Source organism: Microtus pennsylvanicus, chromosome 22, assembly GCF_037038515.1.
Source record: "Microtus pennsylvanicus isolate mMicPen1 chromosome 22, mMicPen1.hap1, whole genome shotgun sequence".
Classification (NCBI taxonomy): domain Eukaryota; kingdom Metazoa; phylum Chordata; class Mammalia; order Rodentia; family Cricetidae; genus Microtus; species Microtus pennsylvanicus.
In genome coordinates this window covers 20,342,648-20,414,736 of record NC_134600.1, presented here as the reverse complement: position 1 = coordinate 20,414,736, position 72,089 = coordinate 20,342,648, and the positions used below count along the sequence as shown (strand labels likewise).

The 72,089-nt window shown below is 38.3% G+C and overlaps 2 protein-coding genes and 1 pseudogene across 2 annotated transcripts; 1 reads left to right on the top strand and 2 right to left on the bottom strand.

Moving 5' to 3' along the window:
• Positions 1-2,458: 2,458 nt before the first annotated feature.
• On the bottom strand, positions 2,459-18,424 carry LOC142839752 (uncharacterized). Its single transcript, XM_075956036.1, has 5 exons — positions 18,315-18,424; positions 5,767-5,890; positions 5,322-5,382; positions 2,562-3,922; positions 2,459-2,478 (listed from the first exon to the last, which is right to left on the bottom strand). Exons 1-5 carry the CDS (start codon positions 18,360-18,362, stop codon positions 2,459-2,461), a joined length of 1,614 nt encoding a protein of 537 aa, XP_075812151.1. The 5' UTR covers positions 18,363-18,424.
• A 16,265-nt stretch (positions 18,425-34,689) lies between these two features.
• LOC142840027 (polyadenylate-binding protein 2 pseudogene) lies at positions 34,690-43,520 on the bottom strand (annotated as a pseudogene).
• A 4,285-nt stretch (positions 43,521-47,805) lies between these two features.
• Positions 47,806-69,608, top strand: LOC142839763 (zinc finger protein 431-like). Its single transcript, XM_075956055.1, has 3 exons — positions 47,806-47,905; positions 69,223-69,346; positions 69,544-69,608. The coding sequence occupies exons 1-3, from the start codon at positions 47,903-47,905 to the stop codon at positions 69,606-69,608; spliced, it is 192 nt and encodes a 63-aa protein (XP_075812170.1). The 5' UTR covers positions 47,806-47,902.
• The last annotated feature ends 2,481 nt before the right edge of the window (positions 69,609-72,089 follow it).

Sequence of the window (72,089 nt, the reverse complement as noted above, 5' to 3'; positions counted from 1 at the left end):
ATCATGACTTCAAATGTATCTCTGAATCATTACTGACATCCAAGCCAGCATGAATTATAAGCAAAAAGAACTCAAGGAATTCTGTGAAAAGATGAAAGTCAAAACCAGAAACAACAACTGACCACCCTTTCACTTACTTGAAAATTCCTTATTTGAAAATTATGATCAGACATGCTTTAATATTTTAATAACCAATGGGTCACTTCAATGATGGGGATGTCATCTTATACATTACATCATAAAAATACCTATTACTAGGGAAAGGCACAATAGAAGCTGAACAAAAGCCATAGAAGGAATATAAAGTATAAAAAATAAATTTTAGTAAATAAAGTTGTCACAATATAGAACACTTTAGTACCTACTTCAAATGTTTCAAAATAGAAACCAAAATGCAATGATTTCCACCATGAATCTTGAGTGAACATGTTACGTAATTTACTTCTTTCAAGGTTACGATGAAAAATAATTCTTCAAGCTGAAGACAACTTTGATGGCTAAAGTCAATAAAATTTGTTTTCTGCTTATGAGTTTGTTCCTACTTCCAAAATTCAATGTAATATAAATAGACATTAAAATATTTATAGGACTAGAGTCATGTCTAGGTGACTAAGAAATCTTCATTCCAAGGACTCAGGTCAAATTTTTAAGAGCTACCTGTCATTTCTGCTACAAGAAGATCCAAGGTGTTAACGTTTTCAGAATACAGAATGCACATTAACATTCTATCTCTCTCTCACACACACACATACACATCATTACAATAAAAGCAAATTTAAAAAAAATTTCACACATGGAAATTTTTCTCCTGTAAGCATTTATTAATATAAAAGATGAGTCCAGGCGTATTACAGCTCACTTACAGAGTTTTTCTTCATGAAGTATTGGTTCATGTAAAGAGAAATCAAATTTAAACTTGAAGTAAGAGAAATAAATCCTTCTAAGTTGGTGGTATCATTTGGGAAGATTTAGGACATGCTGCACTGCTGAAGGAAATATGTCACTGAGAGTAGGCTATGAGAATTTACATTCATAAGCCAGTTCCAGTTCCAACACTCTGCTTCATGTGGAAGATTACCGCTTTGAGTTCTTAAGTTCCAGCTTTAGTGCCATGTCTGACACTTTTTGTCATGGCTCTTTCATGGTGATCCTCTTATCCTCTAGAACCATGGCCTGAATTAGATGCTTTTATATGTTGAAAGACATTATATCACAACCAAAAAGGAGGCAGTACACACCCATAAATATTTACACCTGAATTACATATTCCAAACTCATTTCATACATACCTTTTTGCACCCATGTGTGTTCTTTGATGCCTTTGAAGAGCACTGTGTTGAGCAAAGGCCTTATCACACTGATTATATTCATAGGGTTTCTTTCCAGTATGCGTTCTTTCATGTATTTGAGGAGCACTGTGTTGAGCAAAGGTCTTACCACACTGATTATATTCATAGGGTTTCTCTCCAGTATGTATTCTCTTATGCAATTGAAGAATATGGGCCTGTCCAAATGCCTTACCACACTGATGACATTCATAGGGGTTCTCTCCAGTGTGTGTTTGCTTATGAGATTGAAGATGATCGTGTCGTGCAAAGGCTTTACCACACTGATGACATTCATAGGGTTTCTCTCCAGTATGTGTTCTTTCATGTATTTGAAGATGACTGTGTTGAGCAAAGCCCTTACAACACTGATTATTTTCATAGGGTTTCTCTCCTGTATGTGTTCTTTTATGCCTTTGTAGATCAATGTGTTGAAAAAAGGCCTTACCACACTGACCACATTCATAAGGTTTCTCTCCAGTATGTATTCTTTTATGCAATTGAAGAGTACGGGGCTGTCCAAATCCCTTACCACACTGAATACATTCATAGGGTTTCTCTCTAGTATGTGTTCTTTTATGGTTTTGAAGAGTATTTTGTTGAGCAAAGGCCTTACTACACTGATTACATTCATAAGGTTTCTCTCCAGTATGTGTTCTTTTATGCACTTTAGATGACTGTGTTGAAGAAAGGTCTTACTACACTGACTACATTCATAGGGTTTCTAGGTAGTATGTGATCTTTTATGCAATTGAAGAGTATGAAGCTGTCCCAAGGCCTTACCACACTGATTACATTCATAGGGTTTCTCTCCAGTATGTGTTCTTTTATGCTTTTGAAGAGAACTGTGTTGAGCAAAGGCCTTACCACACTGACTACATGCATAGGGTTTCTCTCCAGTATGTGTTCTTTTATGCAATTGAAGATGATCGTGTCGTGCAAAGGCTTTACCACACTGATTACATTCATAGGGTTTCTCTCCAGTATGTGTTCTTTTATGCACTTTAAGATGACTGTGTTGAACAAAGGCCTTACCACACTGACCACATTCATAAAGTTTCTCTCCAGTATGTTTTCTTTTATGCAATTGAAGAGTACGGGGCTGCCCAAATCCTTTACCACACTGATTACATTCATAGGGTTTCTCTCCAGTGTGTGTTGTTTTATGCGATTGAAGAGTACTTTGTTGAGAAAAGGCCTTACTACACTGATTACATTCATAGGGTTTCTCTCCAGTATGTGTTCTTTTATGGGTTTGAAGAGTACTTTGTTGAGAAAAGGCCTTACTACACTGATTACATTCATAGGGTTTCTCTCCAGTATGTGTTCTTTTATGCTCTTTAAGAGAACTGTGTTGAGCAAAGGCCTTACCACACTGACTACATTCATATGGTTTCTCTCCAGTGTGTGTTCTTTTATGCAATTGAAGATAATCGTGCCGAGCAAAGGCCTTACCACACTGAATACATTCATAGGGTTTCTCTCCAGTATGTGTTCTCTCATGTATTTGAAGATGGCCGTGTTGAGCAAAGGTCTTACCACACTGATTACATTCATAGGGTTTCTCTCCAGTATGTGTTCTTTTATGCTTTTGAAGAGAACTGTGTTGAGCAAAGGCCTTACCACACTGACTACATGCATAGGGTTTCTCTCCAGTATGTGTTCTTTTATGCAATTGAAGATGATCGTGTCGTGCAAAGGCTTTACCACACTGATTACATTCATAGGGTTTCTCTCCAGTATGTGTTCTTTTATGCACTTGAAGATGACTGTGTTGAACAAAGGCCTTACCACACTGACCACATTCATAAAGTTTCTCTCCAGTATGTTTTCTTTTATGCAATTGAAGAGTACGGGGCTGCCCAAATTCCTTACCACACTGATTACATTCATAGGGTTTCTCTCCAGTGTGTGTTGTTTTATGCGATTGAAGAGTACTTTGTTGAGAAAAGGTCTTACTACACTGATTACATTCATAGGGTTTCTCTCCAGTATGTGTTCTTTTATGGGTTTGAAGAGTACTTTGTTGAGAAAAGGCCTTACTACACTGATTACATTCATAGGGTTTCTCTCCAGTATGTGTTCTTTTATGCTCTTTAAGAGAACTGTGTTGAGCAAAGGCCTTACCACACTGACTACATTCATATGGTTTCTCTCCAGTGTGTGTTCTTTTATGCAATTGAAGATAATCGTGCCGAGCAAAGGCCTTACCACACTGAATACATTCATAGGGTTTCTCTCCAGTATGTGTTCTTTCATGTATTTGAAGATGGCCGTGTTGAGCAAAGGTCTTACCACACTGATTACATTCATAGGGTTTCTCTCCAGTGTGTGTTCTTTTATGTGATTGAAGATGACTGTGTCCTGCAAAGGCCTTACCACACTGAATACATTCATAGGGTTTCTCTCCAGTATGTGTTCTTTCATGTATTTGAAGATGACTGTGTTGAGCAAAGGTCTTACCACACTGATTACATTCATAGGGTTTCTCTCCAGTATGTGTTCTTTCATGTATTTGAAGATGACTGTGTTGAGCAAAGGCCTTACCACACTGATTACATTCATAGGGTTTCTCTCCAGTATGTGTTCTTTTATGCCTTTGAAGATCACTCTGATATGCAAAGGCCTTACCACAGTGATTACATTCACAGGGTTTCTTTTCAGTATGTGTTCTTGTGTTCATTTGAAAAGAATTGTGATGAGCAAAGGCTTTACAACACTGATTAGATACATAGGACTTCCCACTATCATGTGTTCTTTTATTCCTCGGAAGCTGACTATCATACGCCAAGGCTTTATCACATTGAGGATCCACTGAATATTTCTTTCCAGAATTGGTTCTTTTAATCCTGCAAGTATAATTGGAACACACAAAAGTTTTACCACATTCAATACACTCATGAACCTACATATCTGTATGTATTATTTTTATAATTTAGTCTAATTGTAAACAGAATTCAGATATTAAGGCTTTATAACTTTGTTTAAACTCATGCTTTCTTCTGTAATTAAGGGTTGTTTTGCATTTTTTAAGACACTTGTCATGGTAAATTCCTTTATTATGTGGTTTAAATTTTCACCTTTACAGAAACATTTTTCAATTTGACATATTTCACATATTTGAAGACAACTGAATAACCTCAGAACAACTTTATTGCATTCTTAAACTGTCCTATCCTGTAAATCATACTACATTTGCTAAGTAAACTAGGACAATAAGAAGTATTTGCACAATTCTAGAACTCATGTGACTTCTCTGCACTGTGACTTTTTTATGTATTAACAGTTATGTGAGAAAACCAATTTTTTATATGGTTCAGTCAATTTGAGAAAGGGTACTTAACATGGGGACTAATGCTTACCTTCTAATTGTTTTTAGAGAGAGAGATGCTGTGATTTTCCATATTCCTATGCTCATAGGCTTGTATTGAGAGTAATTTGTGTTATACAAGGTAAAGGAAGAATCACAAACAAAAAATTTCCACACTGAATTATCATGGTGTGACATTCTGTTCCTCATAGATGTGCAGTAGAGATATTAAAGTTTCTTCACAACAACTGCCACTTAACACTAACTGCTTCTGTCACCAATCTTAATATAGTAATAAGAAGTATATGAGTAATACAACATTTACTATGTGCTCTCGATTTATTAGAAAGTCTTGCAGATATACTTATCATCACTCCAATGTATACACATTTTGTATTATGAGTAGTAAGAAATAAATGGATTGGTGGATCTACAGAATAGCTCTCATGGTTGTATGCTTCAAATGCTGATATCTGTTTAGCCATTTCTCATGTCTTTTTAATTTAAAAAATGCCTTGAAAATGTAATTCAACTACATGAAATTCTATATGGATTTTTCAGAAGTTAATAATCATAAATGCACTTAAAGCTGTGCTTATTCACACTGTTGCTTTTATTTAAATCTTCTAGGACACATTATCATTTTATTAGAGGATCATTATTTTCAGCATGCACAAGAAAATTACCTCTCATGTCTTCTAGAATGTTGACAATGTTCTTTACTATTATGTTCTTCCCAAATGTATCCTAAAATGCAGTACCAGAAAATGTATGTTATAATATTGAATACTATGCATCATTTAAGTAACTATTTTAACTAAAGCTTAGAACCATTTTGATTTATTTACCTCGTTCTTATTCTCCTTTCTAAATCAAATTATTTTTTTCCTCAATTTTTTTCTGTTTTTTCGAGACAGGGTTTCTCTGTAGCTTTTGGTGCCTATCCTGGAACTAGCTCCTGTAGACGAGGCTGGCCTCGAACTCACAGAGATCTGCCTGCCTCTGCCTCCCGAGTGCTGGGATAAAAGTGTGTGCCACCACTGCCCGGTTTAAATCAAATTATTGAAGAATATCATTAAGCAAGAAAAAGCTGTCCCTTTATTTTGAAACAAGAAGGAAATTAATTTTTACCTATAGTAGTGAGGTTCCTGTAGGTCTCCAGCATCACATCTTTGTAGAGATTCTTCTGGGAAGGATCCAGCAAATTCCACTCTTCCTCAGTGAAGTTGATATGCACATCATCATAGGTCACTGCCTTCTAAAATATGCCATACATGATAGTGACATGATAGTGACAACATTGTAAATGTTTTCTTTGATAGTGTAGTCATAAAATTCTGGTATTCCCTAGTCATATTCTAAGACATAGACACTCACTTTAGAAGGAAATTGTATAGGAGAGTCATCTCTGTCATTTCTGTACTCTTTGAATGAGATATTACCTTACATGTGAAATATCTATTAGCAAAGAGAAACAAGGAAACAGATCAACAGTATATAGTACACATGAGAAAATTTTATGAAGATTAACTAACTACAAATAGATAAATAAGTTGGACAACCTGGTTGTATTGACTCATGCCTTTAAGCTCAGAACTTCAAAAGCAGAGGCGGGTATATTTTTCCCTGAGTTAAATGCCAGACAAGTCTGTGCAATAAGGTCCAGGAAGGTGAAAGTACATAGTAAAACCCTGTCTTCCAGGAAGTGGTGGTGCATGCCTTTAATCCCAGCAATCAGGAGGCAGAGGCAGGTTGGTTTCTGTGAGTTTGAGGCCAGCCTGTACTTTGAGAGATAGTTCCAGGACAGGCTCCCAAGCTACAGAGAAACCCTGTCTCAAAAATCAAATAAACAATAAACAAAAACCAAACAAACAAAAAGACACTGTCTACATTGCAAATATCAGTGAATCAAGCAAGAAAAATAGAGGAACTCAGAGGTTTTTACTGGAGTTCCTACAAAGAAGTATGCATTCACTCCACTTCTCTATTTATCTTCCAAACTTCCGAAGTGCCCTAATTTAAACTGTAATGACAATAACATTTTACAAATAGAGATTTATGTTTAAAAGAGTTACAAATGGACAGATGAAAAGATTAGCAATATAAATCTTGGGCATAAGTAAAAAACACAAGCTGGGAGAGAGATGACTGAGTAGTACCTAGCTTTTGATGGCCTTGAATAGATGTGGCAGAATTGCCAGTACTTATTTGGGAATCATAACTATCCACTATTCCAAGTTCACAAATTCTGTGATCCTTTAATCATGTTGAGGACCAGGTACTCATGTGGTCCATAGTCATGCCGATACATCAAATTGTTATATTAATTTTTTTTTTTTTGGTTTTTCGAGACAGGGTTTATCTGTGGCTTTGGAGCCTGTCCTGGAACTAGCTCTGTAGACCAGGCTGCTCTCAAACTCACAGAGTTCCGCCTGCCTCTGCCTCCCAAGTGCTGGGATAAAAGGCATGTGCCACCATCGCCCGGCAAATTGTTATATTAATTTTAAAAATGTAAAGTAAGCATAACAAGCAGGAAGAAGTTCATGCACCTACAATTCAATGACTCTGAATGCTTAGGCAGTACTAATGTCACACCTACTGAAAGACTTCCAGACCCCAAAATGGGGGGAAAAAGCTACTTCTATCATAGCTAACACAAACCAGAATACCAAAGAGCAAATAGAAACCAAGGAACCAAACGTGCATCCAACAAAGACAAACAGAGATACTGGCACCTAGACCTGCAGTCACCTCAGACCCAGATACCTGACAACAGCACAATAACATGCTCAACAACAGACAGAACAATATGTCACTACCATATTCCAACTCTCCTACTACAGCACACCCTGAATATTCAAACACAGTCAAAGTACAATTAAGTTAGATCAACTATGAAGATGTTTTATGTCCTTAAGAAAGAAGTGAATGAATTCTTTCAAAAAGCAGGGGAAAGAAAAATGAAATCTTGGAGAATAATAATAAACCCCTTAAAAAAGTCAAACAAGCAAACAGTTGACAGAAATGAATATATCAGTTCAAGAAGTGAAAATTGAAATAGAAGCATGAAAAAAATGCAAGCTGAAGGATTTCTGGAGATAAAAAACTAGATAAATGAAAAGAAAAAACTGGCAAATTAAGGTGAAGTCTATCTTATCTTTGTGAGTCTAAACTTTTATATATAATTTACACATACCATAACTAAGGAAAACGTTAACGATATCATCGTTTTCAACTCAATCAAAAAAACCCAGGGCATAACATTAGCCTGGAAGGTCTGTGGCAGCAAAAGCAGAGCCTCTTTTCCAAAGTAACAAATTTTGAAGTCAAGATACCTTTAAAGTATGTGTGGGGTTATCATAGCAGCCCCCAAATCAATGTCTCTCTCTGCCGTCCAAAAATTCAAAGAAAGCACAATGTGTAACCCAGACTCTGTGTGTATTTTCTATCTTTTCAAGGTCCATTAATTGTATTACTTATTTTTTTCTTTAAGAACCTTAGTGTAAATTCCTTTAAAAACCATTTTTAATCCATGACTCTGTCTATATTTATCCTTTCTGTCTTAAGCCCATGGACAGTTATCAAATAAACTATCAGAGGCCTTGTTATCTGAATGTTTTTACTGTGTATCTGTAATCCTTTTCTGATGAGGAGTGTTTTTGTAATTGAAAGCTGCAATTGACTTTCATTTTTGTGCTTTTACAACCCCTCATTTTTAACTTTCTTAGGGTTTATGTGGATTTAGTTGCCAAACATTTGGTGTCCTAATGTAAATGGGGACTACACTTTCATCTTCTGGCTGCCTAGACCCAAATAATAACACACAAACTATATAATTACATCAGCATTTTTAAAATGGTAAAGGCATATTCCTAGCTAGATTTCACATGTTCAGTTCATCCATTTCTATTCATCTATGTATCATCATGAGGTTGTGGCTTACACGTAATGTTTTGGGATATTTCTATCACCTTCAGTGAATACGTGGCATCTCTTTGATCTTCCCAAATAGTACACCGACCAGTCTGGTCTGTCTTCATTAAAAAAAAAGTAACAAATGCTGGAAAGTAATGAAATTGCTCTCCAACTACAATCAGGTCCTTTTTCATAATTTGGACTCCACAGTCCTATTTTCCTGTGCAGTGCACACTCAAAACTGTTGCTTCTATTCTGGACTGAGGTAGAAACCACTCTCCACATACAAATCTTCTTCCTTTTCCTTTACCTGCAATGGATATTCAGTTTTATAACTCCAATTTATAACTTTGAAACTGGTGATAGAATCATTTAATTTAAGATTTTAAAGGTGTAATGTAGGACAAGGTCATTGCTCAGGCGAAGAGAAGACAGGGACCAAATCCTCTTATGTCAAGATAAGATAGATAGTGTCAAAGAAATTTCTGAAATACAGTAGAGTTGGTATTAGAATTGATATGACTTCCTAGGAAGAAATCACTCCACATGTTAGAGCGATTAATAAAGAAAAAATCATTTAATAATATTCACATACATCTCTAACTAATGCTCAAAGAGGACCCAAGCTAGAATAATTTTTTGCATTTCGCATATTTTCTTATCCTTATGTCTTTCAGGTTCAGGCTCCACACTCTGAACAATTTAAATAGGGGTGGAAGGCTACAAGTCTACCCACCTGGACAGATGGAAGACTTACACAGTAAAGTCTTCCCAGCATTATTTCTTACATAAACCAATGACCTTAAACAGTAAGACCATCTTCAGTGACAGGATCATGAGATGTCAGACTTTTCTTCCATTTTTACAAGTTTTTTATTAGCCTCTTAAATGAGTTGATGGCCCTGATTTTGGTACATTTCTATCCAGACTTACAAGATGGAGATTCCAGGGGATGTGAAGGATAGGAAAAGTATAAGGCAGAAAAGATAAAAACAGACTAGGGAAGTTTTGCACAAGCTATGTCTCAAGTCAAGTAAATTTCCTAAGAAGAATAGATTTGGGCTGAAGCGATGGCTCAGTGGTTAACAGTATTGACTTCTCCTTGAGAGGACCTGGGTTCAATTCCCAGTACCCACATGACAGCTCCTAAATATCTGTATATCCAGTTTTATGAGATCTGATACCTACACACCAACACATATAAAATAAGATAGAATAACTCATAAAATATCCAGTATTTATACTGACCGAGAACTAAACTTGGGGCTCTTTCATATTGACTTTCAGTCCTCTCAGTCTGTTTTATGTTTCTGTCTTCATTTCTCTTAATCTAACATTTCCTCAGCCTCAGCATCCCTTCCCAGGGAACCCCCAGCTTAATTCTGTTGGACAGACCATATGGGGTATCCAACTATGCTTGAACAAAATTTACTGCAGTTTCTGTACGATGTTGTTTTGATACAAGGAACTACTTTGCATATTCTATCCATAAATTAAGAGCTTACCTAGATAGAGCCTTATACATTAGGGCACCTTGTTAAGACTTAAATGTAAAGCAAGGGCTTTCTCTTTAGTTGTGTAAAATCCTTGAAAATCTCTCTTGCTTTCACTACTGGACAGCCATCTGAAACAACCTAGTGCATTTTTCCTCAACAAAATATAGATTTATTTCATTCTTTATATGTGTCTTTTGCACTGTAGATTTGAAGGAGTCAGCAGTAATAACCATCCATCAGAAATAATATTTTGTCTAAGATATCAGTCCATTAATTTTTAATTCTGCCTTTGTCACTTTCTTGGGACATGGAAAGATTAAGAAAGATTGGGGGCCAAAGTGTCACACAACTGATCTCCAGCAAACTTTTTATGAAGTTTTCTAAGCTCCTGTCCTTACTTAATAGGCCAAAATAAATTAATACTTCCACAAAGAATATGAGAACAATCAGAATTATTATATCTTTATCAGAAACAGAAAATAATGGCAATTTCCAGGATCAATACAGTGTACTTGCCAGGATATCATGAAGACTGCAAGCTATACAGGGAATACAGGATTGTGGTCTCAGACCAAGTGTACTGTTGAACTTCCATACTTCCTTGACCACTAAGGGATTACTCAGAGAAACACAGATTAGCCTGAATGACTCACTGCTCGAGGGAGTGCATCACCATGTCAGCAACTTAATAAACCACACTGTGCCCCAGGAGCCCTGGATTTTAATGTGAAATAACTAAGACACATGTCTCTCAGGGTAGATGGGCCAATCCAACTCCTTTTTCCCTGCAGAGCCTTTTGTCCACTAAAATCCTATAACCTTGACCTCCACTGCCTGCCACTACTCTCAACACTCCTGTCTTTCAGGTCCTACAATGACAGTCAGTTAAGCTGTGTAGAGTTTTCTATGACTTTTGACATCTAACGCCCTGTTAACTTGAAAATTCTTCCACAGTCAATATTCCCAAGTCCATTGCAGCAACAAAACCACTTTTATGATACCATTTTTATTCCAACTTGCTTCTTTGTCCCTGTGATTAAAGTATCTAACCTAAAGCAACTCTGGTAATGGACAGCTTGATTTGTTTGTTACCCCTAAGTCAGAATCCACCACTGTGGGAGCTTAGGATAGGAACTCAAGTTAATCACTGGAGGCAAAACCTTTTGAACCATTGTTTCCTGGTTTTTGGGCTGGAGAGATGGCTCAGAGGTTAAGAGCATTGTTTGCTCTTCCAAAGATCCTGAGTTCAATTCCCAGCAACCACATGGTGGCTCACAACCATCTGTAATGAGGTCTGGTGCCCTCTTCTGGCCTGTAGACATACACGCAGACAGAATATTGTATACATAATACATAAATAAACAAATAAATAAAGGTATTTCCTGGTTTTCTCTTGTGCTTTGTCACTGCTTTGTGCTCAGGTAGACCCCTTAATCAGACCAGGCCCACGTGCTTAGAGACATTGCCAACTCAGTGGAAGAGTCTTCTTCCAACATCAGTCATCAATCAACATAATCACTTTCAGAAAGAAATTTAACCACACACTCAATTGATAATTCCTCAGATGACCCTAGCCTTTGTCTTGTTGGCAGCTGAGGCAGAGAAAGTATTGTATGAGAATGTTTTTAAAGAACCAAAAACATAATGTAGTATTCCTGTCAATCACTTAAGCAGCACCTAACCATGAGGATAACAACAAATGGAAAACACAGATATTCCAGAAAATGGAAAGAGAAAAGGATCTAAGATCTAGAAGAGAAAACTAAAACTGTCACTCCATAGAAACTATTCAAAACAAAAACTTAAGGAACTGATAGCAGAGGAAATATTCTGAATACAAATTGATGAAGGTCCATTATTTTTGAAATTTTAGTGATATAATTAGATTATTGTCCATAAAATCAACATAGATGGCACCAATGCCAAAACAAGACTCAAAGGACAGATCTATGAATATATATTATGGTCACATAAACAAGAACTACAAGATTCTAGTCAAAATCAAATTTCAGAAAATCACTGGCCATCACTCATCCTGTACACCCCAGTTCTCTTTTTTACTAATAACAGAAAAAGGGTTGGGTAAGGAGGGCTATTCCACCAAAATTCACAAAATTCACAAAATTCACTTGACACCTTCTGATATTTTTGCTTTGTGGAAATAGTTTTGATTACTAAAAGGATCTCATTCTCTTATGATAAAGAAAATGTTGTCTGTTAGGATCACTTAGACATCATGTCATTTCCTACAATTGGTGATTGCCTTTAAGTCTGTATCAGAGTGAGGAACTATAAACTTTTCAAATGAAATTTCAAGAGAACAGATTTTGAAAGAATCACTGTACATGTGAAGTAACTTGCTTTACTTTGACTACTTTATAAATCATAATTTTGAAAACAAGGTTATTCCTATTTTTTGAGTATGTTTGTGCATGAGACAAAATGCCTGTGATATACAAAACAATGATTGTCAGATCTCTTGGATTGGGAATAGTAGAGATTTATTAACCTGCAAACTTGAATGTAGGTTTAAACTCAGGTAATCAACAGGGAAAAAAATATGTGCTGAGCCACTTGGCAAGATGCATAATAAATTTCATCAAATAATCCAAGTCTTTCTCAGATTAATAAATAACAAGAAAAACAAAACATAAATAAAGAAGTAAAGCCGGGCGGTGGTGGCCCACACCTTTAATCCCAGCACTCGGGAGGCAGAGGCAGATGGATCTCAATAAGTTCGAGACCAGCCTGGTCTACAAGAGCTAATTCCAGGATAGGCTCCAAAACCACAGAGAAACCCTGTCTGAAATACCAAAAAAAAAGTAAGGAAATGAGGCAGGCATCTAAGATGAAAAAAGGAATCTGTACAGAAACATCCCCCAAACCTCAAACTTAAGGAACTGATGATGCAAGAAATTTTCTGAATAAAATTGGTGAAGGTCCATCATTTTCAAGAAAGTGAATAATAAATTAATTTCAGTTGTAGATCACAAAAAAATCATATACACATTCACATAATATGCTTTCTGCATTTTTCACAAAGATCCATCAATCAAGAATGTGTATAATGTTTGTGAAAGAATAAAGGTTTTAAAGAGAAAGAGCTGTGAACAAAAGCAGGAATATGTAGTCAATTTTTAATCAAAAGACCAAAGTAAACTTGGGCAAGGAAAAGTGTGATCTTGGTCAATGCTACCCAGCTTTCTTTGATTATATGTGTACAGAAATTAAATAAACATAAACTGTTCAACTTTCACAAAGATATCTCAAAGTGATCCTTAAACTGTTGTTTCTGACCCCCAGTTACTGATCTGTCTTCTGAGATGCAGCCACATGATATAGATGCTCTCTTTGCAAATACAGAATATCTCTTGTTACAGCTCTCCAGATCCTTGTGCTATCTTCTGGTTGAAGGGAAACACAGTCCCACTGATGTCCAATCCCAAAACAACCTAAAAGATGATTTAAAATCTGCTTTGTGCTACATGCATTATTGCAGAATTGATGGATTGTGCCCTATCTACCTGGCTAACACAATGCACACCAGAGAAATCTCTGCACATCAGAAACTCCTTTAGTCCCCTGGTAAGCTTCACTGGATCACACCATTGTGGCATGTGGCAGAATCACATTAACAGAATTCTACTCAAGTATTGCTCTACCAGTTCCTAAACAATTTGTAATCTTTAGAACAGAAACCTGAAATTGGAAAGCAGTATTCAGATATTCAATATTCTAGAAATTAGAACTTCAGTTTTCTAATCTCTCTTCCCACTGCACAACAAAAGCAGTGCCCACGTGTATACTCTGGACAGAGATACAACCAGCATCATATCTTTCCATTCCAGGGCTGTAGAGTCTCTCCTTCCCCACTAAATCTACACATAAGGAGGCTCAGAGAACAAGGGCCACTGCCAGCATGGACCACATGGACCAATATAACTACAGTCTGGCTCATTATCCAAGTCACAGCAGAAATAACAGTTCAACAGACCTGCTCTATACACCACCCCCACTCTGCATGGGATAGCTTGTGTATTCCTTAAAGCTACCTACTACAGAGGCAGAGGACAGTCATGGAAAGAACCCACAAACTATCTGCCCCTGGTACTCTTGATTGCCAATGCTTCCCAGAATTCCCTCATTGGCTAGGGCCTCCCAGCTGGGACTCACAATATTAGCAGCTCCTCTACTGGAGGATCAGAGATCAAATGACTCAGACAGCACAGCCCTTCCAGTTCTGCCCTCCCAGCCCAGCAGACAGGGCCCCAGTTTAAAAGCTTTGTATATAGCACACATTATTCCACTCTCCTAGAGCACACACATCCGGTTCCTCATTCAAAGTGCAGGGTCCTTTGTGTGCACATTCCATTACACACTCACTTTCCAGTGCAGCCATCACCTTGTCTGAGAGATGCAAAATTTTGGAGAAAATCAGGTCCCATTCATAAAGTAATTACTGTTACTGTGTAACTGTGGTTACTTTGTAACTGTTGTCAAAATGACAAACCATGAATTAGAAAACAATCCAGGCATATTAGGACTTGAAGGCAGCAAAGAGAATGTAAATATGACATAGTTTTCATCTCAAAAATTATTTTGAAAACTTGAAACACACTTTATGGCCATGTGCTCAGAGACTAGGGATTTGTATTCATGCACATTAAATATTTCTCATATATTTTATCTAAAGATGATTGTCTTAATGCAGGAATGTAGAAGTCCTTTTAAGCAGGGCCACAATATTTTATCTAGATCTTCTATTTTAGATGAACTTCTGTAAATAGAGCAAATAGGTTTAAAGATATGGTCATTCCCTTTCCAAGATTCTTTACTGCTCTGGTCTGTGGACTGCAAACAATGGTCAATCAGGTCAATCATAGAACATCTACAATTGACTCCCTGATTCCACATAGCTAATCTCAACTTCTATGGAAGAAGGAAAGCTGTTACCCTCAGTCCAACCTTTTTGTTTCTGCTCTGTGTCTCCACCAGCTTCAAGTTGGTCAAGGAGCTCAACTTTTGCACAGGTCCCTATGCTTCTAAGTCCCCAATAAAGCCCGAAAGATCAGCAGACACTCATTAACTACTCTATTTTTTTCTCATTGACAAACCAAGGTCATACCTGTAAGGAGTTGCAGGACTGTTTTCCCAGCACTAGGCAGCAGAGGAAAGATTGATTAGGAGTTCAACATGATTCTCAATTACACAGCATGAGGCAAGCCTAAACTATAGGGCACGTTGCTCTACACAGAAATCAATAATCAACATCACTTGAAAGAAATAAAATGAAACTATTAATGACTTTGAAATGTTGGAGAACAGAAACAGAAACAAGAGCAGCAATACGCTTAAGAAAATATCTGAAAATGACAGCAATAAGTGATTTTTTTAAATGACAAAAATACTGCACTTTTAAGATTAAATAAAGCATTCTATATTGGCTTTGAAAGAGTAGGCCCTTCTATAAGAGAGAGGATGTCATTAATAAGAGATAGATTGATGGTGCCCATATACATATGTTGGCTGCTGAGATCTGTAACCTGACACATAGAGTTAGTCAATGGCCTGTTTCTCAGATCTCTGAGTTGACATAACTGTGTCAAGCAAGATCAACCGCATCTGCAGAGGATAGTGGCCTAATTGCAAATTCAATGTTCATTGGCTCAAGATGACCTTCCCAATCTGTACACCCACACAATTGATCTGCATTCATTCACATGGGATTAAATTAGTAACACATGTTGGGAAATTACAAATTCACTGAACCTACCACAATCAGACCCTTTTTCATAATGGTGGCTTCAATAGTTGATTGCCTCCACTGTTTCCCCTGCAGTGTACACAATAAACTATTCATCCTATTCTGGTCTGAAGACAGAAGGAATGCTCCATATGCAAATCCTTTACTGTGACTACATTGGATAGTCAACTACATGACTCAAATGCATAAGTCTAAAACTGTGGGCCGGGCAATGGTGGTGCACACATTTAATCCCAGCACTCAGGAGGCAGAGGCAGGCGGATCTCTGTGAGTTCGAGACCAGCTTGGTCCACAGAGCTAGTTCCAGGACAGGCTCCAAAGCCACAGAGAAGCCCTGTCTCAAAAAACAAAACAAAACAAAAACAAAAAACAAACAAACAAAAAAACCTGTGAGGTTTTAAAGTAATTTTTTAGGGGAATTTTGAAAGTGTAGTATACCAAGGACGCCTGAGTCAAATTAAGAATTTGCCTCAGAAACTATTTTTCTAACAGGATGGAAATGCAGCTGTTCTAGAATTAATATGCCTTTCCATTGAGAAATCACTTCATATACATAGGATATTAATAAAGAAAGACCTCTTTAATGATGGTAGACATCAATCTCTGCTAATGCTCAAAGAGGAGCCAGCTAGACAGATTTCATGTTTGCTGTTGTCCTTAAGCCTCCTTTAGGATTAGGCTCTAGGTTACACTTTGAACAATTGAAATAGAAACAGACAACTTGCCAGGCTAGACATTTAGTCAGATAGGAGAGTTACAGAGCAAATATATTTCCAGGATAATTTCTTATGTACACTGGTGACTTGAATCAGCAGATCATGCTTCAGTAACATGGTCCTGTGTTGAAGGTCATAGGGGATGACAATATTAGGAAAAGTAAAATGTGAAAAGTTAAAAATTTAGGGTGGGGAGGTCTTACAGATGCCTAGTAAGCTTCCCGAGAAAAAACAGCAACTTGCTGGACATTGATGGCACACACCCTTGCTTAGCCAAGGGACCTCTATGAGTTCAAGGACAGCCGTGTCTACCCAGTGAGTTCCAGGATAGTCAGGACAGTCCAACAGAGAAACACTGTTTCAAAAAATTTTAAAAACATGAGTAAAAGAAGAATAGCATCTTGGATACTTCCAGAGGGGAAATGGAAGGAAATGGGAGAATTATAAGAAGTCAGAAGGGGGCTAGAGAAATGGCTCAGTGGTTAAGAGCATTGCCTGCTCTTCCGAAGGTCATGAGTTCAATTCCCGGCCACCACATGGTGGCTCACAATCATCTGTAATGAGGTCTGCTGCCCTCTTCTGGTCTGCAGACATACACACGGACAGAATATTATATACTGTATACATAATAAATAAATAAGTATTTTTTTTAAAAAGAAGTCAGTAAACAATATCATATGAATTTGGGAGGTTAGTCAGACAATTCTACTCAATTGGAACACAGGTTATCTCAAGAACTTTACTAAGAGCACAGCCTGGGAACTGATAACCATAGCTCTACACGGTGAAAGGGTTGGGTTCTTAGGACCTAAAGGAACCCCTCCACAAAGGCCTTGGCACCAGACCATTACTAGGTCTCCAAAGCATATTCCTGGTTTTAGAGAAGATCTGTTTTATTATCAATACATCAGGTCCTTAGGGAAACTCAAAAGGCTTAGCCCCCAGGCTGTTACCAGATCTCCTAGGAATGTCCCTGCTCCTCGCCTGAGGAAACAAATAAAACCTTTGATTGATCAGGTAACTCCTTCTCACAACAATATTTCGCATTTAAAATATATGTCACCTGGTGTCCTATTGCCCATCTGGAAGAACTGTGCTTTTCTTAAGAAGAAAACTGGAACTTTAAGGCGCATTAGACCTTATGGTTGGTTGGGAACCTGTAATGCCTCCTTGAAAAGCTTGCTAGATGTTTTTTTCTTAAATGAGGATGTGCCTGGTGTCTGGCTTTAAATCAGTGGTGGCTTCTCTGTAGCAGTTTGGAGCTAAATATCTGGACAATCCAGTTGAACAAAGTGTGCCCTAGCATCCTAATCTCAAACAGCCCTGATTAAAACATACTCATCTTCTGGGTGATTTAGAGGCAGTCCTCCCTCAGTGAAATTCTACTTTGTGAGACTGAACTATTTCCAAGGCATTGGAAAATCCTTTATATCAGCAATTCAACTCTTCTACATGGCAGCTTAGAAGTGCAGCGCTACCCAACAGGTGAGCTGCCTTGATACCGTCCACATAGCTAAATATAAATGGAGATTGTATTTAAAGTTAAATGCAAAGTGCTCAATTTTGAGAAGATACTGGAGAAACTAGGCCTCTCTAAGTATGGCATATTGAAGTTGAGAAGAAAGATTTTTGTACACACAGCACCCTGCTCCCAATTCTCTAAGCAGATTAAGCCCACAGCACTAGGTCTACTAATTAACAGGACCACATGGGACTTCACGAGGCAGGAAATATGGCGGCAGGTTCCCACACAGATCCCGGGAGGAGGCACCATGCTGTTTGCGGCACCTCACCCTCCTCCTCCCCATCTGGAGACAGCATTCCCTCGCTCACCATGTTGTGGTTCCCCAAATTGCCAAAGCTCTCAGTTCATCATCTCCCTGCAGCAGGAACTTCACCACAGCACAGGAAACAACAGGCACAAGCTCCTCCACAAAGCCGAGTCTGAAGGCGCGTGACCGGAAGAGCCCTGCACTGTTTCCGACTGACAAGTCACCTGGAGGGCCTGATTGGCTGGTGCGGTCTGAGTAGCAAGAACACTGTCCACAGGGCTACAGTGTGCTTAAAGACACAGCACACTGGTTCCTGGCCATTCCATCCACCTGAGTCAAAGATCTTTTCTAGATTGGCCAAGGTTTGCATTTCAATAGCACTTGCTCCTTGCTCCAAATGGAGACACAGTCCTAATCTTGCACTCCATAGGAACTTTCCCCTTTTCCTTCAGGACACAAAGTGGCTAGCTAGCTTGTACTATGCACTGGGCTGTGCTAGGTGGATGCAGTGATTTCTTGTCCTACAGGGGAAAGGGTGCACAGAATACTAACAGCTAAAGATAACTTTAAGGCCACAAAAGATGATTATTCTGTGGCTTCATGCTGAGGTCACATGAACGGAAGTTACTTTTAACATGGTTTTCACAGGGATTTCACACAACAGAAAAGAGAAAAGGATGAACCAGATCTTAAACAAGATGATTGGTCTTAACCCAAATGATGGCTGGATGATAGCTCCATTGCTTTATGGATTCTATTCCTGAAATTCAAAGCAAATTCCAGGCAAATGAATAATAATAAAAAAGTGTAGTGTTAGGGCTAGAGAGATGGCTCAGAGGTTAAGAGCACTAGCTGCTCTTCCAGAAGTCCTGAGTTCAATTCACAGCAACCACATGGTGGCTCACAACCATCTGTACTGAGATCTGGCACCCTCCTTTGGTGTCTGGGCATTATCGAGGCAGAATGTTGTATGCATAATAAATAAATCTTTAAAAAAATAAAAATAAAAAGTGTAATGTTCATGGAAATTTGAATACATAGGTAATAATGGAGCTGGGAAGTATGTCTCTATGAGCACTATTGTTAGCCAGCACATCTCTTTCCTTGGTCAGGTAAATAAAATATACAATTGCAGTATTCAAGATTCTCTACATGAGCAGAACAGGTAGAATGAATCTCACCATGATTGTAAGAAGTGGGCTTATTAGAATGTCTTACAAGCTGTGGTCCAGGTAACTTAAAAATAGTTGTCTACCAATGGTAATTGGAAAAATCCAGGACATTGCTTCTCAATGTTTTGTCTAAGATGAAGTGAAGAATTCAGTAACTGTTCAGTCCACGAGACTGGCTATTGTGTGTGTTTTGTTTTCTGCTATGAATTTGAGTAGTGTGCTTTCAAGGTCTGGGAAGAAGAGTTTTGGGATGGTGATGGAGATTGCATTAAATATATTAATTGCTTTTGGTATTATGTTGATTCTACCTATCCAAGAGCATCTTTCCATTTTCTAGTATTTTCTTCAATTTCTTTCTTTAAAGACTTAAGTTTTGAAATAACAGGTCTTTCACTTCTTTGATTACTGTTACCTGAAGATATTTTAAATTATTTGTGGCTATTGTCAATGGTGATGCTCCTCTGATTGCTTTCTTAGCTTTTTTTATTTGTATATAGGAGGAGTACTGATTTTTTTGAGCTGATCTTGTATCCTGACAAATTACTGAAGGTACTTATAGGCTGTAGGAGTTCCCTGATAGAGTTTGTGGGGTCACTTATTTATACTATCATATTATCTGTGAGTAGCAAAAGCTTAACTTCTTCCTTTCCAGTTTAGATCCCCATGATCTTCTTTGTTTTCTGTTTTCTCTAGCTAGAATTTCAAGAACTATGTTTATTAGGTATGGTGAGAGAGGACAGCCATGAATTGTTCCTAATTTTAGTGGGATCCTTTTGAGTTTCTCTCCATTTAATTTGCTCTATGCTTTCTGTATATTTCTTTTATTATGTTAAGATATCTTCCTTGTATCCCTGATGTCTCCAAAACCTTTATTGTGAAGGGGTGTTGGATTTTGTCAAATGCTTTTTCAGCATCTAATAAGAAGATTATATTTTTTCTCTCAATTTATTTATATGATGGATTACATTGACAGACCATATTTGTCATAGGTTAAACCATTCTGCATCACTGGGATGAAGCTAATTTCATCATGGTTAATAATCTTTTTGGTGTGTTCTTTGATTCAGTTTGTCAGTATTTTATTGAGTATTTTTCATTAATGATCATGGGGGTGATTGGTATATAATTCTCCTTTTTGATTCTTTGTGTGGAATTAGTATCAGGGTAACTGTAACATCATAAAATGGAAATGTTTGTATGGAACTGTTCTTATTGTTTTTATTTTTGTAACCATTTGAGGAGTATAGTTGTTACCTCTTCTTTGAAGTTCTGGTAGAATTCTTCACTGAAACCATCCAGTCCTTGGCTTTTTATTTTTTAGGTGAAGGGAGGCTTTTGGTGTCTGCTTCTATTTACTTGAAGGTTATAGGTGTTTTTGAATTGTTCACCAGGTCTTGATTTAATTTTGGTTTGTGGTACCTTTTAAGAAAATTGTCCATTTACCTTACATTTTCCAATTTTGTGGAATACAGGATTTGAGGTATGATGAAATGATTCTCGGGATTTTCTCAGTTTCTGTTGCTATGCCCACCTTTTCATTTATGATTTTGTTAGTTTGAATGTTCTCTCTCTGCCTTTTGGTTAAGTTGGAAAAGGGTTTGTCTATCTTCATGATTTTTTTTTTTGAAAGAACCGCTCTTTGTTACATTGGTTCTTTGTAGTGTTTTTCTTTTTATTTTAATGACTTTACCACTAAATTTGATTATTTCCTGACATCTACTCATCCAGGGTGAGTCTGCTTCTTTTGTTCTGGAGCTTTCAGGAGTCCTGTTGATTCACTAGTGTGAGATTTCCCCACTTTCATTATGCAGGCACTAAGTGCTATGACCTTTCTTCACAGCATTGCTTTGATAGTGTCCCATACATTTGGGTATGTGGTGCCTTCATTTTCATTGTATTCTAGAAAGTCTTTAATTTCTTTTCTTCTTTCCTCTTTGACCCATTGTTGATTCAGCTGAGCACTAATCACTTTCCAAGGGTTTGTAGACTTTCTGTGATTAGTGTTGTTGTTGAATTCTAACTTTAAAACAGGGGGATCTGATAAGACACAGGTGGTTATAACAATTTTTTGTGTCTCCTGAGGTTTGCTTTATCACCATGTATGGGGTCAATTTTAAAGAAGGTCCATGAGGTGCTGAGAAGAACTTATATTCTTTTGTGTTTGGGAGGAATGTCTGTTAAGTCCATTTGTGTCCTGACATCTGTTAGTTGTTTTATTTCTCTGTTAAGTTTTTGTGTTGTTGACCTTTTTACTGGGGAGAGTGGGGTGTTGAAGTCTTCTACTATTAGTGTGTAGGGTTTGACTGCGATTTAAGCTTTAGCACTGTTTCTTTTACATATATGTGTTCTCTTCTATGTGTGTACACTTGTATTTCGGGCATAAGTGTTCAGGATTGAGATTTTTGTCTTGATGGATTTTTTCCTGTGATGACTATGAAGTGTACTTCCCCATCTCTTCTGATTGATTGTAGTTTGAAGTCTATTTTGTTAGATATTAGGATAGCTATACCTGCTTGTTTCTTAAGTTCATTTTATTGAAAATCTTTTCACAACCCTTTACTCTGAGGCAATGTCTGTCCTTGAGGTTGAGGTGTGTTTCTTATATACAGCAGGAGGATATATTCTGCTTTCATATCCATTCTCTTAGCCAGTGTGTGTCTTTTTATAGGTGAATTGGGTCCAAAAATATTTGGAGATCTTAATAACCAGTGATTGATAATTCCTTTTATTTTGGTGGTAGTGCTTGTGTTTCCTTTTTTAGGGGTTTGCTGATAAGGTTATCTGTTGTTTGTGTTTTTGTGGGTACAATTAGCTTTTTTGAGTTGGAGTTTTTGTCTATTTCTTTTTTTAAGCTAGAAATTGTGGATACTTATTGTTTAAATCTGGGTTTGTCATGGAATATTCTGCTTTCTCCATCGATGGCCATTTAAACATTTGCTGGGGCTAATTGTCTGTGTTTTATCCATGGTCTCTTACTGTCTACAGCACATTTGTCCAGGACGTTATGTATTTCATGGTTTCAGTTAAGAATTAAGGTAAAACTGGGAGATGGTGGCTCACGCCTTTAATCCCAGCACTCGGGAGGCAGAGGCAGGAGGATCTCTGTGACTTCGAGACCAGCCTGGTCTACAGAGCTAGTTCCAGGACAGGCTCCAAAGTCACAGAGAAACCCTGTCTCAAAAAACAAAAAACAAACAAACAAAAAAAGAATTAAGGTTTAGCCAGGCCGTGGCGCACTTTTTTAATCCCAGCACTCGGGAAGCAGAGGTAGCAGAGGCAGGAGGTTCTCTGTAAATTTGAGACTAGACTGGTCTACAAGAGCTAGTTCCAGGACAGGCTCCAAAACCACAGAGAAACCCTGTCTCGAAAAACCTAGTTTGGGAAAGTTTTCTTCAATGATTTTGCTGAATATGTATTCAGTGCCTTTGAGCTATAGATCTTTTCCTTCTATCTCTGTTATTCTTAGGTTTGAATTTTTTTTTTCATTTTTGAGACAGGGTCTATCTGTAGCTTTGGATCCAGTCTTGGAACTAGCTCTGTAGACCAGGCTGGCCTCAAACTCACAAAGATCCACCTGTCTTTGCCTCCCAAGTGCTGGGATCATAGGCGTGCTCCACCAATGCCCTGAAATAGGTTTGAATTTTTCATGATGTCTCAGATTTCCTAGATGTTTTGTATTAAAAATTTGCTGAATTTAAAATTTTCTTTTACCAATGAATATATTTTTTTTCTGCACTTTCAACTGCTGATATTCTTCCTTCCATCCCTTCTATTTGGTTAATTATGTGTGCATCTGTTGTTCCCATTTGTTTAAATGGATTTTCCATTTCTAGAATTGCCCTTTTTGGTGTTTTCTTTATTGCCTTTATTTCAGTTTTCAAGTCTTGAAGTGTTTCAACTCTTTGCTTCCCATGTTTGATTTTTTTTTGTTTTTTTTAAGAGATTTGTTAATTTCTTCCAATTGTTTTTTCTTCGCCTTTTCCTCCATTTCTTTAAGTGAATTTTTTATTTCTTCTTTAAATCTGTCCATCATCCTCTAGGATTATGTTTTGTTTTGTTTTGATTTGTTTTTCGAGGCAGGGTTTTTCTGTGGTTTTTTGGATCCTGTCCTGGAACGAGCTCTTGTAGACCAGTTTGGTCTCGAACTCACAGAGATGACAGGGTTTCTCCATAGCTTTTTGGTTCCTGTCCTGGAACTGGCTCTTGTAAACCAGGCTCGCCTCAAACTCACAGAGATCCATCTGCCTCTGCCTCCTGAGTTTTGGTATTAAAGGTGTGTGCCACCACCGCCAACCAAGGTTATGTTTAAAATTATTTTTTTCTCCCTCTTCTGTGTTAGGCTGGTCAAGTCTTCCTGTAGTATTTCTATTAAGAAAAGTCAACCTGTCTACTTAAGTATTGAACTCTTTCTCAGCTGAATTCACCTTTTGATCAGCATTTGCATGGAATACAAGGATCTTTATCCCCCTTTCCCTTTCACAGAGATTATTCACATTCTCCTTCCTCAGATGTCTTCTCTCACCAATTTTCTAATCATGCTCTTTACTAACCCCTCAGCATCCAGTCAAACCACTGGATAAAGTCCATCAATCAGTTCATTGCTAGTTGTAGATTAGACCATCTCTCCTTCCAAATAAACCACATTCAAATGTGTATTGTTTGAATTTCTTCCCATTGTGAACATTTCCTTTCACAAGCATCTTTCAGGGTTGTCCCAGACAGGGGTTGTAATCCTGCAGCTGCCTAATTCTGGGTGGTTCATGCATGATGTATTGAAACATCAGCCAGGGCCTAGTCATTGCTTTGTTATTCAACCAATCATAGGGAATAGAGTATATGTGTATGCTTGATAGCAGAAGGCATTGTAACAGGAGTAGAAACCATTGGAAGTTGGCCATTTCTATTGGAAGTTGGCCATTTCTTCCTGTATCTTCCTTGAGTCTTCAGGACCTACTTTGTCCTGATCTCTAATATACCACTTCCATTTGATAACAGGTTGCAGCTGTAAATGTCCTACTTCATAACTTGATAGATCTAGAAATACCCAGCTCATGATGGGCATTTCACATCACTTGGTAAGATGGTGACTGTAATGATTTCATCCACATATGGTTGACAGTTCTAGGTTCTAGGGGTCATGCAGGGGCAGACAGGCCCTCAGGCACCCGGGGATGTTAAAGATGCCCTCCTGCATGATCCACATATGACTCAGCTAAGCCCTTGCTCACTTGCATGAGGCCCATCATCTGCATATGATGTAGCCATGTCAACCCCTGTGTGCCTGCACCAGGCAGCTCTTAAAAGCCAGATGATCCATCCTCCTCTCTCTTTCTGCACACTGACTTCCCAGGCCGGTGCACGTCCCCTCTAATAAACTCCTAAGAGTCTTTTTTATGTGTTCTGTGTTTCCTTCTGGTTAAGAAAAAATCCTAAGATTGCACAGCTCTGCTAGCACATAGAAGTCCAATTAGGTGAAATAAAACCAAATCAAAATGCCCATCATTTTATTAAGTACAGCGCCCTCTAATGGCTGATCCCATGTTGGGAGAAAGGACAGGGGGGAGCCCATGCAAACTGGGAACCAAGTGTTTAACCTTAGGATACCACCTAAATGTGCTGTGGGAGTGGTCCTGACCCCTCTCTCGGGGAGGGGGTCTTTACCTGGCATGCTGGGATTTGGAGTCCAGGCTAATGCAACTCCTAGGCTGGGGGTACTGGGATGAATGCCAGAGCCTAGAGGCTATGTTCCAGACTTAACATTTCTCACTTGTGCCAAGTAATTTCAATGACCCACTGTCAAATGTTCGGTTTTTCCCAGTGAATTGAATTAATAGTATGTGCTTGCATATTTGAGTATATTTATTTTTGCAAATGCTTTTATGGGCAGCAGTGGCAGATATTTGGAATGAATTTAAGAGGTAACATTGTTCCAATTCTGCAGTGCTCCTTTTATGGATGTTACTCAGGTTTCTTGTTTTCCTGGGTTGTGTGATTTTTTTTTTGTAGACTATGTAGCAGCTGTGGCCTTCTGCCTGCTCAGCCTGCTCAGAGCAAAAGCAGCTTTCTCTGAGATTAATAGAGATCATCATAACTGTTCCTCCAGAAGCACTGTATACAGGGCTGTTAGGTGACTTTTCCTTGAAGTTTTCTGGCTTTGTGTTCTCTATCTTTTGTGTTTGTGAAAATTATGGTGTTGGTAAAGTTAGTTTTTAAAATAAGCCTCAAGATTGATAATCAACTTTTCACAGTGTCATCTACTTGATTTTCAACCAAGAACTTATGATACAATATAAACACGCCAGAGGTATTTCTTTCTATCATTTTTTTTTCAATTTACATTTGTTCCTACGTGATTTTGAGGTAAGAATGTCCCTAAATGTCTCTGCTTTTACATTGTGATTATGGTTAGAAGTGGATTTGTTAACTGAGTATGCTTAACAAAGGGAGAACATTACACGAGCATGTTCAGACTCCCTACGTAAAATCTCCATGCTTCCTTTGTTGAGGAAAAACACTCTTTTGAAAACAACTCCCATGCTCTATGTGCCTCCTACACGCAAGAAATTTTTTCTCATTTCTTCTGTCTTGGCTGTTTAAATGGCTATATTTGGTAGACAAAACTGACTACTTTTGGGATCATCTGATACACAAAGAATTGATTATACCTGAGAGAGATTTTACTTAAATTTTTGAAATGGGAAAATCCTCCATTAATGTGTATAATTTGAGATGATAGGACTCACCTTAAGCTGCTTGGTGTCTGTGCACACTTAACCCGTGAGCCATCTCCAGCCCATGTGTGCACAGTTTTAACACTATCACTCATGAGCAGAGGTAGTGGGATTTTTTGTATTTGACCAATCTGGCCTACAGAATGAGTTCTATGACTACACAGAAAAATCCTGTCTTGAAATCACCAGAAAAAAAAAACTGAATCAAACAGACTATGAGGCAACTTTAATCAGCACCTTACATTCTGGTAGCAGCAGTCAGATATAAAGTCTTTTGAAGAAGAAAAGTCTCTTTTTTTGCCTCTGTACTCTGGCTCTGCTTACCAAGCTCATTCCTTTACTAGGATAAGTGCCTACTTCATTGCAAATTTGGTGAATACTTAAAACCAACTGAGTCACAGAGCCTTGTGCACAGCACAGCTACTGGATTCTTCATGTGATCTTAGACAAAAGGCTGAGAAGCAAGGTATTGGATTCTTCAATTGCCATGGGTAAGCAGCTGTTCTTAAGTTACCTGGACAACAGCTTTTCAGACATTCTAATAAGCTTGCTTTTTACATAATGATGAGATTCATTCTACCTGTCCTGTTCATGTAGAGAATCTTGAATACTACAAGATTGTATATTTTATTTACCTGACCATGGAAAGATATGTGCAGGCTAACAATAGTGCTCATGAAGACATTCTTTCTAGCTCCATTATTCTCTACATATTCAAATTTCCATAAACACTACTCTTTTTATTATTATTAATTTGCCTGGAGTTTGCTTCGAATTTAAGGAATAAAACCCATAAAGCAATAGACAGGAATCAGTATTCTGTCTCTTTAAGCACACTATAGCCCTACAACAGGTGTTCTTGCCACTCAAGACTCACTAGCCAATCATGCACTCCAGGTGACCTGCCATTCAGAAGTAGTGAAGGTCACTTCTGGGCATCTGCCTTTAGTCTTGGCTTTAAAGAGGATTTCTGTTCTCGGGTGCAGTTGCTGTTGCAGAGAGATGATGAGCTGAGAACTTTGGCAAAATGGAGAAGCACAACATGGTGAGTGAGGAAATGCTGTCTCCTGATGGGGAGCAGCAGAGGGCGAGGTGCTGAAGACACTATGGTGTTACCTCCATGGGTCTGGGTGGGAACCTGCCACCATATTCCCTGTATGTGAAGTTCCTCATGGTCCCTGATAACTCATGTGCCTAGAGGCAGGCCTCTGAATAACTTTGCTCTGTGGCTTAATCTCCTTAGAGTATTGGGAGCAGGAAGCTCCAAAACTCCTTCCTAGTGAACTTCAACAGGGTGCCTGCATTCATGGATACAAGTTGCCAAACTCAGAGAAGCCTCATTTCTACAGTATCTTCTGGAGCACTTTGCATTTGAGCTTTAAATATAATCTGAATCTATATTTAAATTTGTGGAGGTTATCAAAGGCATCTCACATGTTGTGTAGCTTTCCACTACTGTACCATAATGTTGAAGAGTAGAATTGGTGATACAATAGATTGACCAATACTTAAAAAACAATTAAATCTCACAAAGTAGAATTTAGCAGAGGAAGAACTGCATCTAAAACACCCAGACTTTAAGTATATGCTAATAAGGGCTGGAAGAAATTAGAATGCCCGGGTATACATTGTTCACCAGGATTGTCCAGATATTTGACTCCAAACCATTTCAATGAAGCCACCACTGATTTAAAGATGGTGGTGGTGCGCGCCTTTAATTCTAGTTCTCTTGAGGCAGAGGCAGATGGATTTCTTTGAGTTCAAGGCCAGCCTGATCTACAAGAGTTCCAGGATGGGCTCCTAAGGTACTGAGAAACCCTATCCTGAAAAATCCCCGAGTGCTGGGATTAAAGTCGTGCACCACCACTGCCCAGCAAAGATGCTATTTTTCTTCAGAAGCTTATTAGGCATGGCACGTATCTTTTGCAACACCTCCCCACCCTATCTTTTTTATCCTTTACTTGTCCAGTCCAGTCTTTCTCCTCCCTTGTGATCTTCACCTTAGAACTCTGTCAGTTAAGAATGACCTGCTGTAACTTGTCATTGGCATACTTAAGAGAATATTCTGAGAATACTTTTGCCTAAATATTTAGACTGACAAGTTGCCTGTTTCTATATCAATTGTTCAAACTATAATCTGGATCATTATCCTAAGGGATACTTATGGATAACAGCATATATTGAATGCAAAATCTGTCTGACCTACCTCCCCTTGAGCATTGGACAGATCAATGCATAACATCATTAAAGAGACTTTTCTTTATTAATCTTCTAAGTGTGTGATGTGATTTCTCAGTGGAAAGGCGTATTATTTCTAGAAGAGCTGCATTTCCATCCTGATAGAAATATTGTTTCTGAGACAACTTCTGTTATGTTGACTCAGGTGGCCTTGGTCCCTGTCTGTTGCTTTCCTGGACAGTGACCTTGAGTGTCCTCTATATTACACCACCAAAGTTGCTTTATTTTATTTTATTTTTTTTTTGAGATAGGGTTTCTCTGTGGCTTTGGAGCCTGTCCTGTAACTCACTCTGTTAGAACAGACTGGCATCGAACACACAGAGATCCACCTGCCTTTGCCTCCCGGGTGCTAGGATTAAAGGCGTGCACCACCACTGCCTGGCTCACCATAAAATTTCTTAAATGACTGTACCAATTCACAGTTTTAAAATTATGTATTTGCCGGGCAGTGGTGGTTCATGCCTTTAATCGAAGCACTTGGGAGGCAGAGGCAGGCAGATCTCCGTGAGATTGAAGCCAATGTAGTCTACAAGAGCTAATTCCCGGACAGGCACCAAAGATACAAAGATACCCTGTCTCAAACAAAATCAATAAAATAAAATAAAATAAAATAACGCATTTGAACCATGTACTTGACTGTTCAATGCAGTCACAGGAAAGGATTTGCATATGGAACATTTCTTCTGTCCTCAGACCACAATAGGAAGAATAGATTATTGTGTGCACTGCGGGAGCACAGCATAGGCAATCAGCTGTTGCAGCCACCACTATGAAAAAGGGCCTGACTGTGGTAGCAGGAGAGGTTTGTAATTGCCCAGCATGTGTAAATTAATGTCATGTGAATGAACACAGACCAGATTGTGTGGATGTCCAGATTAGGAAGGTTATCTTGAGTCAAGGAACATTGAATTTGCAATTAGGGAATTATCCTGTGCAGATATGATTGATCTTTGTTTATTGATATTTATTGAGCTCTACAATCTTCTCTGCTTCACTCCCTGCCTCTCCACTCCCCCTTCAACCCTCTCCCAAGGTCCCCATGTACCAAATTTACTCAGGAGATCTTGTCTTTTTATACTTTATCCTTCCCATGTAGATTAGAGCTCTGTAAGTCTCTCTTAGCATCCTCATTTTTGTCTCAGATCTGGGATTGTGGTTTGTAGGCTGACTTTCTTTGCGTTTTGCTTAAAAACCACCTATGAGTGAGTACATGTGATAATTATCTTTCTGTGTCTGGGTTACCTCACTCAAAATAATGTTTTCTAGATCCATCCATTTTCCTGTAAAATTCAAGATGTTATTTTTTTCTTCTATGTAGTACTCCATTGTGTCAATGTACCACATTTTTCTTATCCATTCTTCTATGGAGGGGCATTTAGGTTGTCACCAGGTTCTGACTATGACAAACAAAGCTACTATGAAAATAGTTGAGTTCATGTCCTTGTGGTGCGATTAAGCATCCTTTGGTTACATACCCAAAAGTGGTGTTACTGGGTCTTGAGAAAGGTTGTTTCCCAATTTTCTGAGAAATTGCCACACTGACATTCACACTGTATCAGCTTGCATTCCCACCAGCAATGCAGAAGTGTTTCCATTTCCCCACAATCTCTCCAGCATAAGTTGTCATTGGTGTTTTTAATCCTGGACATTCTTTCAGGTGATAGATGGAATATCAGAGTTTTGATTTGCATTTCTCTGATTAACAATATTGAACATTTCCTTAAGTGTCTTTCAGCCATTTTACATTCCTCTGTTGAGAGTTCTCTGTTTAGGTCTGTACTCCATTTTCTTTAATTGGATTACGTGATTTTTTGGTGTCCAATTTCTTGAGTTCTTTGTATATTCTGGAGATCAGACATCTGTCTGATGTGGGATTAATGATGATCTTCCCATTCTGTAGGCTGTTGTTTTGCCTTGTTGATCATGTCCTTTGCTTTACAGAAGCTTTTTAGTTTCAGGAGGTCCCATTTAATTGTTTCTCTCAGTGTCTGTGCTACTGCAGTTATATTTAGGAAGTGGTTCCCTGTGCCAATGCCTTCAAGTATACTTCCCAATTTTTCTTCTGTAATTTTCAGTGTGGCTGGCTTTATGTTGAGATCTTTGATCCATTTGGACTTGAGTTTTGTGCATGGTGATAGATGTGTACCTATTTTCATTTTTCTACATGTTGATATCCAGTTATGCCAGCACCACTAGTTAAATATGCTTTCTTTTTTCCACTTGATTGTGACGGCCATCTCAACCAGCAAGGATGACAGGACACCCCGGAGCTCTTCTCACTGCAGTTTAATTCATGACAATTCTCTCTCTCTCTCTCTCTCTCTCTCTCTCTCTCTCTCTCTCTCTTTCTCAGACTCACACTCTCTCACACTCTCTCCCTCTCTCCTCCCAGGCAAACCTCTCCCAGCCCTTAAAAAGGCATGGACTACCAACCCTGGATTGCCAGGTGGGCACTGCCCACAGGTCCATGCATATGCAAGCAGCTGATGAACATTGCGTGATAATAGCATAAGTCAGGCCTTAGCCATCTCAGGAGATGATTATACATCTCCATCAGGTGTGACTCCACAGAGCTCTCTACACTTGATATTTCTTGCTTTTTGGTCAAATATCAGGTGTTCAGAGATATGTGGATTGATATCCGTGTCTTCTATTCGGCTCCATTGGTCTTTCTGTCTGTTCTTATGACAATACCAGGCTGTTTTCAGTACTGATTGAAGTCAGGGAGTGTGATGCTTCCAGAAGTTCTTTTATTGTATAGAATTATTTTGGCTATCCTGGGTTTTTTGTTTTTCATATGAATTTGAGTGCTGTCTCAAAGTCTTTGAAGAATTTTGCTGGGATTTTGATGGGCATTGTATTCAATCTGTAGATTGCTTTTGGTAAGAAATATGATGGATCTTGCTTGACAGAGTTATGTCGGCTCGAAGATTTGAAAAACAGGCCATTGACTAACTCAATGTGTCAGGTTACAGATCTCAGCAGTCAATATATGTAAGGGCCCCATCAATCTGTCTCTTGTTAATGACATCCCCTCTCCTAAGAAAGGCCCTACTCTTTTTAAAGTCAATATAGAAAATTTTATTTAATCTTAAAAGTGCATTTTTTGGTGTATTGAGACAGGGTTTTTCTGTAGCTTCGGAGCTTGTCCTGGAACTAGCTCTTGTAGACAAGGCTGGCCTCAAACTCACAAAGATCTCCCTTCTTCTGCCTCCTGAGTGCTGGGATTAGAGGCGTGTACCCCCACTGCCCGGCTAAAAGTGCATTATTATCATCACTTTAAAGATCACTTTTTGGTATCAGTTTCAAATACTTTCATTAAGTGTATTGCTGCTCTTATCTCTATTTGTTTCTGTTCTCCAATGTTTCTAAGTCATTGAGAGTTTCATTTCATTTCTTTCAAGTTATGTTGATTTCTATGTAGAGCGATGGCTCCTATACATTAGGCTTGCCTCATGCTATGTAATTGAGAATTGTTTTGAACACCTACCTAATCCTGCCTCTGCCGCCCAGTTCTGGGAAGACAGTCCTGCAACTCCTTCCAGGTTTGTCCTTCACTAGTCAGTGAGAAAGAAAAATAGAGCAGTTAATGAGTGTCTGCTAGTCATTCCGGCTTTTATTGGGGACTTAGAAATGAAGAGGGATTGGTATAAGAATTGAAGTCAATGACCAACTTTGAAGCTGGTGGAGAAACAGTGCAGGAAGTGAGAGGTTGGCCTGAGGGTGAGAGCTTTCCTTCTTCAACTGAGATTACTTATGTGGAATCAGGTAGTCAATTGTGATGCTGTATGATTTTACTGATTGACCATTGTTTGCAGTCCACAGAGAATGGCAATTTAGGTATGGGACTGACCTTATCTTGAAACCTAATTGTGATATTTACAATAGTTCATCAAAAATAGATGATCTGGGTAAAATGTTGTGGCCCTGCTTAACAGGCCTGTTACTTTTCAGGAATCAGATCTTCATCTTTACAGAAAATACGTGAGAGATATTTATTGTGCTCTGATACAAATCCTTAGTCTCTGGAGCACATGACCATAAAGTGTGTTTCAAGTTTTCAAAATAATTTTTGAGATTAAAACTGCATCATATTCACATTGTCTTTGCTCCCTCCAAGCCCTAACATGATCCAGATTGTTTTCTAATTCATGGTTTGTTTTTCTTTAACAACAGTTACAAAGTAACCACAGTTACACAGGAACAGTGATTCCTTTATGAATGTGACCTGTGTTTGTCTTCAGGATTTTCCTTCTCTGAGGCAATGGGATGGCTGCACTGGAAAGTGAGTGTGCAATTCAATGTGCACACAAAGGACCCTGTGCTTTGGATGAGAAACAGGATGTGCTATAGGGGAGTGGAATAATGTGTACTAAATACAAACTTTCTAATCTAGGCCCCTGTCTGGTGGGCTGTGAGGGCAGAACTGGAAAGACTGTGCTGTCCAAGTCTTTTGATCTCTGATCCTCCCTATAGAGGAGCTGCTAATATTGTGAGGCCCAGCAAGGTGGCCCTAGCCAGTAAGGAATTCTGGGAAGGGTTAGCAATGGGGAGTACTAGTAGCAGACAGTTTGTGGGTTCTTTCCATGATTCTCTTCTGCCTCTGCTGTAAGAAATAGTAAGGAAGATCACAAGCTATACCGTGGTGAGTGTTGGGTGGTGAGGTCTGTTGAAGTGTCATTTCTGCTGTGACTTGGACTGATAATGAGCCAGCATGTGGTCATGTTGGTCCATGTGGTTCATGTTGGCAATGTCCCTTGTTCTCTGAGCTTTCCTGTATATGAATTTATTCGGGCAGGGGAGTCTCTGGAAATTCAGGATATAATCATGATTGTCTAGAATACACACATGGACACTGCCCTTGGTGTGCAGTGGGAAGAGAGATTAGAAAACTGAAGGTCTAGATTCCAGAAGTTCTCAATATTGCACTCCAATGTCAGATTTGTGTTATACAGATTACAAATAGTTTAGGAACTGGTAGGAAACGATGATATTGATCTTCTAGCAATGCATGATCAGAATGCTTATAATGTGATCCTGTCACTTGCTGCAATGGTGTGATCCAGTGAAGCTTAGTTCCAGGGGAAAAAGGAGTTTCTGATCTGCAGACATTTCTCAGGTGTGCCTTGTGTTGGAAAGGTAGATAGAGCATAATCCACATCTTGGACCATAATCCATGTAGCAGAAAATAAATTTAAACCATTTTTCTTTGTTTTCCATAAACACCATTCTCCACGACACATTATTTAAAAAAAAAAACCCATCCCTTTAAATAAGTTTAAAAAAATAAACAAAATCCAGCTGCCACCTCTTTATTCCCACTTCTTCCCATTCCTTCCAAATAAAAGTGAAAAATGTAAAGAAAAAAATACAACAAAACAAGAACACCTGATAAATAAAAAAAAACACTGCAAAACTTCCCAAAACAAAGAACTGTATTTCTCTAAGGTAAGTAGAATTTACACTGAATCCACTGGGAGTGAGTTTTTCTGGTACAAAAACCTGCATAGAAAGACACTCAAGACAGAAAAATAAACAAAAAAGCAAACAAAATAGTTCACCAGACAAAATGGAGATCCTGGAGCCCTGAGGAAAGAAGGGTAGGGTGTACCTAGACCTGGAAAATCAGGAGCAGGGAGGGACTGCAAAAGGCAGAGAGAAGATGAGGGAAGGAAACAAGCTGAACAGATTGGTGTCCTTCCAGAACTCTGTGTAAAAAAAGGCCCTTCTACCACCCGTACCCACATCATACACCATACCCTTGAGCAGTCCCAAAGAGTGAAGTGGAGCAGGGAAACAGGAAACAGGTTGCACATTTGAGAAGTATCCATGTTGAATCTCCAGAGGAAATATATCACACCTGCCCATTCCCTGGGCCTCCCCTACTGCCCAGAGCAGGTCCCTACAGTTAATTTCGTTTTGGGATTCTTTCCCTTCCACAGTATATCTTTTTTTAATGATTGATTGATTGATTGATTGATTGATTGATTGATTTATCCTTGAAGGCCAGAAGAGGGCACCAGATCTCATTATAATTGGTTGTGAGCCACCATGTGGTTGCTGGGAATTGAACTCAGGACCGCTGGAAGAACAGTCATTGCTCTTAACCTCTGAGCCACCTCTCAGCCCCCCAGTATATTTTTTTAAAAAAATATTTTTCCCATAGAGGTCATCTTTTGTTTTCTATCCTTTTAAATTCTTTTTTCCCTTCTTTCCTCTTTTTTCCCCCTCTCTCCTTCTAATACTTTTTTTAGTAAGGGGAATACCATGATATCACTCTAGCCTGGCCCCTGTAGGACTTGATTCCACGGCCTGCTGTTAAAACCACTATAGAATTGAGACAGGGAGATACTGTAATTGGTAGTCTGGGCATGGTATTGGATTTGTGGGAAACCCCTGTCTGTTGTAGTGATGAGAATCATCTTGATTTGTCTCACTCTAAACAGGGATTCACCTAAAGCCAGGGAATCCTCACTGACTCTTTGTCTAAGAATTCTATATATGCAAACCCTTTGGCAAGACCACTGAATTTGTCACAGATGTTGACTGAACCACATCCATGAACGTGAGCTTCCAGCTCTTCTGCTGTTGCACCATGGTCCACATTGCCAACATAGATGGAACTGGCATCAGCCTCCATCTTCTCCTCAAGAGATGAGATCACTGAGCCAGCATTACCTGGGGTTGTACTCTTAGTCATCTGCTTCTCTACCTCATTTTGTAGCTCCTTTAACTTCTCATCCTCTTCCTCTATCTTCCTGACTCCCTGAAGCTTTGATCACTTCTAGCTCTGGGTCCTCAATGATGCTGCCCTTGAAGTGCTCCTTCTGGCTTCTGGGGAATCCCCAGCTGGTCCCAGAACCTGTAGCTGGGGGATCCTCATTCCCAGCCTCCCCAAAGGCCCCAGGCCCACTTCTCAGGCAGGGATCCCCAACCACCTGCTTCCCCCAGTGTTCTTCAAATCGTTTTTCTAGATTGTTTGGGATTGGGTATCACTGGAGCAGCATTTATCTGAAACCAGAAGAAAGCACAAGGGCCTGGAGCGCCATCACAAGCAATCTCTTCTGTTTGCTAAGAGAACATCTATATCATGAGACTTCTGTCCTCAGAAGACAGATCAGTAATTAGAGGTCAGAAACAACAGTTTAAGGGTCACTTTGAGATAACTGCTTTTTCTGTTGGCTAACACAGATGTTACTCATCACCATCAAGGTTCCTGGAAGAAGAACAGCAGGCATAATAAAATTCTGTATAATGTTAAAACATACCTAACATGATTATGCTTTCAACTGTAATAAGTAACAAACTACTAATATGCAGTACTTTGTATCTTAATTACTTGATAATAATAACTTTCAAGGACTAGATATTTTCTTTGTTCTTTTCTTTTTTTTTTCGAGACAGGGTTTCTCTGTGGTTTTGGAGCCTGTCCTGGAACTAGCTCTTGTAGACCAGGTTGGTCTCGAACTCACAGAGATCTGCCTGCCTCGGCCTCCCGAATCCTGGGATTAAAGGCGTGCGCCACCATTGCCCAGCAACCATTTTCCTTACATGTTTAAGTGAGTTGTTTTAGATAAAATATCTTGAGTAAGAATATAACATCATAGACAGTATGTTTTAACAAAAATAATGTCAAATTACTATCAAAAGGAAGCATACATATCTATATAAATGTAAAATATTTAAATAAGTTGTTACTTTTTAAATTAATTTTAATGATCTACCCTTTTATCTCATCATACATAATATGCCTCTTGATTTTTTTTAAAGAGTAGATTCACTAATCTACACTTTTATCTTATCATTACCTTGGGTGCCTTTTGTAGGTGGATAAATGTTTATGAATATATAGAGTTGGCTTTGGAGTTGGACACTGGCTCTGTCCCTCTATAAAACCAAACATGTTAAAAGAAAAATTCAGAGTTTCTGTCTCATGTCAGGAGCATGGGACAGAAAGAAAAAAGAATTTAGAAAAAAATTTACTTTTCTTTATATCTATTTTTGTCTCTATTGTACATGTCACTGAATATATTTGTCTGTCTATATAGTTAATGTTGAAGGTTTGCACAATGAACAATAAATTTTCCTGCAGTAAATTTTGAAATTTCCAGGAAGAAGATGGGGCCCCAGAACATCAACTCAACCTGGTTGATATTACGTCATGATGATGATAGCACTACTACAAGATCTGTTTTGGGTACCAGCTACTCAAGATGATTCCAACTTGGTTAGCTGAAATGGTGCACTTTTTACAATGTTCTGGACAGACCTCCTAATAGGAAGCTCAGAAAAACCTTACCAAATACGCAGAGACTATTTGCAATTATACCAGATAGTAATCTTGGAACTTATCCATCATTTTACTTTCACAGGATCCCATAGAAAGAAAATCTCCCCCCCCCCATGATAGCTGGAAGACAATGTCCCCTCTCCCGACAAAGTTTGTTCTCAGAATTAGGCATATCATTTAGGGGTTGATTATAATTGGTATAGGGTTGCAAGATGGAGAGAAAATTTTAGAGGCTGAGGGATCACTTTGAAAAAAATGGGAAAATTGGATGGGATAATAGATTAATGTGAGCTTACTCACACTAATAATAATAGTGAGTAATAGAGTGAATATTGTGAGTTATTATTTATAGGCAATTGCGTTGGTATAGATTATTGTATATTGATATAATGTGAAATTATATTGAATATTGTATGGATTCATGCTTCTACCTCTGCTTAAAAACATATTTATGGATTGATATATATTTATTATATTGCAACATACATTTCTACCTCTGATCAAGATACTTATACATTGTTTACATTTTGAAGTCATTGTCCTCATTTGTTTCAGTTGTTTATTGTATAATATTCTAATATTTATTTATTTATTATGTATACAATATTCTGTCTGTGTGTATGTCTGCAGGCCAGAAGAGGGCACCAGACCTCTTTACAGATGGTTGTGAGCCACCACGTGGTTGCCTGGAATTGAATTCAGGACCTTTGGAAGAACAGGCAATGCTCTTAACCACAGAGCCATCTCTCCAGCCCCCTTGTATAATATTCTAATATGAGCCTTAGTTTTTAAGTTTATAGGTATTAAGAATTATAGATCAATAGTCATTTATGGCTTTTATAGTTGGAATAATCAGGTTCTTTAGATACGTAGAGATTATATTCTGCATAGATAGGTAATCTTCAACCACCTCAAAGGGCTGTAGACTATGGCATTTAAATAACTTTGAGTTATGTTTAAGTAAGACACAATTGCTGCTGGTAGCATCATTCTATTCCCAAGAGAATGTTGAACACTGGGCACTTTACTTGGAGCTTGTTTTCTTCTTTGCAAAACTGGCCTTTGGGCAAAGATATGTTCATGTCTCAACCACTGACAAGATACATGATATCCAAAAATGGATAAGCAGGACTGTTAGTCTTGTGAATACAGGATAAGATGATTTTTTAAAAAAATGTTCCTACCTCCTTAAATGGTCAGTCAGTTATTCTAGGTCTTTGCCAAAGTTGGCTGCTTCAACATTGCAAATGAGACTTTGGATGATTACCCAGGGAGCCAGTTTTCTCTGTAATTTGTTGCACATTTTGAAAGTTACTTGATTGCACTTCCTGCTTACTCAAGTAATATTATTTCCCTTCTTAGATATTCGATGGGGTTGAAGAGTAGATAGTTGAAGTTACTTTCCTCTCATGACTTGGCCAAGTTATTATACAAAACATAAATTAGTTAGGATAGGATAATTAATGAATATATTGTTCTTATTTATTGTATAGAATTGTGTATTGGGCTTAGAACTCTCTTATTTAAACAAAAGGAGAAGGTGCTGTAGGAAGTCTTACAGCCAGTGGTTCTCATATGTCTGCCCCCTATATACAAGTCCAAGGTTTGAAGATGATCTCCAAATGTGTGTGGTTTTTCAACAGAATTTGACAATATTCACATTAAAATGACTGATAAAATAAATAATAAGAAACATTAAATACCTCATGTGTACTCAAAGATGTACTTTCATTTATCTTTTATAGATGTAATAACATAGTATAATCAGCAATCAACTGTTTATCTGACACCATAACTTAATGTTCTTTTCTTTAAAATTTTTTTGATCTTTATTGAGCTCTACGTTTTTTGCTGCTCCCCTACTGCCTCTTCCCTTTCCTTCAATACTCTCACAAGGTCCCATCCTCCCAATTTATTCAGGAGATCTTGTCTTTTTCGAATTCCCATGTATATTAGAACTTTGTATGTCTCTTTAGTGTCCTCGTGTTGTCTAAGTTCTCTGGTGCTGTGATTTGTAGGCTGAGTTTCTTTGCTTTATGATTAAAACCCACTTAATGACTGAGTACATGTGATAATTGTCTTCTGTGTCTGGGTTACCTCACTCAAAATGATGTTTTCTAGCTCCATCCATTTTCCTGAAAAATTCAAGATGTAATTGAGGTTGGGATTCTAGTCTTGCCCATAAGAGTCCTTTCCCACTGAAGCATCTCATTGGTGCTCAAATTCAATTAGAAGAAATATTACGACAGTAGAGTCTTATTTTCTTTTCAAATTGTAAATGCAATTTCATACAAGAATAGAGGACCATGGGGCAATTTGAATAGTCAAACTGCTCTGTATGTGAAAATATTCTTACCAGCACAGATTTTTTAATTTCTTCATTCTGAGAACAAGACATGTATTTACACTTTCTCAGAACCAAAATTACATGCCAGAAAATTGCATCATTTATTAAAGTTCATTGCCTCTAAGTCTGATAACCTGGCTTTTATATCTTGTTTACCCTAATACTCTTAAAATTTTTTCATATTTGTTGACTTCATCAGTTACTTATACACACTCCTACATCATCTCATTCACAAATAATTTTTAAACCAAAGGAAGTGTCTTTGAGTGTATTTACAGTCAAATGACTCCCTAGGTTTAAGGACTGAAACTCACAAAGTGGAAGTAGATCACAGACCCCTGTTAGTTTTCCTGTCTGTGCTACATACACAGCATGGCACAGGTGTATTCACAAAAACACATTTCAAACATTTTTAAGTGGATGGAATTGACAATGCAATAAAAATAACTCATTATTTTGAACATATGAAATTATTTGGCAATTTAAATTATACAATTTGAAGAAATATTGTTATTTATCAAAACAATGATGTTTCCTTTTAAGTCTTTCATTATGTTTTTTTTACTCAATAAGTCCTTTACAAACATTTCAGCTCAACAAAGAGGTGCATGGCTCTAATCACAGAACACAGGAGTGTGGGTGGGTCCGATCTCAGCGAGTTTGAAGCCAGCTTGTTCCACATAATGCATACCTGGCATCAATGGCCACATGGACATATCCTATCTCAAAAAGATCACAAAAGACAAAGACTCCCAAATTGTGGAAGTTTTCCTAATAAAATCGGCCTGGAGTCAGGCTGATTTCAACCAACATTTTAAATATTCCCTCACATAAAGAGGACTGTCTTAACAATGAAAATAAGAAGAATATACAAATTCCATTCACATTCTATCCATTGAATCTTTGACAACCATCTAGAGTGGACTTTGTCCTTCAAGTGATAAGAGACAGAAGGAACAGTGTGACTCCTCTCCCTTAAGAATTATGTCTCAGGAGTACTGCTCCTCTTGGGTACCCAAGTTTGACTCATAGCACCATATCTGATTGGATAGAACTCCCCATAATTGGAGTTCCTGAAGATCGGGTGCATTCTTCTGGCCTCTTAGGGTACAAAATGGGCAAATACTGAAAAGATAGATCTGTATTTGATTCTATATTTTAAATAGGTTTTCTTCATGTGTCTGTTACCTTAAAAAGGAATGGAATTCAATTTAGAGGTAGAAGTTTGACCAGTGAGTGTAGCAAGTGTATCTCAGGTACTAGTGATGACCAGGAGACAGTGTCTACTCTCCTGTGACTGGAGGTACAGACAGATGTGAGTTGTCTTGTGGGTGCTGAGTATCAAAGATTCTCTGGATGAGTCACCAATGTTCTATGAGCTGAGCCTTGTTTTCAGCCTCATGAACATGTCATTTATAACAGTAAGGTATAAAAGGATGATCTAAGTTCATCTTAACTCATCCTTGGCCCAGAAGAAATAAAGGAATGATAGTATTGGAAACTAACTTAGTCTTTGTTCTTTTTTTTTTTGTTCTTAAAGAATTCCTGAGCCCAAATGTTCCTCAACTGAGGGAAAAGTACAAAACAAATAATCAGGAAACAAGCTGAAAATGTAACTCTTTAAAAGATAGTTGGCGGCCGGGCAATGGTGGCGCACACCTTTACTCCCAGCACTTGGGAGGCAGAGGCAGGCAGATCTCTGTGAGTTCGAGACCAGCTTGGTCTACAGAGCTAGTTCCAGGACAGGCTCCAAAGCCACAAAGAAACCCTGTCTTGAAAAACAAACAAACAAATAAATAAATAAGATAGTTGGCTCTTTAACCAAAGCAATTAGCCATAATTGGAACGTAAAGACTGACTTATCAGGTGTACTCTTGCTTGAGTTCATTCTACAAGGTTGCGGATCATTCTTGTCTGGCCAGAAAAAGCAATCATGTTGTTATCATTTATTGGTGGCACCTACTAATGACAGTAAACACATCACTTTTATATTCAAAGTTTAAAATTTTCTCTTATCCTGACTTTTGTTTATAGACCATAATCAATCATCATGCATTTAAATAACTCAAAATTCTGAACTATCAAGAAATTGGGCACAGAATTAAAAATGGGGAAAATACCATTCTGCAGTAGAAGTCAGCAATCATATCTTTGAACACAGAACTTTATGGTAAATTTCTACATGATATAGTGCACAGTAGCAAAGGAGATCAGTGCAGTGACTAAGAAAGGACATTTCTGTGAAGGTGTTGAAGGTAATTCCCAATAATGCTGTCTAGAAACTATTCAAGATGCAGTCATGTTGAATAAAAGACCAAAGGTGGGCTTCAGCCACAAACACATGACCTTAACACCTGAGCATGTCAGTCCTGGAGAATCAAGTCAGGGCTCCACATATTCTTTGATTTTTTTTATTTGCAGAAATACAGGGGTGTAACCAGCAGGTTCATAACCTAGGCTCTCAGGTCAGCAAGAGAAAGACGACACCGTATGAGTAAACTTGATGTCTCTTTAAAGAACTGCCTATTTTCTGCAAACGCTGATTCAGAAAGCCATCTGTAACAGAAGGCAAGCCTCTGATCACTGATCTCTAGCATAGCCCACCAAAGAAAAGGCAGTTACCGAGAAGCTGCATTTGTCTATGTAGTTTTGTCTTTAGATTCCTTTTCCAAGGTATTTCAGATTTTATCTGAAATTTTTGGCCACACATTGGAATGCCATTTTTATTTTTTTTTACTTTAAAAATTATACCTTTAATTATAGAATATTGTTAGGATAATACAGCCATAGACAAGACACTAGGATAACTCACCAATACCAATGGGATCCGCTCTCCACAACCACAGAACACAGGCACAGAGTGTCTGGGTATGTGCAGGAACAGCCAGGGGCCTGCAAACAGCAGGCATGCAAACAGCATTGGTGAAGTGTGACAGAGGCACGACTTCCACAGAGCTCAGCACTGGGAGTGGGCAGCGGATGACTGCAGGAGGGAGGGCACTCAGCTGGCGCAGACAGGTATGGGGAGATGGGAAGACAATCAGAGACCCTCCCTGAGCCTTTCATCTACAAGGCAAAAGCAGCAAATGGCACACTAGCAAAACCTTTAGGCTGGAGGTGGCGTTGCAGGGCTGGGGGGATGGGGACGGGGTAGGGAAAGGGGTAAAATGAAGTTGGATCAGAGGTGCTGTCTTCTACAAGCTACTCCCAAGCAGACACTTACAATGACTCAACCAAGTCATTGGCTACATACAGATGCCATATCTGAATGTAGTTACCAAGGATACATAAGTCACCTAATGGTTAAAATGTGAATACCCACGGCAGGCTAGATGTCGTACAGAATAGAAACCACGTGCCTGCCCCAAGTTCATACTCAAATGGGAGGGGCCACTCGGAGTGCTTTTCATTCGGTTGCTTTCGAGGCTGTCACTAGTGAATGACATGGTAGGTGTCACCCAGCTGCTCTCACAGTGACTCTGTAGTGAATGCACTAAATGCCAAATCCCAAAGAACTTCAACAAAAAGTTTTTTGTTTTTTGTTTTTTTCAAGACAAGGATTCTCTGTGTAGCCCTGGCTGTCCTGGAACTCGATCCTGTAAACCAGGCTGGCCTTGAACTCACAGAGATCTGCCAGCCTCTGCCTTCCAAGTGCTGGGATTAAAGGCATGTGCCACCCCCAATCCCCACCCCTGCAAAAAAAAAAAGGTTTCTTGAAAAAAAAACATGTTAACATTTGCAAGTCTGCATTAAGCACCATAAAATCCACTGGGCCCCATCCCCTTCCATCCCCACAGGACAGAGTCAGCACCAATATCTGGGCTACTCATCATTCCTGCCTGGGCTGAGATAAAGAGAAGTGAAGTATTGGGCGACACTGGGCAACTCTCACTGTAACTCTTTGTACCTGGAGGCGGGACACACACTCCTCTTTAGGTTTATTCATTTCTTCTGATGAGGCCAAAGAGGTTTCATCACAGGAGAAGATAACTCAGTCTGAGAAAGGGCAAAGGACCTAACTGTCCAGTCATTCTCTCAGAACTGATGGACACATACGAGCAAGAGTTTAGTTCTGTACAAAACCAAGCCTTACAGGAGAGTGCACGCCTGCGCACCAGTGTTCAAATTCTTTCCCATAACACAAGAAAAATAAAGGAATTCTCTCACATGGAGTATGCCTACAGTTCTGTCTTATGGTCTACATCACGTAAGAACATGCTGATTCTTAGGAATTCGGTCTCCGCTATTAGAATACACACTTCACTATACATACACATGCCTTTATGCAAGCTATGATAAAGACTGGGGCGTGGCCCTATCAAACCCTGATCTCAAAGTCCAGTGAGACAACATTTCCGTAATTCTCCTGCATCACGTCCCTGTAAAGGTCTCTTTGTGTAGGATCCAGAGGTCTCCATTCTTCCCGAGTGAGGTGCATGGCCATATCTTCAAATGTCACAGGGGCCTGAAATCACACAATGCTTCCTCACTACTTAGCATCTAGGATTTAGTCCCAGCCTTTCTTCTTGAAATTAGAGACATGGTTAGGAATGTCGAGAAGGCATTGGCATTAAGTCTGATCTGGGACCCAGCCATGAGCATGGTGGCTGCCATCTCAGGCTCAAACGTTCGTCTCCTGGAGGAGAGAGCAGGAAAAGTAGCTAGTAGACAACACTGAAGGAGAGGAAAAGCAGGGAGCGAGGAACTGCTAGAGGCCCTGCCCACTCCCTAGGGCTGGAGTTCTGGTGGCCACATGGTATTCAGGAACCGCCCAGGACTGGTCACTCTCCTCCTTCTCTGACCCCCGAGCAAGACCTGCTCTCCCCTGGCTAGGTGCCCCCCCGAACTGGGGGTCAGGGCGATGCTATTAGACGGAGGCTTTCAACCCAGCCCTACAGAGCGCCTCTGCTCCTCCGGAATGCCATTTTTAAACAGTCGTTTCTTTCCTACATACCAATTCAAAGTAACTACATCGAGGCTTTTAATGATTGAAAATACTTGACCAATATATCAGGTTTATTACTAACTACCTGTGACATTTTTAAGTTAACACATATTCTCCACATAGTAGAACATTTATTAGCATTACACAATCTAGACATGCTCCCTCTGTCTCAGGCCTATCTGCTGGCCAGTCATTGTTTTATTAAAGCAAATTGAGGGACAATTCTTCAGAGTATACAACAGAATAATCACTCCACCACAGATGTTCCTTGTACATGGGATTTCCTTTGCAAAATATTCAAAACCTGTCATGAAGCTAATATCTTTTTTACATCAGACCTACTCAGTAGTTGAGAATGTGTGTGTTACAAATATAAACCAGCATAAATAACCATAGAAAGACACAATCAAAGCTAGCAATGAATTGTATGTACTATTGTATGAATTTGTATGTGCTATTGTACACCGGTGTGTGTATGTTTGGGCATTCTGTGTGTATATACTTGTGGAAATATAAGTATGTGATTGTATATATGTGTGTGTATATATTTGGAAGACAGAAGTGAATCTCTTGTTTCAGGCCTTTGATTGCTTTGTAACTTTCCAAGTAGACTAGGTCAGCTGACCAACAAGCCCCAGGTACTCATTTGTCTCCATGCCCCTTTCCCATTACTAGTGTTAAGAGTCCTTGTGACCATACCTTTTTTCATTTTCTCTTCAGCATGGATTCTTGGGCTCAAACTAAGTTCCTTCTTCTTACAAGAAAATTTCACCTGTCTTCTCAGGCCCTCTCAACTACAGATATTCTGTCAGCATTGTTTAGTTTTGGTTTAGTTTGTCAGATAGTTCCATGCAGGCTTGAGATTGTCCCCCAAGTGCTTTATCTACCTACCTATCTGTGTACCTATCAATCTGTCTTTCTAATTTTTTTGAGACAGTATCTCAAAGTGGAGCGCTCAAATTCTCCTACTCTAGCTAATCAAATAAATCCCAGGAATCTTCTTGTCTGCTTCTTTCCCTGACCTGGTATTACAGGCATAGGCATCCAGAACCTGACATTTTATGTGGGTGCTGGGAACCCAAAATCAGGTATCTAATTCTTGCACTAAGGACTTTAACATCCCCCCATGCCCCACTGCCATCTCCTAGAAAGCAGGTTATGAAAACAGTGTGAACAGATGGATAGATGTTAGATAAACAGATGACACAGAATGGCTAGCAATTGTGAAGTCTAGCTTTAGTGTTTAGGCGTTCATTGCCATGGTTAGAGTTTGAAAATGAAATGAGCCCATAGTCATATGCTTATTGACTTGTTTCCCAGATGGTGGCACCATTTGGGGTTAGTGTGATCTTTAGAGTATAGTTGGAGGAAGTAGGTCACTGGAGATGTGCCGTGCAAGTTATATATTTCCCTGGCCTTTCCTGTATTCCTTCTCTCTTCTTTCTAGTCCCCATGTCATAAAGAAACTTCTCAGTAACCTTTCCAATCATTGTGAATTTCTGCCCAATGGCACAGGACTAAACAACTGTGAACAGTTGTTCCCAGAAGAATGCCACACCTATACTAGGTCTTCTGCAAGAACAATCAAATGATTAGTACTTTTGTGAATCTGGAGAGGTTTGGATGATGTAGGTTTAGAGCATAATTATAGTTTATCTTAGATTATCTTTAGTCCCTTTAATAGTTATTTGTCTTATTGTTCTATTTTCTGTACTAAGGGAATTTAAAGACTTCTCAACATAGTTATTGATTTGCAATATGCAGAAAGAGCAATTTTGTATATTGAAACCACAGAATTTATACCAGATGATGCAGAATTGACTCCATTGTTTCTTCAGGTTTAAGATATAATCAGGAATAGGCTTTGTCTTATATATATAGCACACATTAGATCCCATATGGGTCTGTCAGGTCCTCTAGCATAAGGAAATGTAGAAATGGAATAATTATTGTTTGGAAATGTGATGATGACATCATAATTCATAAAAATATCATGTCAATAGCAGGATTGAAAAAGTTCTTTTCTATTACATGGCAACAAGCTGTATAAACAAACACCACTGTGTTTGAGAACTAACAGATGTCATGACTTTATCTTTTTCTACTTTCCATGTATATTAGATTCATGTAAGCCTCTTTTAGGGTCCTCATGTTGTCTAGGTTCTCTGGAATTGTGAATTTTAGGCTGGTTTTTCTTCACTTTATGTCTAAATGTTACTTACGAGTGAGTACATACAATATTTCTTTCTGGGTCTGGAATACCTCAATCAATATAGTGTTTTCTAGATCCATCCATTTGCCTGCAAATTTCAAGATGTCATTATTTTACTGTGTATTACTCAGTTGTGTAAATGTAGCCCACTTTCCTTGTTCATTCTTGGGTCAAGGGACATATAAGTATTTTTCACTACCTGCTGCCTGGTGATTTGGATGTAGCTCTCTCAGCTCTTTCTTTAGTACCAAGTCTGCGTGCACACCACCATGCTTCCTATTGAAGTGAGAACCCACAAAAGTGTATTTAACAATTTATTCAGGGTTCAAAGGAAAAATAAACTCAGAACTAGAGAACTAGGTAGATGCCACTGTTCTAGATGCTCCTGTCATGTAATTCTCCCAAGAGCTATGATGACCAACAGCCAGGATTGCACCAGCTCTGACTAACAAAGAGCGAACATAAACTTCTACTCCCTTTTTCTGGTCACATTTACAGAGAAAAACATACCCATGGTAAGTCATGCCCAATTGTCATAGACTATCTAAAATATATCTCAGCCTGACCTTGAAAATATACCTAATATAACTACGAGATGGATTATAATTGATGGGTACTAATTTATATTTCATGATATTCTAATTAGTTGATATAATAAATTTCAAGGCCTACGAATTTGCATTGAATTGTTAAATAAGGTATATAGGTACAATACTTTGATTGAGATTAGAAACAAATATATGTATATATATATACATATATATATATGTATATATATACACAAGCTGAAACACAGCTTGTGAAACTTTCTAATATACCCACTTTTTACATACATGTTGAGATTCATTCTACCAATCCTGTTCATGTAGAGAATCTTGAATACTGCAGTTCCTTCTAGCTCCATTATTCTCTACATATTCACATTTCCATGAACACTACTCTTTTTTTTATTATTCATTTTCCTGGAGTTTGCTTCAAATTTCAGTAATAAAACCCATAAAGCAATGGAGCCATCATCCAGCCTTCTGATGGAGGAAAGACCTGTCATCTTGTTTGAGATCTGGCTCCTGCTTTTCTCTTTTCTGTGAATCCCTATGAAAACCATGTAAAAAGTACCTTCAGTTCATCTGACCTCAGCATGAAGCCACAGAACAAATATCTCCTTTTGTGACCTTAAAACTCTTTAGCTGTTAATGTTCTGGGCAGTCTTCCCCCTGTGGAACAGGAAATCCCTGCACTCACCTAGCACAGCACAGTGCACTGTACAAGCTAACTGGCCAGGTCGCATTCTGGAGGTGAAAGGGAAAGTTCCTGTGGAGTGCAAGGTTATGAGGGTGTCAGCTTTTATAGCCAGGGGCAAGTGCTATTGAAATGCATATCTCGGCCAATCAAGAAAGGATCTGTGGTTTGGAGCGGCCCGAAATCTCTGTGCTGTCTCTTTAAGGACACGTCAGTCCTGTGGGAGGTGTTCTTGTCACTCAGGCCTCACTAGCCAATCAGGCCCTCCAGGTGACCTGCCAGTCAGACGTTAGGCAGGGCTCTTCCGGGTATCCGCATTCAGCCTCGATTTTGCGGAAGAGCTGGCGCCGTTTGTTTTCTGTGTTCCGGTGAAGTTGCTGCTGCAGGGAGTTGATAAACTGAGACGTTTGGCGAACCGAAAAACCACAACATGGTGAGCGGGGAAATGCTGTCTCCAGATGAGGTGGAGCAGAGGGTGAGGTGCGGGAGACAGCGTGGTGCCTCCTTCCGGGATCCGCGTGGTAACCTGCCGCCTGATTATCTGCATTGTGAAGTCCCATGCTGTCCTGTTAATTCGTAGACTTAGGGACAGACCTCTGAATAACTTTGCGCTTTGGGTTTAATCCGCTTAGAGAATTGGGAGCAGGGTGCTGTGTGTACAAACATCTTGTCAACTTCAATGCGTCAAAGTCAGGGAAGCCTCGTTTCTTCAGCATCTTCTACATATTAAGCACTTTGCATTTAACCTTTATATACAATCTCCATTTAAGTTTAATTATGTGGATGGTATCAAGGTATCTCACCTGTTGGGTAGCACAGCACTTCTAAACTGCAACGTACAAGAGGAGAATTGCTGATACAAAGGATTTGCCAATGCCTTGGAAATAGTTCAGTCTCACAAAGTAGAATTTAGCTGAGGGAGGACTGCCTCTAAATCACCCAAAAGTTAAATGTATTTTAATCAGGGCTGTTAGAGTTTAGGATGCTAGGGTACACATTGTTCAACTGGCTTGTCCAGATATTTGGCTCCAAACCATTACAAAGAACCCACTGCTGATTTAAATCCAGACACCAGGCACATCCCCATATCTCTATCAAGCCTTTCAAGGAGGCATTACAGTTTGGTACCGTAAGTGTGTGAAGTGATTTCTCAATGAAAGTTATATTATCTCTTTCATTTCCATCCTGTTAGAAAAATAGTTTCTGAGACAAGTGCTCTTATGTTCACTCAGGTGGCCTTGGTCTGTTCTGTCCAGGGCAATGACCTTGCTGTCTTGTATTTTACACTTTAAAAATTCCTATAAAAAATGGCTGTACCACCTCACAGTTTTAAAATTATGCATGTGAGTCATGTAGTTGACTCTGCATTGCAGTTGCAGGAAAGGATTTGCATGTGGAGCATTCCTTCTGTCCTCAGACTGCAATAGGAGGAAGAGTTTATTGAAGCTGGTGGAGACACAGTGCAGAAAAGGAGAGGCTGGACTGAGGCTGAAAACTTTTCCCCTTCATAAGTGGTTGAGCTTAGCTATGTGGATTCAGGTAGTTAACTGTAGATGCTCTATGAATGTCCTGATTGACCATTGTTTGCAGTCCACAGACCAGCGCCAAAAGGAATCTGGGAAAGGGACTGACCTTATCTTTAAACCTAATTGCTATATTTACAGTAGTTCATCTAAAATAGAAGATCTGGGCAAAATGTCGTGGCCCTACTTAACAGGACTTTTCTCTACTAAGACATTGATCATTAGAAAATACATGAGAAATTTTTAATGTGCTCTAATACAAATCCCTAGTCTCTAGAATACATGACCATAAAGTCTGTCTCACGTTTTCAAAATAGTTTTTGAGATGACAACTACATCATATTTACATTCTCCTTGCTGCCTCCAAGCCCTAAGATCCCTGGATTGTTTTCTAATTCCTGGTCTGTTCTTCTTTAACAACAGTTACAAAGTAACCACAGTTACACAGTAACAGTAGTTACTTTATGAATGTGACCTGTTTGTCTGCAGGATTTCCCATCTCTGAGGGAATGGGATGGCTGCAATGGAAAGTGTGTGTGCAAAAGAATGTGCACACAGAGGACCCTGTGCTTTGGATGAGGAAGAGGATGTGCTCTAGTAGAGTGGGAAAATGTGTAATAAATACAAACTGTCTAAACTGGGGCCCTGTCTGCTGGGCTGGGAGGGCAGAACTGGAAGGATTGTGCTGTTGAGTCATTTGCTTTCTGATCCTCCTGTAGAGGAGCTGCTAATATTGAGAAGCCCAGCTGGGTGGCCCTAGCTAGTGAGGGATTCTGGGAAGGGTTAGAAATCAAGAGTACTAGTGGCAGACAGTTTGTGAGGTTTTTTTTTTCCATGATTCTCTTCTGTCTCTGCTGTAGGGAGGGGTAAGGAAGACCATAAGCGATCCCGTAATGGGGGGGGGGGTGTTCAGAGCAGGTCTGTTGAAATGTCATTTCTGCTGACACTTGGAAGTACCATGAGCTAGACTGCAGTTATGTTGGTCCATGTGGTTCATGTAGGTAGTGGCCCTTGTTCTCTGAGCCTCTTTGTGTATAGAAATACTGCAGCCCTGGAATGGAAGGAAATGTTCCTTGTTGTATCTCTGTCCAGAGTACACACATGGGCACTGCTTTTGTTGTACAGTGGGAAGAGAGATTAGAAAACTGAAGGTTTAGTTTCTAGAAGTTCTGAATATTGCATTCCAATTTCAGGTTTGTGTTATAAAGATTACAAATTGTTTAGGACCTGGTAGAACAATAGTAGAGTAGAGTGCTTTTAACATGGTGTTACCACTAGCTGCAATGGTGTGATCCAGTGAAGCTTAGTTCCAGGGGACAAAAGGAGTTTCTGATGTGCAGAGATTTCTCAGGTGTGCAATGTGGTAGACAGGTAGATAGGGCACAATCCACATATTCTGCTCTATGCCATGAAGCAGGAAGCAGATTTTAAACCATTTTAGGTTGTTTTGGGATTGAAAAATATTAATTAGATTATCACTTAATCAGGCATCTTAAAATATATGCTCAGTTAACAGAAAGGAGGAATTAAGACCACAGAAATAGGTTACAGAATAGATTATTAACTTTAAAATTTTAAATGCTAGGAAAAAAAAAATAACAGCCGTGGGGAGACATTAGATAATAAAAAAGCCCTGCTAAATTAAATCAACCTGTATGCTTTAAAGATACATTGCATTCAGAATAAACATCAAGATAGGTATTAAATTGGGGAATAAAGTTAAAGACCACTTCAATCCTTAAAGATTAGCTTCAAACAAAAAGATCTCTTGAGTAAAATAGTTCATCAGAGAGCAATACCATTCAATCTTAACTAATATGTAAGATTAACAGATGTTTTCCTTTTGATTAAATATAATTTCCAACAATAAATCTTCATAAAGTTAGGGTGAAGGCAGAGTTTTGTTTTGTCTTTACAAAAGTATGAAAACATAAAACTAAGGAATCTAAAAACCACTAGACAGCTGAGATATCTAAAAATAACACATCATCCAAATAAAATATCCCTGTCCAAAGGAATAAATTGGCCTAACACTCACTTTTTATAATCATGTTAGTTGTGTTTTCAAGGTGAAACAAAAAGACATTTTTTCCTTTTTTTTTAAAGACAGATTCCTCTGTGTTGCTCTGGCTTTTCTGGAACTCACTTTGCAGCATAGGCTGGCCTCTAACTTATTGAGATATATCTGCTTCTGCTATGAAAGTGCTGGGATCAATGGCATTGACCAGTACAGCCTGGCAAAAATTCATTTTAAATAGACAGATGGTGTTTTTTTTTTTATTTTAAATGTTGTTTGCTTTATACTTCCTGTTTACTCAGGTAATATTATATCCTTCTGAGGTCTCTGATGGAGCTACAGACTCTATAATTGTAATTATGCATGTTAACAAATTCAAAACAATGAACTAAAAAATGTTAAAGTATACAAGGCTAAAAGACATAGAAAGATTATTTAAGGTTGGTAATACCAGTTAGGATAAAAAGTAATTTATGTACAACACCGTGGGCTTACTAAGATAGGATAGATGATCAAACATTTTCTCTAAATTTACCAAATGCAAATGCATTGGCCATTGTTAGTATAATTCTTCCCTGTATATATTATATATAGTTATTGTATTTAGTGTATATAGCTTTACTGTGATAGTTAAACCTTCACTTTTTAATTAGACAAATAGGGAAATGTGTGATATTTTGATTATATTCTGATAATAAAGCTTGCTTAGCATTACAGCAGAGCTAATCACTACCTGACCAAAATTTACCATAGAGGTTTGTAGGACTCTGGACAGATAGGAGTCAGGATTCCTAAGGCAGGCCTAAGAGAATATTAGCACTTTACTAACATGGAGAAACTGAAGAGGTGGTAGTCACAATTTGCTGGTTAACTGCTTCTCTGATATTTCAGTTTCTTAACCTGCTCTCTGAGTCCTGATTTCTTATTGTTAAATGTCAATTAGATTAATGCTTCAGCATGGATAGAACTTTCTAAGCCCTTTGGAAATAAAGCCCATATACCTGAGATAGAGCCACAAGATTTGTCATTTGCCCTGCTAAGTTTTCATCTTTCCTTGACCCAAACTTACCTCAGTTTTCCTCATTCCTCTTTTTCATTTGTCTTTTATTTATTCTTCTTTCATCCTGATGGCAGTGTTTCCTCCCACCATTGCTCACTGTCCCAACCTTCCCCCAAATCTCTCTTTGTTTAACTTTAGAGAAGAGCAGGTCTCCCATACATACCAACCGAATGTGGTGTCTTAATTAGGGTTTCTGTTGTGATGAAACACGATGACCAAAATGCAAGATTGGGAGAAAAGAGATAATTCGGCTTATACTGCCATATTGTTGTTCACTATTAAAGGATGTCATGGTAGGAACTTAAAGTGGGCAGGATCCTGAATAGATTTTTGTATGTTGAACCATCCTTGCATGTGTGAGATGTGAGATGAAGCTGACTTCATCATGGTAGATGATTTTTTTATGTGTTCTTGGATTTGATTTGCTATTATTTTATTGAGTATTTTTGCATTCATGTTCATCAGTGAGATGGGTCTGGAATTCTTGTTTGAATCTTTGTGTGGTTTGGTATTAGGGTAACTGTAGCTTAATAAAAAGAGTTTGGCAATCTTACCTCTGTTTCTATTATGTGGAACCCTTTGAGGAGTATAGTTATTACTTCTTGGTTCTGACAGAATTTTGAACTGAAACTGTCTTTCCATGGGCTTTTTTTGGTTGGAAGGCTTTTGATGACTTCTCTTTCCTTGCAGGTTATAAGCTGATTTGAATTGTTCATCTGGTCTTGATTTAATTTTGGTATTTTATTGACTTCAGCCCTCAATTTGATTATTTCCTATCTTCTACTCCTCCTGGGTGAGTCTGCTTCTTTTTGTTCTAGAACTTTCAGGTGTGCTGGTAAGTCACTGGTGTGAATTTTCTCCACTTTCTTTATGTAGGCATTTAGTGCTGTGAACTTTCATCTTAGCACTGCTTTCATAGTGTCCCATAGATCTGGGTATTCTGTACCATCATTTTTGTTGAATTCTTCAAAGTATTTAATTTCTTTCTTTATTTCTTCCTTGACCTAGAGGTGGTTTGATAGAGCATTGTTCAGTTTCCATGAGTGTTTAGGCTTTCTCTGATTAGTGTTGTTAAATCCTAACTTTAAAACATGGTGATCTGATAAGACACAGGGGTTATTCCATTTTTTGTGTGTCGAGGTTTGCTTTGTTAACATGTTCGTGGTCCATGTTAGAAACATTATGTGAGGTACTGAGAAGAAGTATATTCTTTTGTGTTTGGGTGAAATGTTCTGTAGATGTCTGTTGAGTCCATTTATGTCAAGACATCTGTTAGTTCTCTCATTTCTCTGTTAAGTTTCTGTTTGGATGACCTGCCCACTGGGGAGAGTGGAGTGTTGAACTCTCCTACTATTCTTGTAAAGCAATTTAAGCTTTAGTGATGCTTCTTTTACATGTGTGGGTGTTCTTCTATTTGGGGCATAGATGTTCAGGATTGAGCCTTCATCTTGATGGATTGTTCCTGTTATGGGTATCAAGTGTCCTTCTTCATCTATTCTGATTGTCTTTACTTTGAAGTCTATTTTGTTCACTATTAGGATACCTATACATGTGTACTGCTTAGGTCCATTTGATTGGAAACTCTTTTTCCAACACTTTACTCTTTGGCAATGTTTGTCTTTGAGGTTTAGGTGTGTTTCTTTTATAAAGCAAAAGGATGGATCCTGCTTTTGTATCCATTTTCTTAGTCTGTGCCTTTTTATAGGTTAATTGAGTCTATTGATATTAAGAGATATAAATAACAAGTGATTGCTAGTTCCTGTTATTTTTCATTGGTAGACAGCTATTTTTAAGATGACCTGTACCTTAGCCTTGTGAGACTTTGTCATAAGCCCAATTTCTACTAAAATTGTGAGTTCATTCTACCTGTCTTGTTCATGTGGTAAAGCAGCTGTATATTTTATTCACCAGCCCATGGAGGAAGATGTGCTGGCTAACAGCAGTGCTCATAAAGACATTCTTCCTGAATCCATTATTTTCTATGTATTCAAATTTCCATGAACCCTACTCTCTCTAATATTTTTCATTTGCCTGGAATTTGCTCTGAATTTCAGGAATAAACTTGTAAAGCCATGGAGCCATCGCCCAGACTTCTGTTGGGGGAAAGATCTTGGTTAAGATCTCTGGTTCCTGCTTTTTTCTCTTGATTGTCTGAAATCCCTGTGACAACCAGGTAAACTGTACCTTCAGTTCATCTGACCTCAGCATGAAATCACACAACAAACATTTCCTTTTGTAATGTAAAAATTCTCTTTAGTTGTTAATATTCTGGGCTGCCTTCTACCTGTAGGACAGGAAATCACTACACTCACCTAGCACAGTTCCCTGGACAAGCTAGCTTACCACATTGTGTCTTTCAGGAAAAAGACAAGATTCCTATGACATGCAGGATTGTGGCAGTGTCTGCTATTGGAGGCTCAGGCAAGTGTTATTGAAATGCCTATCTTGGCAGATCTAGAAAAGACTTTTGATGGGAGCAGAAAGGAATGGCCAGGAACCACTGTGCTGTCTCTTTAAGAAAACTCTAGCCCTTTGGGAAGGTTCATCCCACTCAATCATCACTAGCCAATCAGGCCCCCCAGTTGACCTGCCAGTCAGAGTGGTGCCAGTGCTCTTCCTGCAACCCGCCTCCATGTTAGGCTTTCCAGAGGAGCTGGCACCAGCCATTTCCTGTGCTGTTGTGCCTTTGCTGCTGCAGGGAGATGATGAACCGAGAGCTATGGTGAGCTGAGGAACCACAACATGGTGAGCGAGGGAATGCTGTCTCCAGATGGGGAGGAGCAGAGGGTGAGGTGTGGGAGACACTAGGTGCATTCTCCCTGGATCTGGGTGGGAACCTGCTGCCAGTTTTCCTGTGTTGTGAAGTTCCATGCAGTCCTTGTTAATTCATGGACCTGTGTGCAGGCCTCTGAATAACTCTGCTCTGTGGGGTAACTTTGCTTAAGGAGTTAGGAGCAGGGAGCTGTGTGTACAAATGTCTTTCTAGTCAATTTCTGCAGGCATGATACGTTCATGGAAACCAGTTGGCCAACTTGGAGAAGCCTTGTTTCTCCAGTATCTTCCTGACATTCAGTAGTTTTCATTTAACCTTCGCATATAGTCATCATTAATTTTAAATTTGTGGAGGTCATCCACGGCTTCTCATGTGTTTGTAGCACTCCACTGCCAATGCTTAATACATAGGCTAAAAAATGTATCCAAGAGAGGACTGCATGTAAAACATTCAAAACCTAAGGATGTGTTACCCAGGGCTGTTAGAGATGGAATGCTCATGTACACATTTTTCAACCGGAATGTTCAGATATTTGACTTCAAACCATTTCAAAGAAGCCATTTAAACTTCTTGGCCCTTCCCCATGTCAAAAAACAGGCCTCTAACAAGCTGTTCAAGGAGGCATTAGAGGGTCACAACTAACCTTAAGGCCTGGTGTACCTTAAAGTTCCCCTTTCTTTTTGAGAAAAGCATAGTTCTGTCAGATGGGCAAAATGACATCAGGTGACAAATATTTGAAAAGCAAAATACTGTTTTGGTAAGGACTGACCTGGTCAATGAAGGCTTTCATTTAAGACCTCAGGCAGGGAGAAAGAACATTCTTGGGAGCCTTCCCTAAGGGCCCAATGTACTGATAATAAAAGAGAGCTCCTTATTTAAAACCAGGAATATGTTTGGAAGCCTTTTGTGGAGAAGTTTGTTCGGGTCCTTAGAAACCAACTCTTCCTAGCATATGGAGCTATGATTTTCAGTCCCAAAGCCAACTCTGCATGTAGGAAAGTTCTTGAGATACCCTGTGTTCCCCTTGTGTAGAATTGTTTGACTAGCCTCCTCCTAAATTTTTCCCATTGTGTAATAGTTTCTACTGACTTCATAAAATTCTTCCATTTCTTTCCATTTACTCCCTGGAAGTATACGAGATACAGGATGCTTATCTTCTCTCTTTTTTGTTTTGTTTTTGTTTTTTGGTACAGAGTTTCTCTGTAGGACTGACCTGACTATCCTAGACTGTCTTGACTATTCTAGAACAATCTTTGTAGACCAGGCTTGCTTTAAAGAGATTACTTGGTTCTGCCTCCTGAGTCTTGGGATTAAAGGCCTGTGCCACCATTGCCTGGCAAGATGCTACCCTTCTTAAGAAGCTTACAAAGCATAGGCCATATCTTCTCCAAGACCTCCCCACCATAGCTTCTATCCTTTTTACATTTTACTTGTCCTGTCTTTCTCATCCCCTGTGACCTTCACCTCAGAACCCTGTCAGTGAAGAATTCCCTGCTGTTTCAGGTCACCCTTGTATTTAAGAAATTATTCTGAGAATAACTTTGACGTGTAACTCTCCTGTCTGCCTAAATGTCTAGCCTGGCAAGTTGTCTGTTTTTATTTCAATTGTTCAAGTTGTAACCTGGAGCCTGAACCTAAAGGACACTCAAGAATAATAGCATATGTGGAACTCAAAATTTCTCTTAGTTTGTTCCTCTTTGAGCATTAGCCAGAGATGGATGCATGCCATCATTAAACAGATGTTTCTTTATTAATTCCCTAAGTGAGTGAAGTGGTTTCTCAATGGGAAGGCATATCAGTTCTAGAACAGCTGCATTTCCATCTTGTTAGAAAAACTGTTTCTGATACAACTTCTGTTATATTGACTTAGGTGGCCTTGGTCTGTTGCTGTCCAGCCCAATGAACTTGCTGTTCTCTATATTACACTTTCAAAATTCTTAAATAAAAAGACTGTTCCACCTCCCAGTATTAAAAGTATGCATTTGAGTCATGTAGTTGACTATGCCATGCATTCACAGGAAAAGGATTTGCATTCCATTCCTTCTGTCTTCAGACCAAAATAGGAGGAATAGATTATTGTGTACACTGCAGGTGACACAGCATAGGCAGTCAGGTGTTGGTGCCACCATTATGAAAAAGGACTGGACTGTGGTAGGGGGAGTGACTTTGTAATTTCCCAGTATGGTTTATTTTAATTAATGCCATGTTAATGTATAGAGAGCAGATGGTTAGTGGTGAACACTTTGGGAAGGTTATCGTGAGCCAATGAACATTGAATTTGCAATTAGGAAACAATCCTATGAAGATATGAATGATCTTACTTGGCACAGTTATGTCAGTTCAGAGTTTTGGCAAACAGGCCACTTATTGTAACTCTACTTGTCAGATTATATATCTCAGCAGCCAACAAATGCATAGGAGCAACATCAATCTATCTCTTATTAATGATGTCCTCTCTCTTAGGGAAGGGCCTACTCTTTTTCACAGTCAATATGGCAAAGTTTGTATTTAATCTTAAAAGTGTAATTTTTTTTATCACTTTCAAAATTACTTATTGGAATCATTTTCAAATATTTAATTTCAGTGTATTGCTGCTGTTATCTCTATTTGTTTCTGTTCTCCAATGTTTCTAAGTCATTAATAGTTTCATTTTATTTCTCTCATGATGTTGACAGTTGATTTCTGTGTAGAGCAATGTCTCCTATAGTTTAAGCTTGCCTCATGCTACGTGACTGAGAATCATTTTGAACACCCAATCCTGCCTCTGCTGCCCAGTGCTGGGAAAACAAACCTGCAACTTCTTCCAGGTTTGGCCTTGGCTAGCAATGAGAGAGAAAAATAGAACAGTTAATGAGTGTCTGTTGATCTTTCTGGATTTTATTGGGGACTGAGAAGAGGGACCTGTGCAAGGATTGAGCTCATTGACCAACATTGAAGCTTTGGAGACACAGTGCAGAAAGGGAGAGGATGGATGGAGGGCGAAAGCTTTCCTCCTTCAACAGTAGTTGAGATTACCTATGTGGAATCAGGCAGTCTGTAGGCCCATATTTCTGTATGGCACAAGAGCCATAAGCCTGGTCTGAGGTGGTCACAAACTCTGCAGACTCGCGACTCCATTCCAGTCTAGTTAGGGAATCTATGTTGGACCCACACGGCCTTCAACAACAGTCCATTGTAGATGTGGTATGATTGTCCTGATTGACCATTGCTTGCCATGCACAAACCAGGGCAATCAAGAATCTGGGTAAGTTACAGACTTCTCTTTAAACCTAATTGCAATATTTATAGTAGCTCATCCAAAATAGAAGATCTGGGTAAAATGTTTTGGTCCTGCCGAACAGAACTGTTACTTTTCTGAATTAAGATGTTCATCTTTAGAGAAAATATATAGGACATCTTTAATGGGCTCTAATACAAATCCCTAGTCTTTTGAGCACATGGCCAAAAAGTCTGTTTCAACTTTTCAAAATGATTTTTGAGATGAAACCTGTATCATTTTGACATTCTCTTTGTTCCCTCCAAGCCCTAACATGACCCCAATTATTTTCTAATTCCTGCTGTTTTTCTTTAACAACAGTTACACAGTAACAGTAGTTACTTGATGAATGTGACCTGTGTTTGTCTGCAGGATTTCCCATCTCTGAGGCAATGGGATGGCTGCACTGGAATGGGAGTGTGTAATGGAATGTGCACACAAAGGACCCTGTACTTTGGATGAGGAAGAGGATGTGCTCTAGGAGAGTGGAATAATGTGTGCTAAATAACAAAGAGAACTAGGGACTGTCTGCTGGGCTGGTAGGGTAGAACTGAAAAAACTGTGCTTTCTGAGTCATTTAATCTCTAGTCATCTTGTAGAGGAACTGCTAATATCCTGAGGTCCAGCTAGGTGACCATAGTCAATTAGGGATTCTGGGAAGGGTTAGCATTCAGGAGTAGTAGTGACAGGTTAGTGGGTTCTTTCCATGTTTCTCTTCTGCCTCTGTTGTAGGAAGACAAAAAGCTATACCATGTTGAATGGAAGGTGTTCAGAGCAGGCCTGTTGAACTGTCATTTCTGCTGTGACTTTTTAATTGTTTTTATTGACATATATACATTTCTCTGCTCTCCTCCCTTCCTCTCCTGTCTTTTTTCTACTTTCCATGTAGATTATATCCATGTATGTCTCTCTTAGATTTCTCTTTGTGATCTTGGTTCTCTGGGCTTGAGAATTGTAGGCCAGTTTTCTTTGTTTTAGGTCTAAAAGCCACTTATGAGTGAGGACATTGTATATTTGTCTTTCTGGGTCTGGGTTACCTCACTCAGTATGATGTGTTCTTGATCCATAAATTTGCCTGCAATTTCAAGATGTCATTATTTTTTTCTGCTGTGTGGTACTCCATTGTGTAAATGCAGCACATTTTCCTCATCCATTCTTTGGTCAGGGAGTGTTTAGGTTGTTACCAGGGTAATACAAATAGTGCTGATATGGATATAGCTGGACACAGGCCCTATGAATATATCACACATGTGGTATGATTGAGAATCATTTATGTTATACCCAAAGTGGTATTGCTTAGTCTTGAGGTAAGTTGTGTCCTAATTTTCTGAGAAATCACCATTCTGACTTCTAAAGTGATTATACCAGTTTGCATGCCCACCAGCAATGTAAATGTTTTCCCTTCACCTCACATCCTCTCCAAATAAACTGTCCTCTGTGTTTTTGATCTTGGCTATTCTTACAGGTGTAAGGTGGGATCTCAAAGTTTTTTTTTTTTTACATTTCTTTAATGGCTAAGGATATTGAGCATTTCCTTAAGTGTCTTTCAGTCATTTATAGTCATCTGTTGAGAGTTCTCTGTTTAAGTCTGTACATTTTTTTTCTATTGGCTTATTTGTTCTTCTGATGACCAGTTCCTTGAGCTCTTTATATATTTTGGATATCAGCCATCTGTTTGAAGTGGGGTTGAAGAAGACCTTTTTTATCCTGTAGGCTGCCATTTTATTAAACATTTCCTCTGCTTTTCAGAAAGTTCTCAGTTTTAGGTGGTCCCATCTACTAAATATTGCTATTAGTGTTCATGTTGCTGGGGTTATATATAGAAAGTGGTCTCCTGTACCAATGTGTTCAAGTGTACTTTCCACTTTCTTTTCTATGAAGTTCAATTTAGTTGGTTTTATGTTTTGATCTATTTTGACTTGAGATTTCTGCATGGAGATAGATAAACGCTATACTTTCTGTTTACTCAGGTAGTATTATATCCTTCTCAGGTCTCTAATGGAGTTAAATACTAGATAATTGTAGTTCTCTCTGTTGTTACAAAATTGAATGAACTCAGAAACTAGCATGAAATATGTAAGGTTAAGAGATATAAAAAGTTTATTTTAGGTTGGAATAAAAAATGATTTAGGTACAACATTTGGACTTACCTAGATAGGACAAATAATAAAGTATTTTCTCTAAATTTACCAAATACAAATGGATTGTTCATTGTTTCATACATATATTTGTACATAGTTGTTGTATATTTTATATATAGCTTTACGGTGTTAGTTAAATTCTTCATTTTTTATTTAGTAAGAAAGGGGGAAAGGTATGACATTTTGATCATGTTCTCATAATAAAGCTTGCTTGGAGTCAGGACTCAGCTAACAACAACCTGACTGATGATTACCCTAGAGGTTTAAAGGACTTTGGCCAGGTAGGAGTCAGGATTATTAAGGCAGGCTTGAGAGAAGATATGTCTCTTTTCTTGTATGAAGAAATTGAAGAGGTAGTAGTCACCAGTGGCTAAACAATTGGTTTTCTGATCTTTCAAGTTCTTACCCTGCTGTCTCATGCCTGAATTTTTATTTTATTTCAGTTTAGTTTAGCTTTTCTTTTTTTTTATTTTTTAAATTTATTTATTTATTAAAGATTTTGCATCCTCCCGGCCACCGCCTCCCATTTCCCTCCCCCTCCCCCGATCAAGTCCTTCTCCCTCATCAGCCCGAAGAGCAATCAGGGTTCCCTGACCTGTGGGAAGTCCAAGGACCACCCACCTTCATCCAGGTCTAATACAGTGAGCATCCCAACTTCCTAGTATGTGCAGTAGCATCAAAAACCCATTGCCATTGTTCTTGAGTTCTCAGTAGTCCTAATTGTCCGCTATGTTCAGCAAGTCCGGTTTTATCCCATGCTTTTTCAGACCCAGGCCAGCTGGCCTTGGTGAGTTCCGATAGAACATCCCCATTGTCTCAGTGTGTGGGTGCACCCCTCGTGGTCCTGAGTTCCTTGCTTATGCTCTCGCTCCTTCTGCTCCTGATTTGGACCTTGAGATTTCTGTCCAGTGCTCCAATGTGGGTCTCTGTCTCTGTCTCCTTTCATCGCCAGATGAAGGTTAATATTCAGGAGGATGCCTATATGTTTTTATTTGGGTTCACCTTCTTATTTAGCTTCTCTAGGATCATGAATTATAGGCTAATGTCCTTTATTTATGGCTAGAAATCAAATATGAGTGAGTACATCCCATGTTCCTCTTTTTGGGTCTGGCTTACCTCATTCAGGATAGTGTTTTCTATTTCCATCCATTTGTATGCAAAATTCAAGAAGTCCTTGTTTTTTACTGTTGAGTAGTACTCTAATATGTATACATCCCATACTTTCTTCATCCATTCTTCCATTGAAGGGCATCTAGGTTGTTTCCAGGTTCTGGCTATTACAAACAATGCTGCCATGAACATAGTTGAGCATATACTTTTGTTGTATGATAGGGCCTCTCTTGGGTATATTCCCAAGAGTGGTATTGCTGGGTCCAGGGGTAGGTTGATCCCGAATTTCCTGAGAAACCGCCACACTGCTTTCAAGAGTGGTTGCATAAATTTGCATTCCCACCAGCAATGGATGAGTGTACCCCTTTCTCCACAACCTCTCCAGCATAGGCTATCATTGGTGTTTTTGATTTTAGCCATTCTGACACGTGTAAGATGGTATCTTAAAGTTGTCTTGATTTGCATTTCCCTGATCCCTAAGGAGGTTGAGCATGACCTTAAGTATCTTTGGCCATTTGTACTTCTTCTGTTGAGAATTCTCTGTTCAGCTCAGTGCCCCATTTTATAATTGGGTTGATTAGCCTTTTACAGTCTAGTTTCTTGAGTTCTCTATATATTTTGGAGATCAGACCTTTGTCTGTTGCAGGGTTGGTGAAGATCTTCTCCCAGTCAGTGGGTTGCCTTTTTGTCTTAGTGACAGTGTCCTTTGCTTTACAGAAGCTTCTCAGTTTTAGTAGGTCCGATTTATTCAATGTTGCCCTTAATGTCTGTTCTGCTGGGGTTATACGTAGGAAGTGGTCTCCTGTGCCCATGTGTTGTAGAGTACCTCCCACTTTCTCTTATATCAGCTTCAGTGTGTTCAGACTGATATTGAGGTCTTTAATCCATTTGGACTTGAGTTTTGTGCATGGTGATAGATATGGATCTATTTTCATTTTTCTACAGATTGACATCCAGTTTTGCCAACACAATTTGTTGATGATGCTCTCTTTTTTCCATTGTATACTTTTAGCTCCTTTATCAAAAATCAGGTGTTCATTGGTTTGTGGGTTAAAGTCAGGGTCTTCTATTCGATTTTATTGGTCGACTTCTCTGTTTTTATGCCAATACCAAGCTGTTTTCAATATTGTAGCTCTGTAATAGAGTTTGAAGTCAGGGATGGTAATGCTACCTCCAGACAATCCTTTATTGTATAAGATTTTTTTGGCTATCCTGGGTTTTTTGTTTTTCCATATAAAGTTGATTATTGTCTTCTCCAGATCTGTGAAGAATTTTGATAGTATTTTGATGGGGATTGCATTGAATCTATAGATTGCTTTTGGTAGAATTGCCTTTTTTACTATGTTGATCCTCCCAATCCAAGAGCAAGGGCGGTCCTTCCATTTACCTCTGCAATATCTTTCTTCAAAGACTTAAACTTCTTGTCAAATGGATCTTTCACTTCCTTGGTCAGAGTTACCCCAAGATATTTTATGCTATTTGTGGCTATCATGAAAGTAGTTTAGTTTTTCTGAGACAAGGTTTTTCGGTGGCTTTGGTTCCTGTCCTGGAACTCATTTTGTAGCCCAGGCTGGCCTTGAACTCATAGAGATCTGCCTGTGTCTGCCTTCCAAGTGCTGGAATTAAAGGTGTGTATCACAACTGCCTGGTCTGAGTTTTATTTTAAATATCAATTAGATTAATGCTTCAGTAGAGATAGAGCTAATTAAGTAAGCTCTTGGAAAGTGAAGCCTCATGAGTCACTGGTGGTGCATTTCTGTGAGTTCAAGGCCAGTCTGGTCTACAAGAGCTGGTTCCAAGAAAGGCTCCAAAGCTACAGAGAAACCCTGTCTCAATAAACACAAAACAAAAACCAAAAAAAAAAACCAAACAAACAAAACATGTAGCCCCATGTACCTGAGAGAGAACCACAGGATTTGCCATTTGCTCTGCTGAATTTTCATCTTTTCTTGACATAATCTTCCCTCATTCCTCTCTTTCATTAGTCTTTTGTTTCTTCTTTTTTTTTTTACCTTGACTGCAGTGCTTCCTTCCACCATTCATCTCAGTCTCACATTTTCCCGAAGTCTCTCTTCTTTGTTTACCTTTAGAATCTCATACATATCAACAGAACATGGCATCTTGTTTTAATTAGGGATTCTGCTGTTGTGATGAAACACCATGACCAAAGAGCAAAATGAGGTGAAAAGGGCTTAGTTGGCTTATACTTCCATATTGTTGTTCACTATTAAAGCATACCAGGGAAGGAACTCAAGAAGGGCAGGATACTTGAGTCAAAATTTGATGGAAATGTAATGGGGGCATGCTTCTTCCTTTCTTACCTCACATGAGTTACTCATCCTCTCTTCTTATAGAACCCAGGACCAGCCCAGGGATTGCACAATGCTTAATGGGCTGAGCCCTCTGCCATTGATCAGTCATTGAGAGAATGCCCCATTTCTGAATTCCGTGGAGGCATTTTTTTCCTGAGGCACCCTAATCTCTGATGTCTCTAGGTCATTGCCAAGTAGACATGGAAAAACAGCCCACATTCATGGTACAACAAATTAAATTAAGATTATATGCAGAAAACAAAAAAAAGCCTGGATATAGAAAACCAGTATGAGGAAAGGGGTCTCAAAAGCTGTCAAATGAATTAAAGTACCCCCCACATATACACACACCCAGTCTTAGGAGTCACAGAAAACACCATAGTATGAACTGATAACATACATGCAAAGCATTTACCACAGGCCCCTATAGGATCACGAGTCTCTGTGAGCACCAATAATTCCTGCTTAGTTGATTCTGTGGGCTGTGTTAACCTAGTATCCTCAACCAAGGTGGGAGGCGGTTGCTATGGTACTTCCTCCCCATTGGCAGCAGGGTCTCCTTATCTCCTCTAATTGTTTGACTGCTTGTGTCTGCTCCTGCTGCTTTGAGTTCCTGGATTAGGCCGGTTTGATAACAATTGGCCGAGGCACCATTCTATGAGAATAGCAGAATATCATGAGAAATCATTTCATGGACTTTTTTCCTATCTTGTTTGGTTCTATCATAGACTTTTAGTGAAGTGAGCATCAGGTCTGGGACATCCAATTAGGATGGGCATTGTCTCCCTCTAATGGAATGGGCCTGAAGGTTCACGAGTCATTTGTTGTTTACTCCTACAAGTTCTGGGGAACAAATAACTCAACATATCTTGCAAGCAGGACTAGATGTAGATGTAACTGTTGCTGGGTGGTGTCACAGTCCCAACATTGAATACTTTGCTTTGTTAGAGAAGACTTCACAAGTTTCTCATCCCTCTTTTCTAAAAGTCCTTGCTAGTAGCATTTTCATACAATCTAATGAGTATTTACTGTACTAGGTACCATACCAACTCCCTAATGTTCCCCAATTCCTGTAGTATTTCCTCATTCTCCCTACATCCAAGCACCCTGATCCTAATTTCTCCTGTTCCCATACCCAACTACCACCATTCAATTCAGAAGACGTATTCTAGTGCCCCTTTCAGGGAGATCAATGTATCCCTCCCTTGATCCTTTGTTGTTAACTAACTCTCTCTGTGTCTGTGGATTGTAGCATGAATATCCTTTACTTTACAACCAATATTGATGTATAAGGGAGTTCACACCATTGTCATTTGTATTGCTGGGTCTTGAGGTAGGTTGAATCCTAATTTTCAAAGAAACTGCCATACTGCTTTCCAGAGTGGTTGTACAATTTGCATTTCCACCAGCAATGGAAGAGTCTTCCCCTTACTCCCACATCCTCTCCAGCATAAGCAGTCATTGGTGTTTTTGATCTTCGCCATTCTGACAGGTGGAAGGTGGTATTGCAGAGTCATTTTGATTTGCATTTCCCTGATGGCTAAGGATATTGAACATTTCCTTAAGTGTCTTTTGGCCATTTGAGATTATTCTATAGAAAATACTCTGTTTAGTTCTGTACCCCATTTTTAATTGAATTATTTGAAATTTTGATGTTTAATTTCTTGAGTTCTTCATATATTTTGGAGATCAGTCCTCTATCTTATATGGGATTGGAAATTTTTTCCCATTCAGTAAGCTGCCTTATTGTGTTATTGACTGTGTCCTTTGCTGTGCAGAAGCTTCTCATTTTCAGAAGGTCCCATTTATTAATTGTTCCTCTCGGACTCTGTGTTACAGGTGTTATATTTAGGAAGTGGTCTTCTGTTCCATACTTGAAAGGCTACTTTTCACTTTCTCTCCTATCAGTTTCAGTGTGGTGAGATTTATATTAAGGTCTTTATCCCCTTTGGACTTGAGTATTGTGCATGGTGATAGATATCCATCTATTTGCATTCCTTTACATGTTGATATCCAGTTATGCCATAAGCATTTGTTGCAGATGCTTTCTTTTTTCATTGTATAATTTTAGCTTGTCAAAAATCAGGTGTTCATAGGTGTGAGGATTAATATCTGAGTCTTTGATTCAATTCCGTCAATCAATCTCTCTGTGTTTTTGCCCATCATCTCTTCCTCAAACCTCCAAAATGAACTGTTTGCTTAATTAAAACATATGTTCCCAGCAGTCTCAATCATCTCAATGTACCATTTTAATATTGTCCCGAGCAGTTTGTAGTCCAAACCTGATGTTTAGATGGTGAAACAATTACACAGTGCAGTTGAAATCTTCCTTGCGTGACTCACACTTCTTTTGGAGACTTCAAAGTCACTGTAATGCATGCTCATATTTCATTGCAAAAAACTTAACCATTTTAATTGTCATATGCAGCAGATCTGTAAGAGGTTAAAGGATGAGTATTTGTTATGTATGCCTAGATATCAGATAGAGACTCAAACCCAAAATTAAATATAGGAAGCTAGATGGAACCTTTCCCTAGAATTAGTTACTTCCCTATATGATCATTAATATTATGGCTAAAGGGATATTTGTTGTTAATTTCGCCCAAGAAATTACTGTAATCTCTTTGCCAATGTTCACTTCCTGTCCATAATGATTCAATTTCAACATTAGTAAAACATGCTACAATTTAACCTTGGTAAATTCTTGCTAATAGATGAAGTTTCAGTTTTCTTTTTAAAAACAACTCAGTTTTTTTCCACTTAACTTTTTAGTTTTTTAGTATGTTTATATGTTTAAAATATCAATTATAAGATCATACCTTTCCTCTGCAGTAAAATTCCTACAGGGAATGCATAGAGCATAAAATGTCTAGAATGAAGGCCAGGAGGTGGTGGCTCAAGCCTTTAATCCCAGCACTAGGGGGCGGAGGTAGGTGGAGTCCAAGGCCAGCCTGGTCTAGTAGGGCTAGTTCTAGTACACGTTCCAAAGCTACAGAGAAACCTGTATCAAAAAAAGTCTTGAATGTAACAAAACTTCACATCCAGACAATCCATAAGTGCCTCCTATAATTTTATTTCCACTATACTATTTATTCTCTGCTTTAGATGATAATTCTCTTTGACTATTTAAATCCTTGTCACCTTTTATGGTTTGGTTCTAATTACTGTTTTCAATTTTTTACTTCAATAGTGGGATATAGATGTCTTGCAACAATTTCTGAAAATTATTAAGATTCCCCAAATAATCTCTGCTAATTTTTAACTTTTTGGCTCAAATTTTTGGAAAAGTATTTTATATGATGAATGATTAATATAATCACTTTTTGTATATTTTCACAACTAATTTATAATCCCCTAGAAGACAAAGTTTGCTTTACTTCAGCAAATATTTTCTCTAAAGTATGTTCATTTGAATCAGTTAATGAAATTCAATATAATGTTGAAAACATACCTAACTTGAGCATAATTTCTATTGTAATAAATAACAAAGTACTAGCATGCAGTACTTTATATTCTAATTGGTTTATAATAATAACTTTCAAAGACTAGAAATTTTCATGACACATTTAAGTGAGTTGAATTAGGTAAAATAGTTTAAGAATATAAAAATCATAGACAGTATGTTTTAATAAAAATGTCAAGTTTATATCAAAAGGAAGCATCCATATCTATATCAATGTAAAATATATAAATAAGTAGTTAATTTTTAAAATTAATTTTAATGATCTACACTTTTACATCATTCACATATATGCCCCTTTATTTTTTTAGATTCAGCAATCTACACTTTTATCCTATCATTTCATTGGGTGCATTTTGTAAGTGGATGTATATTTATGAAAATATAGAGCTGGTTTTGGAGATACAGAGAGTTTCTCATGTCAGGAGAATGGGACAGAAAGAAAAAGGAATTTAGAAAAATTTTCACTTTTCTACATTTCTATTTTTGTCTCTATTGTACATGTCATTGAATATATATGTCTGTATATGACTATATAAATACTGTTTAAGTTTTCCACAATGAACAATGAATTTTCCTGCAGTAATTTTGAAGTTTCCAGGAAGAAGTTGGGGCCCCACAACAACAACTCAACCTGGTTGATACGATGACATGATGATGATAGTGTTACTACCAGACCTGTTTTGCATACCAGCTGCTCAAGATGGTTCCAATTTGGTTAGCAGAACTGGTCCACTTTTTACAATGTTCTGGACAGACCTTATAAGAGGAAGATCAAAAAACCTTTACAAAATACTCAAAGACTATTTGCAATTATACCAGACAGTAATCTTGGAACTTATTCATCATTTTACTTTCACAGGATCCCATAGAAAGAACATCGCCCCCATGACAGCTGGAAGTAATTCTAAAAGACTTCCAACAAAGTTTGTCCTAGGGTTAGGGAAATCATTTAGGGGTTGATTATAATTGGTATAGTGTTGCGGGTTAGAAGGGAAATTTCATGGGCTTAGGGATTTCTTTGAAAAAAAGGGAAAAATTGGATGGAATAATAGATTAGTGTGAGTTTACATACATTAATAATAATAATGAGTAATAGAGTGAATGCTTGTGAGTTATAATTTATAGGCAATTGCTTGGATATAGATTTTTGTATATTGATATAATGTTAAATATTGAATATTGTTTGCATTCATGCTTCTACCTCTGTTTAAAACATTTTATATATTGATAAATATATTTATCAAATTGCAATGTACATTTCTTCCCCTGATCAAGATATTTATCCATTGGTTACATTTTGAGCCCATTGTCCTCATTTGTCGTACGGTTGTTTATTGTACAATATTCTAATAAGATCTTAGTCTTTAAGTTATATAGGTATTAGAATTATAGATCAATAGTCATGTTTGTCATATTATAGTTAGAATAATCAGGTTTTTTAGACACATAAAGAATATATTTTGCATAGATAGGTAATCTTTAACCACTTCAAAAAGCTGTAAAATATGGAATTTAAATAACCTAGGGTACTGTTGAAGTGAGACACAATTACTACTGGTAGGGTTGATCTATTTTCCAGAGAATGTTGAGCACGAAAGACACTCAAAGCTTGTTTTCTTGTTGTCAAAATTGGACTTTGGGCAAAGACATGCTCATGCCTTAACGTCTGACAAGATACATGGTATCGTAAAATGGATAAGCAGTTCTGTTAAATCTTGACTGGCATTCATCTCACAGACAAATATACACACCTCTGTTTTCTGAGTGTTGTGGTAAAGGCAAAATACACCAATATGCCCAGTTTGTCCATCTTTTTTTTTCCTTTCTGTCATTAATTGTCTCATACATACAACATACTGTTGATCTTTTCTCTTTTTCTTTCCCCGTGAATAGATACTGCTCTTATAAGGTGGTATCCTATACAAAGGACACAGAAATAACAGAATTTATTCTCCTTTTCAATTTCCTTCTAAAGTGACTGTCTATATCATAGAACAAGAATGGGGAACACCAGAATCATAAAACTATACTTTCAAAGAAGTATGCATTTCACTGTCATACTTACATTGTACTCATGTATGGTATATTTTTGAAGGCAGTGACCTATGATGATGTGCACATCAACTTCACTAAGGAAGAGTGGGATTTACTGAATCCTTCCCAGAAGAATCTCTACAAAGATGTGATGCTGGAGACCTACAGGAACCTAACTACTATAGGTGAAAATAAATTTCTTTCATGTTTCAAATGATAGAGACAACTTTTCCTTGGTTTATGATTTTATTCTGTAATTTGTTTTAGAGAGAGAAGAATGAGGTGAATAACACAGTCACAGTTCTTAGGTGCACTTAAGATAATAAGCTAATTGTTGCACATTCTTAAATTATATAATATATATTCTGGTACTGTATTTTAGGATACATTTGGGAAGATCTTAATACCGAAGAGCATTGTCAATGTTGTAGAAGACATGCAAGGTAATTTTCTTGGGCAAGTACATAACAATTTCCCTTGAATAGTTTGTAATGTGTTCTGGAACTTTAAAACAAAAGCAACAGTGTAAATAAGCACAGCTTTAAATGTATTGATGGTTATTAAATTCTCACAAATCCATATGCCTCAATTTCTTATATGCGAATTGCATCTGTAAAGCCTTCATTTAAGAAAAAGTCTAGGTAGCAATGCCTGAACAGATATCACCATTTGATTAATAGCACCACGAGAGCTATGTTGTAGAACTGCTGCTTCATTTGCTTCTTGCTATTCATGACAGAAAATGTATACATACTTCAGTGATGATGAGTATAGCTGCAAAACGTTCTACTAATCCAATAGCCCATGGTAAGCCTTGTATCACTCATATGCTTTTTGTGACTGCTCAGTTTAGTGAAATCAGACTAGTCAAGGAGCATTTGTTGTAAAGAAATCTTAATATCTATACAACAAATCTGTGAAAGTCAAACCTTGTAGATTCATTTTGGAAATCTTTTATACACTATTCTGTTTTTATATATATGATATGTCACTCTTGACACAAGTGTATGAGAATAGGAATATGGAAAGATTTAGCATACCTCTCCTTAAGAACAATTAAGAAAATAAACTGTAGTTCCTATGTAGAGTGTACGTGTTTAATTTGATCCAAAAGTACAAAGTTAATTTATTTTCTATCATCATGGTTAATACATTAAAAACAAACTCATATTACAACAACAACAAAAAAAATGAAACAAACATGAGTTCTAGGTCTATGCAAATACTTCTGGGTGTCTTAGTTCACTCACCAAATGTGTAATGGTTCACAATATAGTAAATTTATGAATGGAGTAAAGTTGGTATAGCACTCAGTATATGCAGTTCTCTTCAAAAATGTAAAAAATATCCTAGAAAAATATAAATATAGTTATAGATGAAAAGATAAACCATTACACAATGGAATTTCTCATCAAAATATTTTTCTAGATGCAAAATGACCCCTAATGAGAGAACAAAATATGATTTTAAACAAAGCTATAAAAGCTTGACATTTGATTCCTTTTTACAATTTGAAAAAATATGAAATTAATTCATATTGGTATGAGGATCAACTGCATTGAATGTGGTAAAGCTTTTACATGTGTAAATTATCCTTGCAGGATTGAAAGAACTCAAACTGGAGAGAAGTTTTCAGTATATTCTCACTGTGGTAAAGTCTTGTCTTATAACACTCATCTTCTAAGGAAGGAAAAAACACATAGTGGAGAAAAATTCTGTGAAATTAAGCAATGTGATGAAGTCTTTTCTTATCATAATCATCTTGAAATGCATAAAAGAACACACACTGGAGAGAATCCCTATGAGTATGGTCAAGATGATGAAGACTTTCTTCTTTATGAAACTCATCAAAGTCATAAAAGAACACATGCTGGAGAGAAATCATATGAATGTAATCTGCATGGTAAGGTCTTTGCTGATCAGAGTCATCTTCAAAAGATTAAAAGAATATATACTAGAGAGACATCCTATGAAGATAATCAGTGTGGTAAAGCCATTGCGCAATGTGCTGTTTTTCAAACACATAAGAGAATACAAACTGGAGAAAAACCCTATGAATGTAATCAGTGGAGTAAGGCCTTTGCACGCCATAACCATCCTCAAATGTATAAAAGAACACATACTGGAGAGAAACCCTATGAATGTAATCATTGTGGTAAGGCCTTTGCACGCCACGATCATCTTCAATTGCATAAAAGAACACATACTGGAGAGAAACCCTATGTATGTAATCAGTGTGGTAAGGCCTTTGGACGTCACAGTAATCTTCAATTGCATAAAAGAACACATACTGGAGAGAAACCCTATGAATGTAATCAGTGTGGTAAGGCCTTTGCATGTCACAGAAATCTCCAAGTGCATAAAAGAATACATACTGGGGAGAAACCCTATAAATGTAATCAGTGTGGTAAGGCCTTTGGACGTCACAGTAATCTTCAAAGCCATAAAAGAACACATACTGGAGAGAAACCCTATGAATGTAATCAGTGTGGTAAGTCCTTTGCATGTCACAGAAATCTCCAAGTGCATAAAAGAATACATACTGGAGAGAAACCCTATAAATGTAACGAGTGTGGTAAGGCCTTTGCACAAAACAATACTCTTCAAAGCCATAAAAGAACACATACTGGAGTGAAACCCTATGTATGTAATGAGTGTGGTAAGGCCTTTGCACAGAAATTTACTCTTCAATACCATAAAAGAACACATACTGGAGAGAAACCCTATGAATGTAATCATTGTGGTAAGGCCTTTGCATCTCAGATTATTCTTCAAAATCATAAAAGAACACACATTGGTGAGAAACCCTATGAATGTAATCAGTGTGGTAAGGCCTTTGCACAGAATTCTACTCTTCAATACCATAAAAGAACACATACTGCAGAGAAACCCTTTGAATGTAATCAGTGTGGTAAGGCCTTTGCACAG

Bases quoted from the DNA above. Each gene is read 5' to 3' on its own strand.
- LOC142839752 (XM_075956036.1), bottom strand. From the start codon at position 18,362: ATGGTGAGCGAGGGAATGCTGTCTCCAGATGGGGAGGAGGAGGGTGAG. The intron at 5,383-5,766 runs GTAAAAATTAAT...ACTGCATTTTAG, and splicing joins CAGGAACCTCACTACTATAG to GATACATTTGGGAAGAACAT. The intron at 2,479-2,561 runs CTGGAGAGAAAC...AAAACAACACAC, and splicing joins AACCCATAAAAGAACACATA to ACTGGAGAGAAACCCTATGA.
- LOC142839763 (XM_075956055.1), top strand. The intron at 69,347-69,543 runs GTGAAAATAAAT...ACTGTATTTTAG, and splicing joins CAGGAACCTAACTACTATAG to GATACATTTGGGAAGATCTT.